At 40.9% G+C, this 72089-nt stretch overlaps 3 protein-coding genes across 3 annotated transcripts; 2 read left to right on the forward strand and 1 right to left on the reverse strand.

Moving 5' to 3' along the window:
• Positions 1 to 17558: 17558 nt before the first annotated feature.
• LOC146611415 (tyrosine-protein phosphatase non-receptor type 7-like) lies at positions 17559 to 34556 on the forward strand. Its single transcript, XM_085345002.1, has 11 exons — positions 17559 to 17652; positions 25543 to 25709; positions 25893 to 26073; positions 26805 to 26889; positions 26981 to 27060; positions 29441 to 29578; positions 30312 to 30512; positions 31138 to 31334; positions 33189 to 33302; positions 33388 to 33472; positions 34366 to 34556. The coding sequence occupies exons 2-11, from the start codon at positions 25603 to 25605 to the stop codon at positions 34471 to 34473; spliced, it is 1296 nt and encodes a 431-aa protein (XP_085201128.1). The 5' UTR covers positions 17559 to 17652; positions 25543 to 25602; the 3' UTR covers positions 34474 to 34556.
• A 2642-nt stretch (positions 34557 to 37198) lies between these two features.
• LOC146611416 (ADP-ribosylation factor-like protein 8A) lies at positions 37199 to 44169 on the forward strand. The gene is made up of 7 exons (XM_085344072.1): positions 37199 to 37589; positions 38931 to 39011; positions 39767 to 39840; positions 40718 to 40811; positions 41160 to 41227; positions 41553 to 41623; positions 43135 to 44169. Exons 1-7 carry the CDS (start codon positions 37467 to 37469, stop codon positions 43185 to 43187), a joined length of 564 nt encoding a protein of 187 aa, XP_085200198.1. The 5' UTR covers positions 37199 to 37466; the 3' UTR covers positions 43188 to 44169.
• A 15613-nt stretch (positions 44170 to 59782) lies between these two features.
• Positions 59783 to 64284, reverse strand: LOC146611417 (G protein-coupled receptor 37-like 1). Its single transcript, XM_085345027.1, has 4 exons — positions 63580 to 64284; positions 61079 to 61387; positions 60179 to 60547; positions 59783 to 59956 (listed from the first exon to the last, which is right to left on the reverse strand). The coding sequence occupies exons 1-4, from the start codon at positions 64282 to 64284 to the stop codon at positions 59783 to 59785; spliced, it is 1557 nt and encodes a 518-aa protein (XP_085201153.1).
• Between the last annotated feature and the right edge of the window lie 7805 nt (positions 64285 to 72089).

A 72089-nucleotide genomic window follows, 5' to 3' on the forward strand; every position in this document is an offset into this window, starting at 1 on the left:
CATTGCTGTGAAAAAAGAACTGTGCATATTTTCAGACGCCTCCACCATGGCCATAGGAGCAGTGGCATATCTGAGAGCTATTGATGGTGAAGGTCAGTGGCACACAGGTTTCATCATGGGCAAGTCCAAAGTAGCCCCAAGACCCGCCCACACTGTTCCTAGATTGGAGTTATGTGCAGCAGTGTTAGCTGTAGAGATGTACGAACTCATTAGAGATGAGATTGACATTGAAGTAGACACTGTCAGATTTTTCACAGACAGTAAAATTGTTCTTGGTTACATACACAACAACACAAAGAGGTTCTACACTTACGTGGCTAACCGAGTTATTAGAATCAGAAAGACTACACATCCAGCACAGTGGTTTTACATAGCCACTAGTGACAATCCAGCAGACACAGCCACTAGACCAATTGCAGCTTCTGCATTGGCTTCTACAAACTGGTTTAGTGGTCCTTCCTTTTTGACACAACACGACATAGAGAAGTCTCACTGTGATCGTTTCACACTGATCGATCCTGACACAGATGCAGAGATCAGACCTGATATAACAAGTTTTGTTACCAAAGCCTCAGTAACGCAGCTAGAGCCATGCCGTTTTGAAAGATTCTCTCATTGGATGAGATTGTGTCGCACTATTGCATCACTAAAGCGTGTGGCAGTATCATTCAAGAAAACAAACACAGAAGGTAAAGGCTGGAAGTGTTTCAGTGAAACTAACACCACAGATGAAGTGTCTAAAGCAGCAAAGTTCATCATTCACTCAGTACAAAGTGAAACATTCAAAGAAGAGTACAGATGCATAAAAGAAAATCTGCCACTTCCAAAACAAAGCTGTCTTCAAAGGTTAAATCCAGTTATTGATGAAGATGGGCTCCTCAGACTAGGAGGTCGATTGGCACCTGCTAACCTAACAAAAGATGAGAAACATCCACTCATTATCCCAAATGCTCATCATATAGCCATCCTTCTTATTAGATACTATCATGAGAAGGTAGCGCATCAGGGGCGTCACCTAACAGAAGGAGCGCTCAGAGGTGCTGGATTTTGGGTTATTGGCAGTAAACGGAGGGAGTGCAGACAGTAAACGCTGGGCTGTGCTTTTCACCTGCATGTCCACGAGAGCTGTGCACATTGAGCTCATTGAAACAATGTCAACATCCAGCTTCATCAATGCGCTAAGGAGATTTTTCTGCATCCGTGGACCTGCTCAAATACTCAGATCTGATAGAGGTACAAATTTTGTTGGAGCATGCAATGAGTTGCAAATTGATCACAAGGACACAGAACTAAACTCATACCTGCAAGAGAAAGGATGCACATGGCTGTTTAATCCCCCACACTCATCACACATGGGTGGATCGTGGGAGAGACTTATTGGAGTAGCAAGGCGCATCCTAGATGGTATTCTGTTGAAAGCCGTACATGTCCAACTAACGCATGAAGTGTTAAGTACATTCATGGCAGAAGTAATGGCAATAATGAATGCAAGACCACTTGTACCAGTCTCAACAGATCCAGACAAACCAAACCTTCTCACTCCAGCAATGCTCCTTACACAAAAGGTCAATGCATTATCTGCACCAACAGGAAGCTTTGGACCGCCAGACCTCTACTCAAAGCAATGGAAGCAAGTACAGTGTTTGGCAGACTCTTTTTGGAAACAGTGGAAAAGTGAATATCTTTCAACACTACAGCAAAGGAGAAAATGGACTGATGATAAAACAAACATAAAAGTTGGTGATGTTGTGTTATTGAAAGATGCTCTCGCACACAGAAATGACTGGTCCATGGGAAAAGTTGTAAGAACATTTGAGAGCAAGGACAATAAGGTTCGAAAAGCAGAAGTAAAGACTGTGAAAGATGGAAATGAAAAAGTGTTTTTGAGACCCATCACTGATATGGTTTTGCTTTTATCAAGTGATAAATAAGTGTTTGAAATAGCCCTAAACTGTTCAAAATGTTTATTAGAAAAGTTTGTTCTAGTGGCACAATTATATTGTACCAGGCGGGGAGTGTTCTGCCTTTTATAACTTAAATGGGATATTATAGTTGTAAACAAGCCTAGAGCTCCCTCTAGTGGCTGCTTTGTAATATGGGTTCGGTTACTTTGGGAAAGGAAAAAAATGAGAACGTGAAGAAGAAATAAAAGATGGCGGAAAGTGATACCGTAATGTTATCGTTCTAAGCTGATACGGACCTTAAAATGTTGTTGCCTTGGACAAGATATGTCTGTAAGTATGAGTGTCGATAAAATAATTATTATCTTTTGTTTTGTGTAAAAATGGTATGATAATTTGTACATTTGAAAGTTTTATCTTGTTAGCTTGCAGTAAGAGTGTAAGAAGCTAGTTTACAATGTTAGTTAGCTAATACAGTATTTTGTACTTTCAGTTTTACGATGGTCAAAGAGAAGGCAATGGTCAGAGGCCATTCTTCAATAAATCAGCGCAAAAAGGAAAATAAGTCTGGTTATTGGAGCATCGTTATCTCGCTGTCTAGCTGGTGAAACTAAGAGACTCAGGGCGAGGACAGCATAAGTATTAAATCTCCAGTTTTTTCTTGGCGTAGTATTATTCTTGTGCATTAGTGTTAAAGATACAGGAGCATGATCGCTGACAGCTATAGGATGAATCTCAGTGTCTGAAATGTCACTCAGCAGTGAGCTGCTGACCAAAAAATAATCCAGACGAGAGTAGGAGTGATGAACATGCGAGAAGAAAGAATATTCCTTCATGTTGGGGTGAAGGGAGCGCCATGCATCGCAAAGACCAAAGTCGCTCATATACTGTTTGATTATATTTGTGGACTGCCAATTGCGCTGAGTTCCCGCTGTATTGAGCCTATCCATTTCTTCATTTAGTCCAAGGTTGAGGTCGCCTCCAAGAACAAATGTGCCATCTAAGTGTTCAGAGAGTGCACTGAAAAAACCGTGAAAGAATGAGGGATCATCAACATTTGGACCATATACACTTGCAATACATAGCTTTTTATCAAGTATAGATAGTTTAATGATTAAGAATCTGCCCTCTGGATCTATAACTGTATCGAGTACTGTGAAATTAATATTTTTATGTATTAAAATTGCTGCTCCCCTTTGTCTAGAATTATAACAAGCTGAGAACACATTGGGAAACTCAGGTGTTTTAAGTTCATTCGAACCTCTAAGAGGTCTGTGGGTCTCTTGTAATAGGACAACATCTGCCTGTAGTTTTTTGAGTTGGTTAAATATTTTTAACCTCTTTTATCTGGAGCCAGCTCCATTTATATTCCATGTAATGAACCTCAGTGTACCCATAGATGTCTGTTTATAACTAGGGATGTATGCTCTGTGTGTCGCTTAGACACGTCACTTGTTCGTAAATAAAGAGAAGGAGAGAGAGAAAAAATGTGTGGCGAGATGCTCCCTGAGTCTGACTGTGTGTTTGCATAGTTACTAATATGAGTAGGCTTGGCTTAAGTGTGTGTATCCTATACGACTGTGTGTGCTGTCTGACTGATGTAAATGTGCTGCCGTTGAGCGCATGACTGTGCGTGATCGTGCGGTGCGTATGTGTCAAAATAAAGGATGTTGTTTGTGGATGAGTGTCGAAGCAGGTGATCGAAGCAGTGAAAGAAAAGAAAGAAAGAAACCAAGGACAAAGGTGAGCAGCATAAAAACAAGAGGGGGAAAAGAGAGAAGAAAAAACGAGAAGAAAAAAACAGAAACATTCCAATCAAACTATTGACGGAGAGTGACGGTGTTAATTCTGCTATGACATCACACTTTAGATGCGATTTGATACCGGTAAGTTAAACAGATGTTAATGCAAGTTAGTGTGAGTGGATGGGGAAAGGGTGTAGCTGATTCTTATCTGGTGTGAAGTTAATACAGCCACAGAGTGATGTTGGGGTCGCAGTGGAGCTGTCCGTCCACGTACAGCCGGTCCACAACGCGGGAGCCCTTCTGGATGAAGCCGCATCGGATTGGGAAGAGGACCCTGCGTCGTTCCAGGATCTCTTTGGGGAACTGGTCGTTCACGCTGAAGTCCGTTCCTTTTAATTCCCTGCCGCAGCTTTTCACCTGTTCCTTTTGTTTGAAGTGGCCGAATTTGGCCACAATAGGACGTGGTGTCCCGGCCGCTGCCCCACATGGGGCTGATGCGATGCACAGGCGATGTTTTTCACCGTGTCCTCTGGCAGCTTCAGGTGGGTTTTGATGAAGCTTTTCACCGTAGTCTCCGCGTCTTCTCCAGCGGCTTCTGGAATACCAGAAAATACAAGATTATCACGCATGCCATGAGCCTGTAGATCAATAACTGTCTCTTTTTAGCTGGGTAACATTGTCTGTGAGACATTTCACTGACTCCCTTAGCGTGGCATTTTCAGCAGCGAGTGTTTCCACCTGCTGCTGGCTGAACTCCAGGGATTCTCTCAAGCATTTAAATTCCTGGTAAAGAATCTCCACCAAGGACAGCCTTGCATCTAAACTGGACAATCGTTTGTCGATTGACTCCAGTATGTCGGCAATGTCTTTACCGGCTAGCGATGTTGTGCCGGGGGAATCTGCCGGGCGACATCTTTTTGATGACGGCATCTCAAATTTGGCCGGGGAAGATGCACTCTGAGCCTTCTTCATTACGAGATCCTGGAAGCACTGATCAATGTGTCAGGGTCCTGGGTCTGAGTGACCCTGGACCCTGAGCAGTTATGGACTTGTCTTGTATTGCATGTATATTTGGTGTTGCTGTCCCTCTTCTCCCTGTTTGCGGATGTGTGTATGTGTTTCTGCCTGGTGGGTGTGGCTCTGCTGGCGGACTGGCCACACCCGAAGCTCCTGCCACACACCTGCTGTTGATCAGGGCTCGTGGGTCAGCTATTTAGGAGAGTGTTGAAGCTCCCACCGGCGCGGGATCATTACGTTAGACTCCCAAGTCAGTGTGTGTGTTTAGGAAGTGCAGACCGTGTGTGTGTGCCCGCGGGGGTCAGTGTTTAACGGCCACCTCTATTGTTTTCCTACAGGAGGAACGTGGAGAGGAAGGGCAGCACGCACAGGGTGTGCAGAAACACTACAGCGGAGAGTACGAACACGGACGTCTGAGTGGGAGACACTCACGGGAGCAACAGGGATGAATGGTGCATTTATTGTTAACTTCACTTTAAATAAATCTGTCTTTATTCAGAGCTCCGCGCCTGGGTCCTCCTTTCCCTGTTTTTTTCCCGGTTTGCCGGGAAAATAACTCAAATTGTTAGAAATATTCCAGTGTTAGAAAATCAGCACTGCTCAGTGTTAGCCATTGTTAATCTTCAAAACTGACTAGGTTACTTTTAAACATATAACACTGTCAAAAGTGTTAATTTAACACTCAACAGTGTTGTATTTAACACTCAGAGGTGTGGACCCATATAGACACTCTCCAGTGTTAAATGATTTTGCTGTGCAGCAATGTGGATTGTTAACACTAAAAACAATCAGTAAGCAAAGACAACACGGATCTGTTCATTATCCAGCCAGATATACTTAGGACCAGCTGCAGATGTGTGTCATATCACCACGTTTGAATTTGTTTCCTGCACAATACATTTGTGATTGTCAATGTTATCTTTTCTGTACCGTAAACCATGCAACCACATGAAACACAATTGTGTATCCATTTACATCTCATCATATACATGAAGTTTTAGACATCACAACTCCTTTTGTTTATGTTATTACACAACAAAAATATGTACTTCACACATAGATTACATAGAAATATGTCATTAGTGTGCTCACAACACACCTTGTTAGAAAAGTCTGCCTATTTCTTTACTGTCATTCTGTATATTTCAATTGTGCAACTGGAGTCACTTGAGGCAATCAAGTGGTGTTTGCTAGGAACACTGGTAGCCAATATAGGTAATTAAGCAGCACAGCTGGAGAGAATTGGTAGTTATATGCAGTCTATATAAGCATAGTGAGTACAACCAACATGTGTGGGTTTTGTGAGGCGATAGCAGTTAGTGAATTTACAGCAGTTAGACAGTGATTAGAAGGCAACTATAGCCAGTGTGGTTGAGAAGAGCTTGTGAGGGAGTGGACTTCTGAAAGTGAGTGACTGAGGTGTGTTAGTTGGTTTGTGGGGTGTGTCTTTGAGTCTGTGTGTTTGTGGTACAGTGGAGTAGGTGGATAGGTGGACAGGTATAGGTGAGGGAAATGGATCCCAAAATTGTGAGGAAGCTTCTGGAGTTCAAACTCCACAATCACTATCCTGAAGGATCAACCAGCAGGGAAAGATATACAATCAAGAGAAGAGCTGAGACCTTCGGGATAAATGGTGAGTACAATGGATAATGTCATGTAAACCATCAGAGTGTAGTATTGTGCTGTAATGTGACCATTTCTTTTTTTTTCTGTTTGTTCTTGTCTTGCCTTACATGCTTAATGTAGATGGAGACCTGTATTATGTATGCAGGCAGAAGAAGAACAAAACTGAGAACCTGGCGAAAGTGGTCTGCTCTGCCAAAGAGGCAAATGACATTTTTGAGGAATTTCATTCCAGCCACTTTGGTGGACACTGTGGATAGGAGAAGACCCACAGTGCTATTATGGCACGCTATTACTGGCCTGGCATGGAGGGGGACATTAAAGAATGGGTGAGCACATTTTGTCTGAAGGGGCCTCAAACTCATTTTGAAAACCCAACCCCCCCCCCCCTTTTTTTTTTTTTTGTTTGTTTTTCTGTTGTTTGTTTTTGTCTTTTGTTTGTACTTTGTTGCTCCTGACTAACCCATATTACCTACAGCTCTAAGGCATTTTGCTGATTATTAGCATGTAATGTTACTTAATTTGGCAATAGGTTGCTCAGTGCCCACAATGCCAGTATAAGAGGGCAATATTAAGGAAAAGAAAGGATACATTCCAATCGAGGTACAGTAACACAGACAGAATATTTGATACTGTCCAAATACATCAAATGTAACATGTTCCTTTTTCCCCCCTCACAGGTCACAGAGCCCTTTGAGCTCATTAAAATGGATCTTGTGGGAAAACTGACCTTAACGGATGGTGGTAATCAGTATATTTGTGTAATGGTTGACTATTTCACCAAATGGGCAGAGGCCTACCCACTGAAAAACAAAACTGCAGATGAGGTCACTAGTTGTATTCTGGATTTTTTCTACAAACTTGGTGCACCTAAAAGACTGCTAACAGACAAGGGCTCAGAGTTCTGCAACAAGGTAAGGTATTAATAGCTCAAGCAGATATGTAATGTAAGCTTGGATGACTAATGTGATCACCTTTTCAAGGTCAACTATGGCTTGTGTAAAACCCTGGGCATCCAAAGAAGCCTCTGCTCACCATACCATCCCCAAACCAATGGCTTGGTGGAGAGATTAAATGGCATAAATCCAGAGGTACAATACTGTCATTTATATTTTGTGCTGTAACTATGTCACAACGCTGGCTATTTAGTATATTGTTCTTATGCATTCACATTCCAGATCCCTCAATAAACTGGTGAGTGACGAGCCCAAGAACTGGGACACATTTCTGAAGTCCACCATGTTTGGACTGAGGGCAAAAAAGCAGCTGACGACAAAATACAGCCCATATTTCCTCATGTTCGGCAGAGAGGCAAGGTATCCATCGGAGATCCCAAAGGAATACAAGGTAAAATGGTGTAATTTACAAGAGAGAAAATGTCTCAATCCTAATCCAGTTACTCAGTCATTCTATTTTGGCAGATTACAGAAGACATGGTCACTAAAATCATTTCAAATGAAGACGTGTGTGTGTGAGGGTCTACAATCCCAGGAGGTGGTATACGCTTGTTAATTTGGGTTGAACCCAGGACTGTATAGGTGTTGGCTGAATAGCAGTGGTGTTCACCTTGGGGTGTCAATCAGAACACACAGGACGCACAGATAAAGGTTGTACCGTCTTTACTGCGATTCCTTAGCTTAACAGCCCAGTACAGCATCACAGTAATGCAACCACAGGCTTACAGAGTGGTGAGGGGTGTGGGTGTGGTCTGTGAACAGAACATATACAGAATACTGAATGTAATAAACATCTAATTCATGAATTATGATTCATCAGCTCTCTTCGAATCTCACCAGAACTACAAATGGGAATTCCTATATGAACATCTACATGCACAAGTTTCATACACTACTCCCAAACCCTTACAGTACATGACACTGACTGCCAATACACCCAACAACAATATATCACAAAACATCAAATGGGTTTAGCTTACAGCTAGCAAGTATGTAGCATAACAAGTAGCATTAGTAGCATGAACTAGCCACATAGCGAACAGGTCGATACACATTGTACTTCTACAGCCACTAAATGTCTAAATGGCATAAAAGACTAAAACTGTCCTTTCCAGGCAGGGCTCCACAACTACTCACAATTCTTTAGTGACGCACACGACTCACACCGTGTGTAGACATCCCCTGCTGAGTCAGTCTGCCAGGTGGGTTTTGCTCCGTGTTAGCTCAAAAACTCTGATCACTGGAACATGTGCTCAATAGTGCAGCTGTGCTCTCTCGCCACAAGGGGGCTCCCCCACACAGCCTTTCCAACACAGCCTTCCCATACCATGGAAAGGCTGTTTATACAGACGAGGGCTCCCCCACCTGGTCATCCTCATCCTTGATCGCCGCAAGCACAATCAGACGTCCTATAGGCCGTGTGTATGTTTTGTCACGTATCTACACCTCTGCTGTTTGGGTGTGGCCATCAGAACCAGTAAGGATCTTCGTCACTCTCCCAATCTGCCATGATGCTCTGGGTAGCTGTGGATCCACCAGCAGAACAACTGCTCACTCTGTTATGTCCTCCATGGGTCTCTGCCACTTCATGAGAGTTTGGAGATTAGGCAAATAGTGTCTGATGAAAGATGCCCAGAATCTGTCCACCAGGATTTGCGAATGTCTCCATCTTCGCCTCCCTAGCGCTTCTTCTTCGGGATACACTACCTGAAGTAGGGAGCTGTCAGGCTGCCCCATGAGCAAGTAGTTAGGGGTCACTGGATCGATGTCAGCCACATCCGCAGAAACATAACCTAGGGGTTTGGCATTCAGGATACCCTCGATTTCTGTAAGAACAGTCCTGAGTACTTCCTCACTCACTGTTTGAGAGCCAACAGAGGTGTATAAGGCGTTTGACTAAGTAAAGCTTACTTAAGATGACTGTTAGGACAACTTATTCATTGCAAGTATGCAGTATTAAGAATAACTTGATATTTCTGACCGTACAATACTAATTGTTTACCTACTGACAAACATTTCAAGTTCAACTAAATGAAAAAAAAAAACAATTTGTGGTAAAAATAATTAACTACACTTTTTGTAATGATGTTAAAATCAGCCCAACTTTTATTTTCAAACACAACATAAGTTGTGTATGTTTGGACTGAGGGGGGGGGCAAGTACAGGCCATTTCACTGCAGGGCAACCTGCATGTAAATGGCCTGTATTTGTATACCGCTTTACTAGTCCCTAAAGACCGTAAAGAGTATGAACATGCAGCGTTTAGAGCGTGGAAGTACTGACCTTACTTTGAGTTTGATTCCATACAAAGTGACAAAAACATTAGTGTCCGCTGTGCGTGGGAAGAAAACGTCTTTTTACAGCGAAAAAAACCGCTGCGGCACACCTGCACCAGGGTAACCCTCCGCCTACCCCACTCCTGCTTTACAGGTGAAAATAGAGCAACAGGACCGCTGAGTCTTTGACTTTATTTATTTTCTGCTGTGTTTTACTTGCATCTATTTGAAAGACTGAGTGTAAACACAAAAAATATTTTATTTTATGTTCTGGAATGTGCAGAAAATAGGTTTAAATGTTAAACTAATTTCTTCCAGTCAGAGAATGTTGCATATAATTAATTTTTTGCTTGATGCATAAAGTTAAAATATTAAAACTAATAAAAATGTTTTAAAAAGAGACTTTTCCATTTGATTACATTTTGTATGATGGATTATGTAGAAAAAGTAGAATTGGGCTGAAAGATCTATCGCTTTATCACCTATACAGGTTGTAAATCGTGTTTTTAAAAAGTAACTAAGTAACTAAGTAATTAATTACTTTTGAAAATAAGTAATCAGTAAAGTAACGGGATTACTTTTTTGGGGAAGTAATCGGTAATTAGTTACTGATTACTTTTTTCAAGTAACTTGACCAACACTGCTTATCAGTACATATCCATATTTATAGCAATAAAAAGAAAGCTGATACTTGTGAGACTTCATCAGAGGTGTGAGCATCACAGCACATGCCTTTGTGCCTTTATTATCCATTGATTAAAGATCCCTGATCAATGGCCATGAGTGCCATTCAGAGAAATTTGGTTGAATGGCTGCAATCATAGCATTGTAACATAGCGAAAGATGTACCCTTAGGTCCCCTCAGGGAAACCAAATAACCTCTGGCGAAGCGGATGGCACAACACAGAAGAGCTACCTCATCAGGCCAGTGGACACTCTTTCAACGATGAGGATGTAACATCCTGGACAGGGAGGAACGCTGGTTTGAGTCAAGGAGGCCATTTATGTGAAAAGGGAAAGACCATCTCTGAACTGATTGCAGCCATTCCCCAACTCTCTGTGAATGGTACTCATGGCCATTTATCAATGGTCTTGATCAATGATCTTTCATTAATGGTATTTGATCTGTGGTTGTTGATTAATGGTCATGACAATTTGCATATTAATCATCAAGGAGCTGACCTCACAGCCCATTGTTCATTCAGTGGTGCTAGTTTCAGTTATTGTGCAAATGTTTATAAGATTGGGGAAACCTGCAGTCAGCTGAGACTGAAGAAGTTACTTATACATGGCGCAGATGTTTTTGGGGTTTTAAAGCCACAGAGATGTGGTGTTTAGAAAAAATGCGTCTCAACTATCCCGATACTCGTGCCCCATAAGGGATCGCTAAGGGTTTTGTTTAGCCAGCAGTTGTCCTTCTCTCCTGGATCGGCTGGAGCTTTCTTTAGGTGCCTTTCCAGCTTTGACAACAGTCCAGCTGGGATAACCACATTTACTCAGGGCTATGATGCCACAGTTATGCTTCACAGTACGAGAAACACACATGGAGAATTAGGCTAAGACACGCAACTTGCCATGGGAAGACAATAGCATATACAGCAGACAAAGCCAAGAGACAGAGAGCGAGGGGGGAACAACAGTGGCTGACACAAACAAAGAAAACAAACATGAGACTGAGGACTGACTAAGTTAGACAGTAACTAGGAACTAGAACTTAAGTTACAAAACTCAGAGGCAGCGAACATCAGAATCTCATTATTTTGGAAAAAATCACAACAAGCTTAACAAACTCAAAAATGATGATGACCCAGGACCATGACAGACGTGGGAAGTAAGTAGCAGCTAATGAATAATGTCTGCTGTTCAGCTTTGTTTCATCAGATGCCCCTTAAAACACAAGTTGACAGTTTCCTGGCAGTTTCAAGTGTAATGTAGTGACTTGAATAGATCACAGGGTGACACTCTTGGCCTGCGTATACACTGTAAATTCGAGCAATTTTGGGCATTTGTCCCCACAGGACACGGTAGTTTCTCATTTGCGTGGGCGCCATCTTGACTCAGTGTGATTGCTTTGTAAGAAGGTAAGTACTGTTAGTGGCATCCCCCATGAGTTTCGTTTAAAATAAGTATTATACTTTGTAAAATGTCCAGTCAAATTATGTATACATTGAGTGTATTCAGATGTTCATGTACTGTCTGATGAGAGTGTGAGGAGTTTTCTGATTTTGTGCTGTTTCCTGTGTTAACAGAACACTCATTCATGCACAGTAATACAAGACAAAGCATTAGCGCTTCAGCTACGGTTTGCTAGTAGTCTTTTTATGTCCATTTTGTCTCACACGTGCACCTGGACCCAGAGATTCCTTAATTACATGATTATATTTTGAACAATTTGCTTTTTTGTTGCACTTAACTATATTTTAATTTTTAAGCAAAGTGTTTACTGTAATTGCTTTGCAAGGGCCAGCAGCAGAGATGAAGTGGTTTATACCCTGGTGTCTAAATAAATGGTGCAATCCACACACAAAGCAACACAACGCAGAGCTTGGAGCGTAGGAAAGCTGCTGCACTGGTAGGATTACACAAGGGTTTTAGAGTTTCACTCAATGTTGTTAAACTGCTTTAAACCCTGATCTCTGCCTCACTACAGTTATGCCTCAGCCTATTGTCCTTATGGTGTAAAGAGTTTACATACTTTGTTGAAAATCCGCTGGAAAGATGCGTTTTATTTATCTAAAGCCTAATTGCCCAGACAACTAAAAAACATATGCAATGTAAATAGAGGCCACTGGAGGTCACTGCTGTATCACTTTTTCTCTGTAACCTCTTGTTAGGTTGATATTCCAGTTATTTTCCTACAGTAGTTCTGTTCAGGCATTTCTTTCTTTCTTTTTAATTCTCTTTTCCGTTTTTGCTTCTACATCTACATGATGATAACCTTTGCTTAAGTTCACAGTGATTTCCTGGAGGACATTTTGCCATATTTGTTGTATCAGTGGTGGATGTTCATGTTCAAGTTTAAAGTCTCACTATATAAGCAATGCTTGTGAGTCAAAGCTCAAGAGATCCTAATATGGTCATCTCAGGTGAGCACAGACACCCCACCCATCTGCTTGTTGTTGTGAATGGTAGGCAATCAGAAGAAAGTTAATTTAAAGGAAACTTGGTCTTAAGGAAGGAGGAGTTAAAACAGCTTGTTTTACACAGTGGATGAACTGAGCGAAGAAGATCATTCTTCTTAAACTGTGTATGATGCTAGAATAAAAATATTGAGGTGGAAATGAACATTATAGAATCGTTTAAAGCTATAATATGTAATGTTGTTGATTAAAGTCAAAGGAGCTTGCAAAGAAAAGCGTCTGGACTTCTTTAAGTTAACTGAAGAAGCTTCTCGGATGAGAGGTGAAACGTCTTCAAGTAACTTAAAGAAGTCCAGACGCTTTTCTTTGCAAGCTCCTTTGACTACGATGACCTGGATGACTGAGAACCTTCACAGACGTTGTTGATTAAACATAGTCTTCACAAAATTATATAATTTACATAATTTCCTCTCAAATTAGTAAAGCATTATGATTCTAAAAATTTATAGCCAGGTATGGGCTATCAAATAATTCATAGGATCAAAATGTGTGCAATCAAAGAGATGAGTTGTGAAAAAACAGAAAGCTGTTAAAGGATAACAATATGAGGTTCAGATAATGTTCTGGAGTATGCAGGGATTATTAAATAATATACACATTATTGCAGTCTAATACGATCTGCCTCACCAGTAAAAACAGTAACCTGCTTTCAATCGTATCGTAGAATAAGCAACCAACAACTGGAGAGCAGAAAGGTCAGGGCTCGCTGTCATCCTACCACATTCTGCTGCACTTACATCCTTACATATCCTCATACACCATATACAGTCTGCACTCACAGTATTCTCTCGCTGGACCACCTGCATCAGGTGACGGCTGTTCCGCCCCAACAACCTGGGGTTGTGCAGCAGGCATCATGCATGTTAGCTGCTGGATGGTCATAGTCATATCATGATATCCATGTGCTGTAGAGATTAAAGATCACAAGGGATGGAAGTCACTACAAAATAATCACAACTCCTAATAAAGTAAGGTATTTTACTTATTGTACCTTTAATTGAAAGTACCACCCTGGTTTCAGATAACACTGGTTCATTTTAACTCCTGAATATAAGAGACAATACTTACATTACCAGATAATCAATATTCTAAAAATACAAAATTTTCTTTTCTCCTATTACTTCCGGTCTAATCAGCTGCTCTTTCTATTTTCTGCATCCTTTCTGTCTCTCTTTTGTTTCTTCTCTCCATCTTCTCCTCATGTCCCATTATGACACAGATGACAGTATGAGCGCTCCCTGTGTCATTAAGGGAAAGAATTAAAGTATTTTACTTGTGAGCTGAATTGCTTTCCAGCGCTGTGCTGAATTACCATAGAAACTAATGAAACAACTTCACAGGGAGCCGCTGAAGTCAGGAGCGCTGTAGTGCGCTCAGACTCCCCTGTCTGAGTCATTCAGTCATTTTTGCCTTTATTGTTCATAAGGGAAATTTGGTTTGCAGACAGGCTTTGGAGGAAAACGCACAGCAGCTAATCGCACAGCATACAGAACATCAGCGAGGTAAACGACGGTGGATAAGAGCAGACGGGGAGAGCAGAGCAATAAGAAGCCACTGATGAAACAGAGAGCCGTTAGAGAGACCTGCGAGGCGGCATCATTGCATGTACAAATGAAGGCGAGTGATTGCAGCGGGACAAACAAGCCCGGAAGTCTTTTACCAAACAACACATCTTTCAGTCTTTACAGAGGAAAGTCTCTGAGGTGAATCTGATCTGAGCTTTTAGGCTATACAAATAAACTTGACCTCTGACCTGCACTCATGCAGGCTGAGACGTATGATGTGGAGACAGGACTGATGAGGACCAACGTGAAAAGAGCTAAAGGGAAACCAAAAACACAGCATCTCCTGAGATTCTTGCAGGAAGGGATGGAATGAACTCGTATTTGAGTTGTTTGTTTAATATTTCTCTTCTTGGCATCTTATCAAATGAACGCTGGCTTAGTTTAACGTCAGCATAACAGGAAAAACCTGAAAAACCACCCGTTACTCTGACTTCAGAGTAAAAATGCTTATTAAAGGTGGCCTCTGCAGACCTGTTACCTTTCTTTTTGTGTACAAAACAAATCTTCGCTGTAGTACAATACAAAGCAACATGTTAGAGTACTCAGATTACTTTTTTGTTATAAACAGTAGCAAAATCATTAGTGTTCAAAAAATGTGTTGTTTTGTTACTTTTATAAATAAAAGGAAATCCCGTCTGTATTCAGCAGTGTTCGTCAGGAGCTTCAGTGGACCAAGAACAATGCAAGTTTTTTTACACCAGTGAGGCGAACACTACTTCACTATTGAGCTATACTGGACCACCTTGGAAACATGGAAGCAGTGACTGGGGAGCTCAGTATCTCTGCACAGACTGCTACCCTGTGGCCAAGACCCAGACAGACCCACTAGAAAACCAATGAACAGACGGATGAACGTGGCCTTAGAAAACAATTGTCAGATCAATAAACTAATACAGGTGTAACACATGACTATTGGTTGACATGAAAACTCAAAACTGTAGCTCCACAGTGACAAATGAGGCTGTTTCCAAAAGCACATCAGTCCCCATCGACTGTGTTAAAATATCCAACTTTACAGCATCACAAAGCATATTTACCGCGTGGTACACAAAAGTTTTTCCCCTCTATGTCTCTTCCATCTTTGGACTATTTCCTCCTTCGTAATATTTCAGAGTGATATGATTGTTTTTAAAAAAAATTATTAATCCATCTGGATAATTGAGTTAGGGCACAACTGTTTTTCGGTGTTTGACGCAGGTAGCTAGTGTTGGTCGGTTTATGTTAGGCCTCATCCACTAGTTCATGTTGTTAAACCTTTTCTACTGTTGGAGCATTTTTGAGTATTTTTGATGAACTGAATGATAGTTCATGGTTTTTCAGGGTGATGCAAACCACAAAACACGTTTGTGCATCTGGTTTGATGAGCAAAATTCTAGTATTTTAATGCATTAACTAATAAATATGTGTGTACGTACCTAGCACCCATACAGTTTAAAGCACCTGGAAGCGGCTGTTATGATTTGGCCCTATAAAAATAAAACTGACATGAATATATGAATTCAGCTAGCTCATAAAGCTAACTAACATTAGCTGATAAATTAGCATCACATGCATATAAGGTTGCTAATGGCTCTAAGAAGCATAGCAGCAGTCAGAACACTAATGTCAAAAATTCATAAAGTAGTCCAAAACCACTGGGTGGCATCATGGGTACTACTTTTTAAGGCTACTTCCTATAATACAGCAAAGATTCAGTCTAAAAAGGTGGAGCCATGGAAAGTGACACATATTATTTTAAAGTAGGAAGCTGTTAAAAAAGGAAAATAAGAATATAGAAAGACGGACGGGACAAAGTTCCTTTTATAGACACTTGAGGCTACAAAAGCAAGTCAGTGCCACAGACTCCCATGGTAAAATCTCCAGCTTTACAACTGATGATGTGATACTCATGATGTGGATGTTATTCAGGCCTAAAGTCAGATGTGTGTCAGCTGACATGGGCAGAATCCTGCTAGGTTTTCCCTCTACTAACCTGAGTCGCTGAACTGGACCTCTCTGTGTGGTACAGAGCACTATTCATCAGACATGGAGGTTTGTGAAGTGATCAAGTTTGGGAGTGACTGAGATGGACAGCCCAGGTTGGAACGTTTGGAGTGCAAGAGGCAAGATTGGGAATGATGTAGCCACATCAGAAGAAACATAATGGATATTCTGGAAAAAGTGTGTCGAAACCTTAGCTGCTAAAGAGGACGACAAAAAAGGTTACCGGATATATGAGAGAGGGCATGATGTGTACAGGGTGAGATGGGGGCAGATTGTCCATTTTGGAGACGTCTAAAGAGAGCTGAAGAAGAAGGCCTGGGCACCCGTACAGCTTCCTAATCGAGTTGCTAGCTGATAACAGCACTGCGCCCTCTTGTCCAAATATGGTTACTTCTGGTTCCCAAAGATGATTCCAGACTAAACACCAACACCAAGGCTTAAAAATGCAGAACCAAAACCAGTGAATGATATCATAGTAGTTGCATAGCTAGCATATGCTGGCGGGCAAAGTGCCACAACCAGCTAAAATATGATTAGATATTTAGTTTAAATGCAACATTTGTTTGAGAAACTACAGCAACACATTTCATCAAGTCTGATTATCACTATTATAATTTCATGTTGTACAGGCCTTCCTGTTGTGACTTTGTTTCACTTTCCATTTTGTATTTGCTTCACACGATGACCACAAAAAATCGTTTGATTGTGAAGTCGTTTTGTTTTTGTCTTTTTTTAATTGACAGTAAACAGCAGACCGCAGCAGCTAACAGCAAACACGGCCATCAGCTTTTCAAATTAGCTTTTTAGCTGCACATAAATGGCACCTCAGCTCTGAAAAATAACCTACAGCCACACCGCCACATAACCGTCTCCTGATATGAGAGTCGTGAACAGCAGAGTCTGTTTCTGTTCATTTTATTTCTGTGGTGAGTGCTAATAAAGTTAGCGGGGTTAGCCTTCCCGGCTGTGTCCCAATAGGTTTTAATCCTGGTGCTGCTCATCTGACAGCTGGAGAGAAAAAAGATGTGGAAAATCAGTTTGTACAGCCCCACTGTGAAACACTGCTGATAGCCTCAAACACACACACCAAATAAATACACAGAGTTAAAGCCTGTGGCGTGCAGTCTAAGGGGGACCCATAACCTTGGACGAGGGGAATAGAAAGCGTATATGTACGCAAAAAATGTGTGTGTGTGTGTGTGTGTGTGTGTGTGTGTGTGTGTGTGTGTGTGTGTGTGTGTGTGTGTGTGTGTGTGGTAATGAGTGAGTGGGTGGATGCAGAAAAGGAAGTGGCGACGAAGGTAGAAGTAAAGAGAGAACAACAGAAAGCAACAGCAACAGATGAGAGAGACGGAAGAAGAGAACAGAGAAGAAGAAAGAAGAGAGGAGGAGGAAGACCAGAAAGGCGGGAAGGAAGGATCGAAGGATACGGGGAATCTCTGAGAGGTGAGGAGGAGGAGGGGGGATTTGGCAACCTGAGTGTGAGATACTTGTGATGGACATACTTATAACAGGAATACAATATGAATGACAAACTTTTATCATACAAAGTTTATGCAATCTTTACTGCTGGATGCTAAAAACGAAGGTAAATCTGTTTTAGTGCATGTAAAGTACTAATATAATATTTTATACATACATCTACTGAAAATAATATGTTCAGACTAAATATTACTTTTAGGTGTTGATTAAAAAAATGATATAAATAAGATTCTTAAATAAAATGTTTATTCTTATAAATATGTCTCACACGCATTGTGGAAAAATCAGGATAATAAAATTAAATGTTTAAAAGACCTGACAAGATATACTGTAAAAAAAAAAAGGTAGTGCATGAATTATTGTTATTATTTATGTAAGTTAATTTTACCTGAACAAATTTGAGCCTCAATTTCTGGAACAGCTGTTTGTGAAAACTGTGACCAACAAAACTTTCACAAACATGCTTTAGATGTGGAGCGTCTTCTCCTCCCACTTTAAAGTAATTTCAACATTTTTAAAAGCAAGTTGTTTTACAGAAATACTGAACCCGGCCACGACCGAGTGAATACATATTTCTGCTGATGTTAACTGTTTCAGATAACATCTTAAAAGTCATAACTGTGATCTCGTTGCAAATATTGTTTTTCATTGGTAAAATGTGTAGTTGATCACAAAATGTCTTTACAAAAGCTACTGCAGTAAAGTACAGTCAACTACCTATACTAACTATAACTGCACCATTGCTGTTTATTCCCCACAGACTGTTTTTAACTTTATATATACTGCATACAATAACATTACTGTATTAAGTGATGTTATCAATGTACGAGAAACCTTTCAAAATCCTTTATGGATCAATCTGGGTTCTAAATAGTTGTAAATAATCTTTCAGTGTTTTCACACTGAGTAAAGTGTTTTAATATTGGGGGGTGTTTCAGTTTGGGGGGGTACGTGCACCGTGGGTTCAGTATTTGCCCGTGTGATGTGATTCTTGGCCACTCGGCTTATTATGTCACCTGTAATAAATACAGATAAGTAGCGAAGGGAAAATCCGACCCTCTCTTTAATTTTATCTCTCCTCACCTGACAGCCAGCATGACAAAAAGTAGCAACCACATCAGTAATGGTTAAGAAACTGTTGCTAATGGTTACCAGTACTAACCACGATAATTAAGACACACATTACAAACACAGAAAAGTGTTTGTCCTTTTTTCCCTGTGCAGCCTTTATTCTTACGCTGGCTCTCAGTTTCTAAATATCAACTCAAACCAACCGTCAAACCCTGGAAGTCTTTTGGATGAGTTGCATTCATTTGCTCTGGAAGCGCTCCAGAAACAGAATCATTAGTAAAACTCATTAACAGTTTTGTTTAATATTGTCACTCATCTTTGTGTTTATTGCACATTACTTGTTGCTATTGAACTGCAGACTTCAGCCCAGTATTTTCTCCAGTAACATATGACTCAGTTTGTTGTGTAGCACGCTTTCAAAAAACAAAAAATGTCTTGTACCATCGGAGGTAAAGAAACTTCTGCTGTGAGACTTTTCACACGGAGCATTTGTCGTTGTGAAAAGAGCACAGCTGGAAACTGCTGGTGGAAATTTGTACGTTAATGTAACTTGACTTTAAAAAAACATGCAAAACTAGAGAAATTTCAAATGGATGTTCATCAGTTTATCACTTTGAACGACTTTCTGACCAATCAGCTTTATTTATCTCACATCTCCACCTACAGCAACCACAAAGATAGATTTAAAGCCAGAACGTTATCGCTGTGAGGCAACAGATGGAGCTAATCTCTGCATCGCTGTGCTGCTAAAATACAAAACATGTCATTCAAACCTTTTTATATAACTCAAAGGAAGAAGCAGCAAAATGTATATTTTTGTTACAGTATTTGGTTATAGACTGCCTTGAAAATCTGCACATTAACACCCAGAAGAAATGCTGCAAATATTTACCTTTTGCTTCCTGGTAACATGAAGTTTTGAGACATCTAAGAGCCACTTAAAGCCCAGTTATTAATCCTCAGGGCCTGTGTAGACTGTTCTGTTATTGTACCTGTGCTCCTGAGTAAGTATAATATGAATATAATATAACATGGCATAGAAAGATGGATGGATGGTATAAGACAGTATGAAAATACATAGTGTTTAACTTCTCTTACCAAAACATGATTGAAATTGAGACGACAGTCTTGCATATTTTCATTAGCGCAGTGGTGACTGGCTGTGAGGATTTGGTAATGAAGTCCAGACTCCCCGAGCATTCACCCCTTTAACTTCACTTAAATTCCACTTAGTGAAAGTGAAATTCAAGTCCCTTCCCTCTTATTGCTGCACAATATTAAAGTCCTAGATGCAGCTCCATCGTCGTGTTATTTTGGGGGGTTTTGTGCAATTTTTCTCAAAATTAGGATGAGCATCAGCCCCTATTAGATAAATGGAAGAATGCATCCATCATTTCTGACAAAAAATAAAAGCAGGCCATTTGTTTTTTAGCCAAAAGGAGAAAAGTTGCTGGAAGCTAAAATGATCTCTTTGATCTGCAACCTACTGAAAAGTCTCCAGATGAGTTTTACATGTTTCCAGGTGACTCAAATGTGGAGTTTATGGCTCCATAAATGATTTGAGTAAGATTTTCGTTTCTGTTACTGTTTTTAATCCTAATATAGAATATGTAAAGTAATACGGGCAAACTTCTCAGTCTTTGTTAGCAAGCGTGTAAAAGTTCAAGTAAATTTAGCTTCCACTTGTCTTTAGGCTCCAGTGACTATTTAACCTGCCTGAATGCAGGTTTTAGACGCGTCTGCAAGATTAATGCTAGGTTTGTTTTGCTCTGTTAATTTCACAATATTTTCTAGAAAGCCTGATCCAACCCTTCTACTTGGATGTAGGAAGAATATCTTGAATATTACTAGAGATATATATTTCGGAAAGAAAACCAGCATTTTTGTGCTGACTACAGTAAGTGTGGTGCAGCATAGATACATAAATTGCTTTTGTAACAAAGCAAACAGTCGCTGCTGATTCCCCTCTGCACTGATCCAGTCCCACATGCTGTCCACTTCAACAGGTGGAGTAAAATGCCTAGTATTACATTCTTTATTTCTCCAATTTAAAGTCATATTGAGATTAAAACGAATGAGAGCAGCTCATAAGTACAGTGTGCTGCTCTTCAGTAGGCTTCCAGAAAGAGCCCAGTCAAAAGTGAGCTTTTAGGGAGATGGGAGATAAAACAGGTGGCTCGAGTGGAGTTTCACGATAAAACAAAATAAAAATGTTCTAAAGGAGCAGAAAGTCCTTTAAACAAAGTCACACATTTGGGGTTCAAAGGTCCAAAGGACAGAATTTTCCATTGTCAAGCGACGAGTGAAAAACAGTGTGGAGGTGTGAGGTTGAGTCAGTGTTTTCTCATAAAAAGGGTTGACTTTTAAGTTTCCTCTGTGGTAAATAGCCATCAGTGTCAGGGGGTGCCGGCTAATATTCCTGTTTGTTATTTTGCTGTTTTATATGAATGCGTGTTACATTAGTGCATGTTCCTGTACTGCTGCTGTTAGCGATGTGCTGTGTGATTTGACATGAATGATTCATGAGCAGCTGTTGCTGGTGTGTTAATAATCAACGCCCGGAGCATTTCACTCTTCCTCTCTTTCATTATCTCTCCATCTCTTTTTTCTTCTTTTTCTTTCTGACTAATTTTCCCTCTCACTCGTTCTCTCTCTCTTTCTCTCTCTTCCCTCAGGTCTCTCTGCCTCTCCCTCTCTACCTGCACACCTTGAACCAAGGTAATAACAGCCAGAAAAACAGGACAAGTCTATTCCTGCTGCTTCTTCTCTCTCTTTCACCTAATGTTCTGTTTTTTCTCCCTCGTTTACTATCACTTTCCCTCTCCGTTCACTTGTTTCTTCTTGCCCCCGGTGTGTCAGTAAGTAATTAGTTTCATTTGAGGAAGGTGGGAAAGAGAGAGAACAAATGGGGAGCACCCATTTATTCCAGTGCTAGTTAGCGATTTGCTGAGCTGCTGATTAGTTTATTAGTTGTGCGAGTAAAGTGAGCAGGAGCTTCAGTATCAGAGACGGATTTACATCTTACAGACCTGAATTACACAGAACATCATGGCTAAGAAACATCTGGTAAGCTTGATCAATTTCAGACATTCTTCTCTTCTTATCTCTGAAAACCGTCGATAACTCTTCAATAACTGTCCCATGTTTCATCTCATGGGACCTAAAAAGATGAGTACTTTTAACTATAAATATAACCCACAGCAACAAATTGTTTTAAATTTGTTACATGAGTGTAATTAGAAGCTCGAGAGGATGCGGTGTTTCCAGGAAAATGTTGTGCACAACAAGCAACCTCCTGAAGATTTAGCGTTTGCTATGGCCAGGGGTGTGTCCAGGAGGGGGTGTGTGGTGTTCGTGTGTGTGTGTGTGTGTGTGTGTGTGTGTGTATTGTAGGACTAACATACAGTTAACTTACAATCCTCCACATGATTGGATGACAGAATGGATAGGACCAGCAGAGGAATGTAATGTAATACTTTAGCATCTTTATGTTATGGCGCGTTGCACTTTTACTCCAAATACTTCAAATATAAACAAAGTGCTTTGCACTCAATACCATTTATTTTAAAACTGCAGATTTTGAAATATAAATCAACTCGCATGTTATGATGCATTCAAAATGTACCCAGAAATATGGAAGTAGTAAAATCACCTCCAGCTGCCACATTGAAGGTTTCTAGTTAGGTGACAGAAGAATCCCGATGTTTGCATGATTCAGCATAATAAGTTCATTTTGTCAGGAACCTGAAAATATGCAGAGCTGTGAAGTCGCCTCGCTGTTCCTGATTTTTTGCATATTCGTCAAACTTACATGTTTCAGACGTTTCCTGACCTCTGTGACCTCGGTTCTTTAAACATTTATAAAAAGCACTTTGCGAGGAACAAACACGTGAATGCTGTCATCAAAGCTAGCTTCTTTCATCTCCAGCTACTCACAAAAATGAAATCTTTCTGCTGTTTCAGAGACTTTGAGAGCGTTAGCTGTGCATTCATTTCACTTCGACTTTAAGAGTCTTTATTCAGGTGTCAGTCAGTCACTGCAGCTGGTCCAAAATGCTGCGGGACAGTTATTAATTTTCAGATGCAAGCGAGACTTCATGTCCCCCATATTGGAGCTCCTCCACCAACTGCCAGAGTTTGCATGGGTTTGCACCGTCTTGCCTCTGTGATCTTTTAAGTTTACACATTATGTCAAGATCCCTGAGGTCTGCTGAACAAATGCCCCCAACTGTCCTGAGGTCCAGATTAAAGCACAGAGGAACAAATAACTCCTCACCTCAGGACCTCCCTAACATTAAACCCATTTTTTATATCTGCTATTTATTACTGATTATCCAGAATTACTTAAACCATAACCAAAGAGATAAGGTGCCTCTGCAGCCAGAGAGCGTTAATATGCATTTTTTCTTATTGTCAGTTTGCACTCTGGGGTTCTTATAACATTTACTGTTTTCTAGGTAAAAGCCCAAATGAGCCGTGCACAAAAAGAAAACAAAAATTCATTACAGCAAGACGAGAATGTTTGACATCCATGAAAATCTGGTGAAACTCGATTGTCCATTTCCATCTAACTCCTATCTTGATTCTCTGTTAAACAGCACTTCTGAGAACTTAAACCAGTTTTGTGAATGCACAGATAACGTACGTGTTGATTTGTAATTCTGGTTTATTCCAGCCTGCTGTGTTTCCCATTAATTTGTCTATTGCAGCTCTGTGAATCATCCAAACTTTGCTAAGCTCGTGGTAGAGTTTTGACTCATGATCGAGTTGCATAACAACAGCATCAAGCACAAACTCTCTGCAGCTTTCTAAAGAAACACATTTTGTGAAGTTCAATTGAGTCTAAAAAATCAAAATAGTAATATATGTAAGTCTGGCCTTTATGTTTGAGTCTATTGACTGAGGCGTGTGTTTGTATGAGTGTGTTGAGTAAGTGTGGGCGTGCTGACTTCCTGCTATGAGGAAACTCTCTTCCGATGGAGACACGCTGAAACGTTTCAGGTCCGAACTGATGTGGAAACACACTGAACAGTGACAACACACACACAAACACAGACACACTTATTCACACACACTTGTTTTCACTTCATCAGGGTTCAGGCTGAGTTTGCTACCAGCGCTCATCGGGTCTCGTCTGTCGGGTACTGATGGCAGATCTGTGCTCCGTCTGACGAGAGCGCTGCCTCATCATCGCATTAATAATTTGTTCAGCATGTCAGATGACAACAACGAACTGTTGCGATCACGAGGGCTGTCAGCAGCGACACGTGGAGTGTGATCTTCTTATTTTGTTTGGAAACTCCTGAATGGCAAAACAGAACAGAAATTTAAGTTAAAGTGAAGCTGAGAAGCAACAGAGGAACAGAATGGTGAGTGCAAACACACTTTCTGTTTTTGGAAAACTGGCCACAACAAAAAGGCTTAGAAATGCCAAAATGCCGCTTTATTCAGTTTTTTTGCACTGTAGCTTCTCTAATTGTATACAGTTAAGTCATGCAGTTGCAGAGCCACATGTTTCAGCATGGGGCTGTAACGGTCATTCATCTTATGCTGCCTGCATTCTGCTGTAATAACAATGACAATACAGGTTCTCAGATATTATTGCTTGATTTTTCACACAGTGCTTGTATTTTTAGCTGTTATAAAAAGCAGTGGGAAATATCTGTTGTACTACAGGCCCATGAGTCATATTCAGTATTTTTCTCTTATGATGCATTCTGAGTTACTGTGACCATAATTACATGATAAAAGCTGCTAATGTCTTCGTATTTCTTCCTGACGTGCCTAGACTGATGTTGTCACTCAACCAGGTTGGGCTAGAGGCAAAATGGACCTGAATCTTTGCCAGACTAGAGCCAAGAAGAACTACTGCTGATCCAAAATGCACAGGAGCAGAATACTAACAGGCATACAACAGAAGCAGCACCAGATGCATGATCATCTATTCAGAAATTCAATTAGTTATCGGGATGCATCAGTCTAATAGTAATAATGCACTAAGAGTGGATGTGAACTCACAGAAAGTCATTTATAAGCAAATTTATGTAAAAATGGACAGTCTCGGTCGTTGTGTCCTTGGGCAAGACACTTCACCCGTTGCCTACTGGTGGTGGTCAGAGGGCCCGGTGGCGCCAGTGTCCGGCAGCCTCGCCTCTGTCAGTGCGCCCCAGGCTGTGGCTGTGGCTACAATGTAGCTGCCATCACCAGTGTGTGAATGTGTGTGTGAATGGGTGGATGACTGGATGTGTAAAGCGCTTTGGGGTCCTTTGGGACTAGTAAAGCGCTATACAAATACAGACCATTTACCAAAAAACAGCTGAAATTCCAGCAATGTTTATTTCACTGAGGCTGGTAAAGAGAGCCTCTGTCTTCTTCGTGGTTTATATTCTGTGTCTCATATCAAAACATGCTGTTTTTTTCACGCCACGGTCGAAAACAGAGGTTAAAACATTTTGGCGTTGCTTTAAACGTAATTCCCAGTCAGCAATCTTTCTCAATCTTTCTTACTTGTATTGGCAAGTCACTTAAGCCTGTTTTACATTTTTGTGTAGATCTCACTGGCTGATTTTACACTTGAACATCACCTTTGTGACGTCTTAATTTTTTGTGACGCAGTTTTACACATTTACAGAAAAAACAAGAAAAAACCTCCAAAATCATTTATCTACAGTTTAGACTAAAAATTAACTTCAGAAACAGTGTGTACTTCTTTTCCCAGAGTTCAGCAGACTTTGGTGGGTGCAGTGACGCTTGAGCATAGTGGCTTCTCTCTCTGTACTGCAGCATGCTGTGGTGAGGCGCAGATAAGGAGGACCCAACCACTGAAATACACCTATACTCACCATGAGCATGTCAGCAGTGCACTCCGCCTCCCCTCCTGCTGAGGAACCAGTGACACCCCCACCCTTGACCACACCTCCTCGCAAAGCTTCAGTCCGGCTCCAGGAGAGGTGAGCATTAACTATGCATAATCTTGCTTTCTAAAACCCTCAGTCCTCTAAAAATGTCATTTTTTAAATTTACACTTTTGTGACTAAAATGTGTTTGTTAAAACTCTCAATATATGTTTTCTTTAGTTAGTTTAAAATTGCTATCAATCATCTTTTTCTCTTGAATGTTTTCTTATTTTGCAGGCGGGGCTCTAATTTGTCTCTTCTTTTGGATGTGAACACTTTGGGGGTGGAGACTGTCTGTTCTGTCTCCACCCCAAAGGAGGTGTGGCTTCAGCTGCTTCACACCTCCTCACGACCACTCACACACACGCTGCTGCAGGAAGCTGCCATTGACACAAATACGCTGAATGTAGAGTACCAGGTACACTCAAAACATTGCAAACATTCAACACATTAAAATTAAGCAGAGACAAAAGGGAAATATGAGGTGAAACAAACTAAATATCTGCAGGACTTTGAACTGTTCCTGCTGTGCATGTAACACGTGCCAGCAGTAACTGCTGATTCTGGATTGAACGTGTTTTTAGGTCTACCTTCAGTAGATTTGTGATTTGCTTCATGTCTTACAAGCAGCACTGTGTCAAAGTCTAAACTGGCCCAATTTTCATGTTGATGATTGTCACTGCTGAATATTAGTCTTCACTGTAAAAGATAAACACCGCAGATGGCTCATCAGCTCAGGATGATGGGGTTGCATTCTGAAACTTCTGAAAAGTTCAGGTTTTGACACAGTGAAGCACAATCACTTTGTGTTGCACTTTGTACTGTCATGGACAATGGAAAACCCCTCAAATTGCTCATATTGTGAAGTCTTTATTGGAGTCTTTTGCCCAAAACAGTTGAAAACAAATGTCTATGAAATTTTTTACCTTCCTCCTCTCCTTCCTGTTTGTCCGACTGTATGTACCTGCAGTACAAAAGCAAAGCTATGATATCTAGAAAACATCAGATCCACCAATTACCTTAAAATCCTGAACATTTACTCCAGAATTAGTGCTTTCTAGCAGGTATGGAATAGCTTTCTGAGACTGTTAAACTCTCCAACTTTCAGGACAGTTTTAACATTCATTAATATTCCCGTCTCCCCAACAGAAGATCCCTCCGAACTTTGTGAACGCTGCTGACCTCGATGTTCCGGGACACATGATGAAAGACCGATACAAAACCATCCTCCCCAGTCAGTTACTGTCCGTCTCACCTCAGTAGAAAAGCTCTTGGTGTGTTTATTCCCATTTATCACCGTGCGTTATTTGTATGTTTGTCTTTAGACCCTGAGAGCCGAGTGATCCTGAGGAACCCGGACGATGAACCTGGGCCTGATCGCTACATCAACGCCAACTACATCAGGGTAAGAGTCTAACATTATTTCTTACCAAGTCAACTAACCCCACAGATTTCTGTCATCTCACACTCTATGTCAGGTGGGCCTTTCCCACCGACCACATCAGGTCTCTGTAATCTCCTTTTTTGTCTCAGCACAAATGAGCATGTTGTGCTCTTGTGGTTTTAGTTGCTAATTTTAATGGTTTAATGAAAAGTGTGATATATTTTCTGGAACTAATATATTTTTTGTTTAAATAAAAATTGATAGTATACACTCATCAGCAAACATCTAAGCCACAGGATCACAGGAAAGAAGCTCAAAGGATCTGGACATGTGGTCAAGATGATCTGGTGAAGTTCATTCTGAGCATCAGAATAGGGAAGAAAGGTCATTTAAGCGAATTTGAATATGGCAGCTATTTCAGGAACTGCTGAGAAATACTGGGATTTTCACACACAGAGTTAAAAAAAAAGTCATAAAAAGAGAAAACATCCAGTGAGTGGAAGTTCTCAGGGTGAAAGGTGAATGACCGGACTGGTTTGAGCTGATAGGAAGGCAACAGTAACTCAAATAACCATGTTTCAGCAAAGGTACGCAGAAGAACATCTGTTAATGCACAACATGTGGAAACCTGAAGCAGGTGGGCTACAGCAGCAGAAGACCACATTAAGTATTCTGGAAAACAGAAGGTTGCCTGGTATAATGAGACCGCCGACATGTTTTCTGCTGCAACATTTGGATGGTCAGAATTTGGCATAAAGAACATAAACATAAACATATTGTTGCTGACTATGTCCATCCTTTCCATCTTCCGATGGCTGCTCCCTATGAAATTTCCATGGCTTATTTCCAGTGTTGTTCCTAAAAACAGAAAAAAAGACAGAAAGTGACGGTTAAGAGGCTTTTTAATTCAGGCTCATGGTGGTTTAAAAAGACGTGTCAGAGGTCCTTATCAGAGATCCTTGCCGTACCGCAGCAGAGAGAAACTGAATCCTGGACATTTCTCCTAACTCTAAAATTGTGCTGGGATGATTAGGAGCTTTTAAAGGCTTGCACTGTCAGAGTCTGGGCTGTCATCTTCAGGGCTGCTGCATCTTCTATGAGTGTATATTTATTATCTATACTTGAAAAAATGTACTGCAGATAAAGTTTTTTGAAAATAGATACTGTTGTTGAGATCTCAGGTTCAGTAACAATGTCTTTTCTTTCATTTGAGCCGTTTCATTTTATTACTTAGTCCTGGATTAAATGAGTCAAGTGACAGAAAAGAAAATATGTTTCCTTCAGGGTTTTATTAAAAAGGAAACAAGCTGATAGAGTGTGTGACAGCGTTGTCACTCTGCGTGGGTGTCTTCTCGTGTGTGTGTGTCCGTGTGTGTTTTGTGCGTGTGTGTGTGTGTGTGTTGGACAGCTAAACAAACAGAAACTCAGATATGAGCCGTCGGTTTGTCAGCGTGGGAGTTTGCAACCAGGAAAACCACAGGAAGTGAGGGAGGAAGTGACATGTCCCCGACTCCCCCTCCCCCTGTCTTCCCTTATGGCCCACGCATCCCTCACACTGTGCAGCCTCAGCTCAATTTGTGTGTGTTTGTGGAGTGTGCGCCTGTGTTGTTAATTTTTGACAGTTTTCATGAAGCACCTGCTGCCTCTGCTGATGTGCAACAACAAGTAAAAAGTAGCATTCATTCATCTGCCCGTTCAGTTAAACTCCTGTTATATTTGGTGGCGTGCTGGTTGGACCCTTGACAGTTGTTATTGAATCTGAATCATTCACTTCCTGCCCTGTGAGGCCAGGGTGGTTTTAGAAGTCTAGGGGATATGATGAATGTGTGTGACAAAAACAACAAGTGACATTTCTTAATCTGCATTTGCATCCATTTATACCAACCTGAGAAATGAAACAACACGAAGAAAACGGTCAGAGTGCATCCAGCTCTGCTGGAAAATACCTCATAGTTGATTTGTGCAAGCCTGGTCTGGAAATGCCCGGTCCACAAGTCAGCAAATGCGCTTGTCAGTCACCTAATCAGAGCTGAGATGGAAACAGAGAACACTAAAATAGAAATTAGGATGTAAAACATGCTTTAAACTGTGGCGTCGGGGCTGGGTGAACTGTGCTTTGTCTCAAAGACACAACTGCTGCAGCTACGATGCTGAAAAGGTGTCCCCTAGATGTCTCTACCACAAGTACAGAACTCTGTGGACTTTCTCTTTATTTTATTTGACAACTAAAGTCTCAGTTTCCTCCAAAATATCATTAAATATTTCCTTCCTATACCTACATTTTTGACACTAGAACCTCCAGTGGTTCTAGTGTCCTGGTATTGACCTCAGAGTAAAGCATTATACTGTGAGAAAGTTTACTGACTGATTGTTGTGAGATTTGATGCTCTTTATGTGGCAGGGCTACAAAGGGGCTCCCAGGGCCTACATCGCTACCCAGGGGCCCATGGTGCACACCGTGGGAGACTTCTGGGACATGGTGTGGCAGGAGAGGAGCAGTATCATCGTCATGGTTACGAGGCTGAAGGAGAACAACGAGGTGAGGAGACACAAGTGTTGTTTCCCTGTGTTCATTTCATCCTTTTGTGTAATAGCTGTGCTGCACCGCAAATTTGTGGAAAAACAAACTGAAGTAGTGACATTATGCAGCGGCACACCCTCCTCTGCACTGCTGTCGCTCTTGAGACACTCCCTGGTTGTCCTCATTTCACTGGATCTCCTCCATTGTGTCAAAAGTTCAACCTGAACTTTATTTCGGGGGAACAGGATGACCTCACAGGGTGCCAAATCTGTCAGGTAGCCTGAGTGATGAGCAGCCAAAATTGTTGTGGACTGTCAGTACACTGGGAGCCGTTGTATTCAAGATGGAGCACAGCAGCGCCTTTTCACCAAGGTTCAGATTGATTAAAGTGACAACGTTAAATTAGAAGTCGCAGCTGAATTCGCTGTTGCACAACAACACAGATATCGCACAAAATAACAACCACAGTTCTAGTCATGCATGTTTACTCACGCAGCTTCCTCTGTATTAAGAAATTCTGCGTGGGTGATTGGCAGGCCAGCTTTCATCAGTAAATATGATGTACAGAGTCCATTAAAGAAAGCTGCTTTTTATTATTATTTATTATATTTATTATATATATTTATGTTGTATATTTTCTACTCCATTTAATGTGACTTTATTCTTGTATTCTACTGTGCACTGAGCTGTGCATTCATGCTACATCCATCTGATTATGGATCTGAACACTTGGCTGTTTGTCTGTTTGAAGAAATGTGAGGTGTACTGGCCACAGCCGAGAGACAAGACGAAGAGGGTAAAGGAGGAGGACGAAGACACGGAGGAGAAGGACGGGCAGAGGGAGAAGGAAAATGAAGAGGAAGGAGAGACGAGACAAATCGGCAGATTCCTTATCAGAGTGAAAGACAGCCGAGAGAAAGACGGATTCACGGTCACAGATATGGAGATTCAGGTACAGTAGAGTTCGCAGATTTCACCTCCATGAGCCAGATGAAGCCATGTGTTAAATGTTTGTCATTTCTGAAGATCACTGTCTAAATGGATGACTGATGTTATTGCAGTCCTGCTCTACAAAGCTGCACTGCTTAAATGCTTTGTGGTTAAACAAAGATGGACCGATTAGACATCTGCAGAGGTGTTTGGGGTTTTTTCTGGTGAAACCACTCTGATTACAGACTTATGAAATATTTCTTAGGCTTTTATCAGCTTCTTAAAGCTTCTAGAAGATGTTATTAGGTTTGTACATTCATAGCAGTGAGTGGAAGTAGCTGAGTGAACTAAAGCAGAATCATGATCAGTGAAAATGAAATTACGTCTTTTAAAGTTTTTACTATTTCTTTTCCATGTGGGTTTCCTTGTCAGTCTAACAAAAACATCTTTGTAACGAATAAAAAAAACAATTCATTCACATTTGGCTGATAAGTTTAGTTTACTTAAGGTTTAAAATCTTTTTAAATTTTAGGAAGAAGTAAAATAGTACTTTATTATAAATGCACGTTTCCAAAATAAAACCAACAGAAGCACCTGAGTCTGTGCACCTGGTTTTGTTTGATAACTGTGTGTTTGTGTGCTTTCAGCTCCATTCAGAGTGTCGACACGTCAGACACTACTGGTTCACATCTTGGCCTGACCATCATATCCCACAATGCATAGCTCCATATCTAAGGCTGGTGGAAGAGGTGGAGACGTACAGCAAGTCCCTCGTGCCGCCCTCTAGCTCTCAGGAAGTCTCTGCGCCCGCCTCCAGCCCTGGACCAATCATCATCCACTGCAGGTCAGTTTTAGTTTTCCTTCAAAAAAAATTGTGATTTCTCAAAATGGATAAAATTGGTTCTGGTTAGTTCACGTTACCTGACGAAACACAGACAGGTGTCATATCTTACTCAACTAAAGCGTCACTTCTCTCGCTTCATTTTGCTCACAGCATTGAGAGAAATAAACAAGTTAGCCAAATAAATAAAATCTGCTGTCAAGCTCCAGTGGCTACGACTCAATTCATTTGATTTTTATTTAGTATATAGCACCAAATCACAACAACAGTCCCCTCAAGGTGCTTTACATAGTAAAGAAAAGACTATTTAATGATAGAGTGCAAACCCCAATAATCATATGATCCCCTCCAAGCAAGCACAGTGGGAGGAAAAACTCCCTTTAACAGGAAGAAACTTCCAGCGGAAACAGGCTCAGGGAGGGGCGGGGCCATCTGCTGTGATTGGTTAGCAATGAGTGGAGGAAGACAGGACAAAGACAGGCTGGGGAAGAGAGACAGAGATTTATAATAATTTATGATTAAATGCAGAGAGGTGTATAAACACATAGTGAGTGAAGAAGAATCACTCAAAGCATCATGGGAAACCCCAGCAGGTCTATTGCAGTGTAACTAAGGGAGGATTCAGGGTCATCTGATCCAGCCCTAACTTTACGTTTCTTAAAAAAGGAAAGTTTTAAGTCTAATCTTTAAAGTAGAGATCGTGTCTGTCTCCTGAATCCAAACTGGGAGCTGGCTCCACAGAAGAGGCCACTGGCCAATTAAATCTCATTATGAAAAAGTCACAAGAGAACAGAACAGCTGTTTATGCTGTTTATGCATTAAAATGAAGAAGTTGATCATTGCACCATGTTTTTATAAACAACGTTGGTAAAAGAGAACTAAGTGCTAACCAGCTACAGTTTCATTTTTCTCCTGCACTGAAATAAACGCAACAAGTCCCACCCTGGAAGGGCAAAAGAATTTTCTAAATAAAAGCTTGTGTGCAAAAAATTTGCTTCAAATAAAGTCACAAAACATAACTGATTTACAAACTAATTTTACAAAAATAACTTTACGTTTACTTGTGCTTGACGACAAGGCAGCTGTGTGACCATTCAGGAACATGTTTTTAAACTGAAGTATAGACCTCTTTGCACAAGAAGGTGCTTTGCAATAATCCAAAAAGACAATAATACAGTAAAATATAAAATACATTGTGTACATAAAGGAGAGTGAGGACCATAAACAGAAGTTAAAACATGCATCAATAAACCACTCTTGAAATACATCCGCTGAGAGCAGCGTGATGGTTATGGGTGAACAGACTGCGATGTGTCAAACCAGAGCCGCGGCCGATGTGTCGAAAGCTGCTTCCTGCCTGAGAGCAGGGGTGGCTGCCTTGACTGAGCAGCCAACCACAGCAGAGAGGACAGATAAAAGTTTAAAGCGATGGGGCTGCGGTGACCTGACACACGTCTTTGAGTACCAATATGCTGCTGCATGCCTGAAGCACACAGAAACCAGAGATTCTGAGCAAAGAGTAAATAAATCTGCTGTGACTGAGTTCAAAGAAAAGTCAGCACAAAGGTCATGGATCTTACCAACTTTTCTAGAAACCTTCCCTATCATCTCCTCCACATTAGCCGCTTTTTAGCTGAATATCGTAGGACTGTCACAAGACAATCTTTGTAATTGTTCCTGTTCTCAAGTAAGAACTGCATCCAAAGGTGGAGCTCTAAAAACTTTGATTATTATTTGATTGATCAAGATTTTGTTCTTTGTGTTGATGAGACAGATGGATGAGTCGGATGAATACAATACTCATCCTAAATCTACACTGCTGTTCTCCTAACATCTCCCCTGTCCTCCCCTCTACAGTGCAGGTATCGGGCGGACAGGCTGTTTTATAGCCAGCACTATCGGCTGTCAGCAGCTCAGAGAAACCGGGCAAGCTGATGTCCTGGAGACAGTTTGTCAGCTTCGACTCGACAGGTAGGTGTTTTCCTCTCTCTTTCCTTTGCAGTCCGTCTTTAACATGCAGTTGCATGTTTAAAACCTGTGGTCTGCTCATTTGCAGGGGCGGTATGATCCAGACCTCAGAGCAGTACCAGTTCTTGTACTCCACACTGGCCCAGTACAGCTCCCAGCTGCAGCAGAAACAGGTACACAGCAGCACCCTGCCGAGACTGCTGCCTGTGGCCTTCAGCTCTGAGCCCAGTGGTTTATACAAATGTCTAAAAACAACAAACAGATCATTCAAAAAGTCTAGTTTTCTGATTTTCCTTCTTTAAATGTGTTTGTAGATTTATTGCACATTGAGTGGCAGCAACTATAAAAACAGTTTTTGGGGGTCCTGGTGTTGTTGTCGGGTATGTGCCCTATGCGACAATTCATAGACTGTATATAAAAGATGGAGTCAATCGTGGCGGTGTGACCCACTAGTTGGGGCACAGTTTTTTAAACTAGACCTGGGGAGTGTGCCTGAATCTAAGCATGATACTGAGGGACACTATAGGCTCACAGGCTTGTCCATCACAAGCCTGTGAGCATACCCTACTTTAGCCTGTTTTTTAAGTGTATTTGCTACCACAAATGACATGATAAGTTGTACTGAGCTGTATTGAGTAAGTGCAACGGGAGCCACAGTCTTGTAAACAACCAGAAATGCAGCTTTAAGGCACTTCCACACTGACTCTGTTCATACAGTCTGTGGGGACTGTTAGAGCCTCGAGTGGCCATTATTGGCGCTGCAGCCACAGATTGCTGCCTAGTGTTAATATATGCAGTCATTGCTGCACAGCGCTTTGCACCAAAATAGTTAGAACTTGGTGGGAACTGTTTTCATCAACAGTTGGTGCGGTGGTGCATGTCTGTGGTGGCAGGATGATGTGGTTGGAACTGAATCCAAATAAACAACAGTTTGTGTGTTAGCAATGAAACATGTAACATCAGCCGCACCTTAATCACCTGAACCACAGCAGCCATCAGAGGACAGCTGCGTCTGTAATTTTTGGTTTGAGGTTGTAAACAGTGTACCAATTCTGAATATTTACAGAACCAGCCTGGCACACTGCCTCAGAGCCAGCAGAACCCAGAGGACCAGGTCAGCATACAGCTGCAGAACCTCGAGCTACACAGCAAACAGAACAGGAAGATCTCATAGAACCTGGATAACCAGCAGTGTCTTCAGAGAAGTCCAGGAGAAGCGAGGAGAAAGACGCCAGCAGCAGCAGAACTGATGCACCAGCAGGGGGACGAGGAGGATCCTACAGGGGCCCCAAAGAACTGGTGTTTGGCTCCAATTTGACTGAACAAGCAGAGAATAGGAATAATTAGAAGATCAAAAGCATCATGTTCATGACAGACTAAGACTGAATCAGACTAATTAAATAAAATAAGGCAGGAATATTCATTGGCTTGGCTGTGGTATTTTTCGAGCAGCTATTTACCACACACATTCATTTGTTTAACTCTAAATATGGCCTGCTAAGTATGAAGACATGTTTTAATAGTCAGAACATTTGAGGGTATCAAAACAAATCACATAGATCTCTTCATGAAATGCGACCAGGACAGTTTGTCACATCAGCAGTGGCATGTTTGACAATCACAAATCATTGGATCACCATGTTTCTCTCTTATTATTTGACCCATTCTGTTAATTTATGAAACAAAAACACCTCTTGAGCCTTGTTGAAATCTGCTGTTTTTTGATCTCCTTTAGAGACTAATGTGTATAAAACAATCAGATCAATAAATTATGAATATAAATACTTTTTCACTCAGCAATTTTTAAAGGACACATTCAGCCGACCAGCTCTGCATTAAATTTTTTTCAGAAAGTTTAAATATTTTAATTCTATGTTTTAAGCTTCCAATAAAGTCCTGTGAATAAGTAAGTACACCCTATGGAAATATCTGGACAGCAGGTAAACATGTAAGGACCCTTGTGTCCAGAGATGAGGGTGGTATGCTGAAGAAAAATGCTTCTTCAGCCCTTCGAGCAAAAATATTAAAAGATGTAACATTCTTCTGTTCAAACAGCGCACCTCCTGACATCAGAAATGATTTTTCGTTGGTGTTGCTGTGCATTCAAAATTCCTTCAGCTGCCAGCTGTTCAAAGTGAATCATCAGAAAGCAGATCAAACATTCAGGGCGCTGGTGCTTGTTTCTGGTCCTCTGTGTCATGGACATGAAACTGGGGCAGCTTTGCCTGGAAACAATGATCTGTGCCGTGACCGATGTTCAAAGTTTGTTATAGAAAAAATGGTCTTTTAACAAAATGTGATTCTGGTTTCAGATTCTGCCACGTGTACTATTTGTCCAATTATTTTAATTAAAAGCCTTAAGTCCTGCACTTGACATAATCAAGGCAAAACATGACCCATCCCATCTACTTTCAGTGCCTGTAAATGGGAAACACTTTATTAAAATTATGACTAATTCATTTTTACATTATGACTTGAATCACGGGTCCATTCCAGGTTCATGTTGAACTCTAAGATGAATGGCTTCATATTACTGGAATTATAACTAAGAGCCTACGATTTCACATGCAAGAAAGGAAACATACAATCATTTCAACAGTAAATGTGCAAAAGATGAATGTTTAAAGTGTTACTAATAATGCATTTATTGCACAATCAATTATCAATAGCGTGAATATTGCAAAGAAAATTGCTAATAATGCAGACATGCACAGTGAGTAAGTGCTTCATATTAGCTTTAATTATTCCAGAAACAAAAACATTTATTTCATAGTGGTGACTGTCCTCGCACATAATGTGCAATAACTTGTACATTGTGTGAAAGTTATTGCACAAAACACATTAAATCATATTTATATGATTTAACACAGAGCAATGAGAGAGCGAGATGGACGAGAGAAGCTGACAGAGAGGTAGGTCAGAAGAAGAGAGAGACACGGATCATCGATGTCTGCTGAGGCCCATCATTGTTATACATCTTAGATTAAAAAAAATTGTTGAAACCTGTTGTCCTTAATTAGATGGCCCCGTAGCAGCTGCCAGAGGGCAAGAGATGAAACAGGTTAAATCGAGGATGCGAGGGGTCCTTCTAAACATTTTTGGCCTTCGTGAGGCAGCAAAGGTGTACAAGCCCTGCTGGGAGGGCAGAGAGCAGCCGACAGTCTTCTTTATAGAGGGGATGTAAAAGGTCAAAATACATATATCTGGTTTGCAGAACGTCATTTCTAGAGATGTGCCTTAAAATTTGATCTGAAATGACTCGTTATTCGTCATTGATAAGATATTACAATATTTACTTCCCTTTACTGCCAAATGTGTTTCACGAATGACGCACCTCACGGTGTCCCCTAGTGGTGGCCCTGGTGCCATTCCCGAGTCAGTCCTTTATGAATTCATTTAAAGAAAGTGCTCCAAGTTAAATAATTATATAGCAAAGCAAACTTTTTAAAAATGAGAATGTGTGTTTTTCTAACGTGATAAACTTCTATTATTATGAAGTTTAAACCAGAAAAAAGGAAAAAAAACTTTGTATTTTTTTTAGCGTGAAAAGCCGAAGGAGGGCAGTGTTTCACTCATACATACGTCTGACTCCTCTTTGCTTTGCTTTCTTCTTCATGTATCAGCCCCACCCAAACAGGAAGTATCCCCTAAACCCCCCCCCCCCCCCCCCTCCCCAACACGTTAACTAACAATTTAAACGTACCTAATGAAAATTAAAACTGTAGACTAAAACAGCTTTAATTTTATTTACTGTAGAGACCTTCTTGTATACATGTATACGTGCCCACGCTAAACGTTTGTTTAATATAAGGTTTGAACATACGTTTTTTGTGTACTGTTTTATTTTGAAGGGTGCCACACCGGATGTGATGAGCTGCGTTACTTTCGTATTTGACATAGCCGTGAGTAAAAGGCGTAGCTAGTAAACACCACAGCAGACGTCTGAGGCTGAAAACACCGATTGATTAAACCCGTGCCCCGGTACATGCTAAGCCTACCGGTGTGTTTGGTTCTCCCGGTGCCGTCCGCGGTTGTCATAGTGACTGTCAGCCTCCAAAACACCAGAACTGTCGGGGCGTTAGCCAGCCAGCTAACAAGCTAGCATAGCCATCAAGACGTAGCAGCATCAGTCGCAGCTAGCATTAGCATTAGGAGCAGAAGACAAAGATGATAGCCCTTATCAACAAGCTGCTGGACTGGTTCAAGGCGCTCTTCTGGAAGGAGGAGATGGAACTGACCCTAGTTGGGCTGCAGTACTCGGGGAAGACGACCTTCGTTAATGTGATAGCGGTAAGGCTAATTTTTAACTGCTAGCAGATGTGCCAGCTGTCAGTTAGCATCTGGTTGCATCCATTGTTGTCCTGCAGCGGTGAGGTCAGCGTGTCTCCAACAGGAGTCGATAAGGTGGTTGTTAAATCAGTTTCTGCACAGAGCTGCAGCCCGACTTCATGCCCCCCCGGTGATAGAAGCTGCTAAGGCTTCGCATGAAGCCCATGATCGAGCGATAATTTATGACAACTGCTTTTACATTTGCACCGGTGGGCTTTGGACAGAAGTGAAGGCCACCCTTTGGGACTGGACTGTCATGCTTAGCCCTGTTATCAGGGCCGCTGTTGAGACTTTCATGTCTAGTGATGATGGGCGCGCCCCCCCCCCCCCCCAAACAGCCCAACCCGACCCTGCCCAGCTCATGTCACTGACCTACCCTATCACACACTAGTCACCCCCCTGTCATACCTCATTAGCCTCCTGTGCTGCCCAGTAACATAGTTAATGATTGAGTGACCCACTAACATATATTGTCCTTAACTCAGTGAGGTTTCCTTGGTTGTCTTTTATTGATTTTGACACCATTATTGATTATTCTTATGGCTCATATTCTTTTATTGATTCACCATCAGTTTTCTGTGTGACCGATATTAGATCTGCACATGTTTTCACTTCTATTATCTTTAAGTCTGAAGATGCTTTATAAAATATGCTTTTTTCCCATAAATGCTCGTCTTTCCCTTAAAAAAACTAGGAGAACAATGTTCTGTTAAGTTTATATTTACAATTTATAGATGTTCTATGTAGTTTCACTGTAGTTTTTGTTTAAGTTTAGTGTTAGCTAAGCTTGTTTGTTTGGGGGCGGGGGGTTCAACTTTTTGGAAGCCAACTTTTTGGCCTTCATGATTTCAGACTTTTCTGTGACCTGCTGATATTTTGCAGATTCAGATTTTCTTTCTACGAAACTATAACTGAAAACATATCAAAACAAAAATCAAGCTTCAATGGTGTTTTCATAACAATGAAAATGATTAAACTTTATAATGGCCATGCTGCTGTAGCTGGCTCTGAGCTGTGGATATCCTTATTTTTCATATATATAGGTTCAAAGTAAGTGTTAAAATACAAAAGTAACACTTAGGATACTTCCTGTATGTTTTATTTTAGTGAGAACTCAATATTGTTTTTGTCTTTTCCAAAAGTCTTATTTATATTGTGGTTATCTGAACGGTTGATTCACATAAAGTGAGTAGCTAAACTTTCCAAATGAACTTTACCAGCCAGTGGATGATGTCAGAGTTACTCTCTGCACCTTTTATGATATAGTCTTTGTATAACTGTACGTTTCTTTGTGTTTTTCAGTCTGGTCAGTTCAGTGAAGACATGATTCCCACAGTCGGATTCAACATGAGGAAGATCACTAAAGGCAACGTCACCATCAAGGTTGATAGCTCCGTTTGCTGCCTTTGTCATGTGTGCTTTGTGGATTCTTTTTTTTTTTTTTTTCAAATTAATTTGAAACAATAATCCATAAAACATGTATTTAGCATTATAAGGGATACAAAACAGCTGGGGGTTTTTGTTGTTTGTGTTGGGGGGGTAGGGGTGGGCGATAGAAACTATATACGATAGAAACAATACAAATTTGGCCAACGATAGAGATTTTGACTATATCGCTCTATTGCGATAGCACATGTTGATGATGTCATCAAGCTGCGCCTGTTTTGGTCGAAAGCATCGCAGCGGCTACAACCATTATCATCTGCAAATTATGGTGGGCGACAGTCATAGCAAAGAGATGAAGCACTTTTGAAATATGGGGAAAGCCAAAAACTGCGCTTCCTCCACTTCCGTAACATTGATTCATTAATGTTGAATTCTCTCGCAGCTGCTCTGTTCCCATATTGTTGCAGTATATTAATAACTAACCTGGATGAATGATCTCAGTTGTTCTCCTGACTGAAGTTTGGACTGAAGTCCTCAATTTATAAATCATAGCAATCATTCTGGTACTTAGCATTATACACTATATGTGTCTCAGCTATTTCAGTAACCCTTTAAAAACAGCAATTTTAACAAAAATAATGATATTGGTATTATTTTTACTTTTTTATCAATATTATTTCTTTTGCCTTTTAATTTGTAGTTTATATTAAATTTGTAGTTCTCACTTAGTTTCTTCTTCCTTGTGTTTGTAGCTGTGGGATATTGGCGGTCAGCCTCGGTTCAGGAGCATGTGGGAGCGTTACTGTCGAGGAGTCAGCGCTATCGTGTAAGTCCTGGTTTCATTAACTGAGATATTCCTGACTATAGAACCTAAATGTAAAAATAAAAAGTGCAAGCCCTGAGCTGTAAAACTGCTGTGGGTATGAGTGGTCAGATTAATGAACACATGTTAGAAAAACCCTTGAAACTGATCTTTAGAAATGCAGGATTCTCATATTAACCCAGTTGTGTTGTTGAGATGTGACAGGAGCGCTGCAGTGAATGTGGGTCAGATTTATGTAACAAGAAGCACCAACGTTGGTTTGCAAATGCAGCTGAGATGCAGTAACAGTGATACTGAAAGGCTCCCAAACATTTTCATCAACCTTGATATCTTAAAATGTGAAGTTAAGCAAATTTTATTTGTCAAGTTGATGACTTTTTACACAGGTTTTCCATATACTGTATATTAACCATGGACAGTCTTAGCAATTAGTCCTTTGTCATTTTGGAGTGTTTTAGTGACCGTGTTTAGATGAGACGATGGAGTTCTTAGTTAACAGCTAATGCAAGCAATACATAAACTGTCACATTTAACACAAAGATACCTGAGATGCCCGCTGTCCTGTATTATTAGCAGATCATTGAAATAATAGAATTACTGCTGAACAGATTTTTAGACTCTTAACTTCACATAAAGTCATGATATATGTCAAATAATTTCATTAAGGGCTGCTATAGGCACAAACAACAAAACATGGTCAAGAGGCTCATTTCAGACATTGGAATCAGTTGAAGCTCCTAATTATTCTTTCTGGACCTTGATTTTCCTCTAGTGGACCTTAGAGGAGCAAGAATTTTTCTCCCACTATTGTGTTGACTATTTTTCAGCCCTCGACCTTCCCACTTAATTTTTTCTTGCTTTTTGTTTTTTCCTGTTGCAGTTACATGGTGGATGCAGCAGACCCAGAGAAGATTGAAGCCTCCAAGAATGAACTCCACAACCTGCTGGACAAACCGCAGCTGCAGGGGATTCCTGTAAGAACAACAAACCCAACTGACCCAAGCAGAGCCGAGCTTTCCCACTGAGCCAGACTTACACAAACACAAAGCTGATAGCGACACATGACATTGATGCACAACATGAAATGGGAACCAGCTGAACCTAGCAGAAGCTAAACAGACAGAAGAGCAGTTATCAAGCCACTAGAGGAAATGAGGGGAGAGCACATTTAAGAAATAACCAGAGTTAACTGTTTGACTTAGATCAAGCTCAGGCCTTTTCCTTATTTACGCAGGTAGTCTGCTGTTTACAGCTGCCATTTAACAAGTAAAATTAAATATTGCAATATGTTCAGCTGATTTTTGTTTCACCTGCATCTCCAGGTTTTGGTTCTGGGGAATAAGAGAGACCTACCAGGAGCTTTGGATGAGAAGGAGCTCATAGAGAGGATGTAAGTCCACGCCAACACGCTGAGTCTCACTTCTGACTCAGACCTGATGTTCCCCTGTGGAGTCGTTTGGTGCATTGGCTGTAGTATCATCACACTCAGTGTCCAAAATTAACTTTTTCACTGAATGCCTAAAAAACATCCAGTGAGCAAACATTTTTTTCTCAAGGCAAAACAACCTTTTGACGTCACATATTTTTTTCTATTTCTGTACACTTCCATACATCAATATTTGATGAATTCTAGCTCGAAAAACGAAGTTAAATTCAAAATCCTTCTGAGTGGAATACATTTTTCTTTGACCTTGTGTGTGTTTGTTTCTTATCAGGAACCTGTCGGCAATCCAGGACAGAGAGATCTGCTGCTACTCCATCTCCTGCAAAGAGAAAGACAACATTGGTACAACACAAACACACACACATGCTCATAAATTTAAAAAAACGTATGTTCTTTGTGCATTAGCCCTAAAGTTATGTTCAGAACAGTTTTGTTATTTTGTGGAAACAAAGCAAACACATCATTACATTTCCATGCCAAATTGAAGTTTCTGGCAAAAACCTAAAGGTCAACCAGCAAAACACTCAGTGTCTGTTAAATTGCACAAACGTGTGTACGTGTGTTTGGCTGATAACTTTTGTCTCTGGACGCAGTGAAATCCCTGAGAAACATTAATGAGACCACAGAGACAAGAGGTTTGTTCAGAACACAGTGCAGATAGCCGATCCTTAACTTTGGTTTCCATTAAGACACGTGCTATGCATGCGTAAACCACAGAAACAATAGGTTGTGATGGTAAGCTGTTAAAAAATGGCTTGATTTTGTCACTTTAAATGAACGAGTAAATTTCATTCATCATTTAACAAGAATTTATGTGGACATCAAAGGATGTTGCAGTTGCTTTCATAGTGCTGTCGGGCTATTGAAAAAAAGCACTATGAAAGAGTTTGTATAGACAATTATTACCAAAAAAGAATAGAAAAACTGTCAGTATTAATGAATATAATATATTAATTATAGATCTTCATATTTATTTTATCCATCCATCAATCCCTTCTCTCACGTTTATCCAGTTCAGGGTCGCGGGGCCACTGGAGCCCATCTCAACTGTGTGAATGTGAGAAAAAGAAAGCTTTGACTTCTTATGAAAGCACATTGGGGACCTTATTTCTCACAGTCCCATTAGCATCCCTGTAATATGTCTGACACAAGTTTTTACATCTCAGTTATTAACTACGAAACATCAAGTGCTGAGAAGTATCATGAAACCAATTATTTCTTACTCGTTTTGTCAATGATATAGTAGTTGATGATGAGTCTGTTTATCAGGCTAAGGTGGAGTCAGAACAACAAAAGAAAACACATGTAGGAAGAAAGCGACTGGTGACTTCAGGCTGTAGGCGTTCAAAGACTCCAATATATTATAATCAAATATAATATATATTTGCACATTACCATATTCAGTACAAAGTTTGCCCCCTTTAACTTCAGATTAAACACCATTATAATCAAAAGAAGGTTGATGGTCCCATCCACAGTCATTTATTTTTACCAGTATGGCTCATTTATGGGACATCCACACCCTTTCTGGCAACGGCCTGAATGGAGGAACTGGGGATGTAAAGTGGCTTGCAGATGAGCAGCTGTGGGCCGGCTGGAGCAGCTTAACCAGCTCACTCTGTATATGAGATGTGTCAGCTTAGAAGAGCTGAGCCATCAACAGTCTGAGCTTACATCATGGCCAGCCTGAAGGGTACACGGTTTTCAATTAGTGTTTACACATATAAAACTTGTTAAAGAAACGAGCTTCAAGCCAAGAGCTAAAACTGAAAGTTGCTCTTTACTTTTCTTTTCTTCTCTGATTTCTGTTCACGCGCCTCTATGCAATGCTGACATCACATCTCTCTCTGCAGACATCACTCTTCAGTGGTTGATCCAACACTCCAGGACTAAGAGGAGTTCCTGAGAAATGACACATTCCCAACAGTACAGGCCAAGCCCACCTACCCCAATACCCCCCAGCTATCCTCTCTGTCATCTACCCCTCTTAATACCGCCTAGCCCCAGTTACCTGATCCCTCTACACCTTTGGATGCACTGATACCTCTTTGTTTTTTGATGAAGTATCATAGCAGGTTGAACACATAAGAAACCAAAGCAAAGCCACGGCTACAGAATTTCCCCGTGTGCACTGATGCAGCCAAAATCAGCACAAGCACAAAATGGCCCAAACAAACAACCATTTTGTTTCAATAAGCAAACTTTGGGCTGCTTGCCTGCATCTGCAGAAGGATCTAGATGGTCCATTTCTGGTTCTTCAAAGCATTATTCAAAGAAGCATTATGTAGAGAACCGACCTGTATTGTTCATGTATGAAGGCAGACACATTAAAACCTGTAAGTACTGTGCATGATTGCATGGTAAAAGACGACTGACAGCAGGAAAAGTGGTATCTGTGCATCTTTACAGATTCGCACAACAGCCGCCATCATTACCTGATTTTAAACGATCAAATGTTTTTCAGCCATTTTTAGTCTTAATGATCAGGAGAAGCTGTTATTTTCGATTAATGGCCATAAAGACACATGTTAAGCATTATTAGCTGGTTAATGAGCGGCTGTTGTGTGCATCTTTCCTAAAGATTTCCCATGAGCCTTTTCAGCCCCCTCCAAATGCCATCACCACAAATCATTTATTTCTTCTCGTCTTTCTCCCATTTTCCCGTTCTACCTCCATATCTTCCATCCTTCGTATAATCCTGAGAACCTCCTCTTCTTCCTCCTCCGTCTGTTGCAAACTGCTCCTCCACTGTATTCCCTCTCTGTTCCCTTTCTTTTCTTTTGGATGTTACCTTCGTTCTGTCCTTCCTTGTCACCAAGCCCTCCCCCTCGCCGTCTCCTCTCTCTCTCTCTTGCGGAGTGAGGAGTTAAATACCTTTTTATTGCACTGTTAATTTTGTTTTTTGTAAGATATTAATAATGAGAATAATGTTAATAATCTTATTGTGACATAACCTGATCTGTCCAGACTTAAGGAAATGGTACTTTAACTGAAGAAGTGTTTATGTTCATATCTCTGTAATAAGCTTTTTATTTTCTATTTGTTTTTTTGCTTCTTTCTTTTTTTTATTGTCGTTTTTTTTTTTTTTTTTTTTTACTTCATAAGTCGAATATGGTTGTCTAACTAGACTAGTGTTTACTGCTCTGAAATGTCTGCTGATTGGACAGCGGGGGTCATGTGATTACATGCAGCTATCACATCATGTTGGCCAAAATGAAACCGTGTAGTTTGCTTGACTTGGAGAAACCCTCACGTATCAGATTTTTATTTTGAAGCTGATCAATTTACAAGTTTTTATACACATATTTATTCACCTTATTAATACCTCACATCAGATTTGACAACGTGTTATTTATAATCACCACAAGATGGCATCATAAGTATCGCCCATATTTGTTCATCTGACTGCAAATATGGATTAAAAATTATTTGTCATTTTGTGCACAGAAAGGTCTGAAAATGATCAAATTCCATCGAATGAACATAAACAGAATTGAACTGAAATTGGAAAGAACTAAAGTTTTCACCAGAAACTGGACATAATTGCCAGTTTTTATTATTTTAAAATCCAAACAATATTCCTGTTCACTTTTTTAATATCCTGTTCATAATTAGAATTAAGTCATTATACAAATGAACTAAAATCAGGACCTGGTTAAGAAAGTTAAAAATTCAGTTTACTCTTTATTTCCCAGTTTGGATCACACGTTTTGGAAATGAGTCTTTCACATTTACTTGCATAGTTATATTTGTGTCTTTTTGGTCATAGTTTTGCATATTAAGTCTTGAAATGGATGCGTTTTCTACAAATCATGCACACATAAATGCACACATCGTTTCTTTTGACACTTGGGAGCCGTGAGCGTCTACATAAACTCTCTACAGCAAACGTTTGTGTATATATTGAAAACAACAAGAGGACTTTCTTTTGGGTGTTGCTGGTATCAAAATGATGCTACACAGATATCACTTTACTCTTATTTGTATAATTTATATTTATATGTTCAGTTGGTGCTCAGTTAGCTGGACTTGACCTGCAGGCTAATGTTGAACCTTTAGGTGTTGAGGCACAGTGTTGACAAGTTATCATATAATTATGTCAGGTCACAGAAGGTGGTTGAAGGTCTCTCCCAAAATGGTTTCCATAACGTAGCACTGGAACACGCTTAACATTAACATTGTTTAGGCATGCCACGTCACCCGTTTGTCTCATTTGGATTTCATTTTGGTCAACTCCTGTTGGATCACATGACATCCTGGTCCTGACAGCAGCCAATCAGACAGGAAAAGGAAGAAGCATTACGTGTTTGTTCTGTAATTTGGTTGCTTTGCTTAAATGTGGTCAGACTGCTTTACACTGTCGCGACGAATAAGGTTAGTCTGCCTTAAGATTTTAGGTAAAGCCTGTGTTCCTGTGACACAAACATATAGATCGGTAAATATTGTTAAAATTGGGGGGAAAAAACAGGATTCAAACAGCCCACTTTGCTAACATTTTCTTGGAAATCCAGCCAAACCTTTTTTTTAGATACCCTGCTAACAACCAGCAACACAAACTAATCTCAACACCTCTTGTAGCAGTGCAGTCACAGGAGGTCAAGTGGTTCTCTTAAAAGTGCTTGATTCGTCGAAAACATCAGTTTTAATTCAAAATATTCAATTTACAGTCTTAAATATCACCTTAAATGGTGATTGTTAAGAATGCTGTTGGCCCAGCTGAAAATCTCTAGAATGGAAGTTCCAACAATAAAAGATTGTGCTTCCAAGGAACTCCACAGATCACGGATCATGTATGCTTCCGAGAGGTTTGCTTGGTAGACGTATGACACTGAACTCTTAAAAATGCCGACTCAGGAAATCGAGATTGAATGTCAGAGGGTGCAAGATGCATGCTCCCACGCCAAAAAACTACGACTGAACTCTAGTTTTTAGCAACTCTGTTCAAAAGCCCTGAGAAAATTAGCTAAGCGCTCCGCACTGGAGGCTTGAGACAGTGCAGCCCTTTGAAGTTGAAATCCGAGCAACTCCGTGCAAAACTTAGAAGAATGTGAGGTTAAAGTTATACAGATATTATTATCAGTGGTATCGCTAAATCTGCAGTTTGGCCTTCTTTATCCCGACAGTGAAAAGCTGCTTATTTCTTAACAACCGCCCAGAGCCAGCGATCTGAAGGAGCTGTGTTCGTGAGCTGGCAGCCCCAGTAGGTGCAGCATTTTCATAACCAACCAATAGTAAGCACAACCAGCGCTAGAAAAGAGAAAACTGAATCTCCCTCAGCCTCAGAAAGCTCTGTTTGCTCTCCAGCTGCTCCAGGTTTCAGGTTCTGGTGTTTTCTGAACCAGACAACAGTTTCTGACTTTGTCCACTCGAGATCTATCAAGCCAGCAAAGTCTTTTCTTCTTTTTTTTCGGTTTAGTTATTGGAGCCATCAGACAGACTTATCTGCAGAGGGGAATTTACAGTAGAGTCTCTCCGTCTTTTACTTTTTATTTGGGAAAATGGACAGTCTATACCTGAACAGTGGAGATTCATAGTTTCAGTTCCACCTCGGCTCGTAAACTCTGACATTCACCAGCCACTTTGACTAGTTTACCAGCCTGCCAAGAGTCCATTAAGACAGATCAGCACCATTCAACAACAGCTGTTGGTTCTTTTTTGTCCTTGTTATTCTGAATGTGTGAAACTTGAAATCCCCCTGCAGGTCTGCTCTGATTGGCTCTGGCCTCTTCTGTTTGCATGCTAAGGACAGGAATTATATATCTGTGGGACCTGATGATGTAAATGCATATTCTGGTGTAACTTTACCATAAAATGGCCTTAATCCAGTGTGTCAACTTGAGTATTACCGTCAGAAAAGTAATGCAAGTGCACAAGGGGAGATGAAGGTAAAACAGTGCAATAAAGTATTGACATGTGCTTAAATATTGTGTTTTTATGACTGAGGAGAATCACACAAAGCTTGCAGTGCTTTTCCTACAGGTGAATACACTGGAATATGGTCACTGGGATAGAAAGTTTGACCTGATTTTTGCTTTTTTGGGTTTTTTTTATATATGGCAGATAATCTAGTGAAGACCAGTGATCCTGCATGTGCAAAACAATTGTGCAGGATGTGTTGTAAAATGTTTCATGGTCATCCTGTGCGCTTGCGTTCAGAAAGCTGTCAAGATTTTTGCATAAATCAGCAGCAAAAACCTGAAAAATCCACACCCTAAAACATGTAAATAGTAACAGTGTTGCACTTTTCAAACCAAGCTTTTTGTTAATCTTTCAAAAATTACTGCAGATACGTGTGCACCCAGTACTGCAAATCCTCTTCATCAGGTTTATAATTTTACATTTTTTTTGCAACTTATTGATTTATTATAAGTGAAACAGCTTTCACACCACTTCAACCACTTTAAGAGTTAACATTGCAACCTTCAAGAAAGAGAAACGTACCAAAACAAAGTAAACTAAAATTCAGCGATGCCCTAAGGTTTTGGTTTTTGGTTTTAAGTGAAGCCGACTCTAAAGAACAAAACGCGAAGCGTCTCTGCTCTGATGCTGACTGGATTCTTTGTGCTCATGCTGCTGATTCTGTTGTTTTGTGTGTCAGAGTTTGCACATGCAGGATGATCACAGTGAGACAGCCTGTCATTTTGAACCTGTTTGTACATTATTGGTTAATTAAGTTGATATAATGTGTTTTAATAGAAACATGCTTGTGTATGATACTAATTAAAAACTATGGCGAAAAGTGATACATTACTTTTTTTTTTTAACCACATTTTATTATATTTGTTTGTAGATAGATAGATCCAACTATAAATAAGTATCCATAGAGTAAGTAATCCTCTAGGTCTGCCTTGAGTTTGCTCACGGTACAATCAGACATTGTCTGAGCGAAGGTAATTAAATATCGAGCTTTAAGGGGAGCATTACTTTTTTCTTTATTTTGTAATTATTTATTAGCCTAAACAGGTACAAAATACGGCGTAACTGTAAAATTAAAAAACTTTTACTACACAGTTGACTGAGAGCTTCAGACTATAAACAAACTGTCAAATTCAGAACTGACTGAGCCAATCAGGGAGCAGTATTGTCTGTGACATGTTGGAAGAAACCAGTATATCTGATGGAAAATCGATGTGAAATTGAGCTGCAGTATTACTGATGAGACAGCAGGGGGCAGTGTGTCATGTCAGTTAGTGTGTGTGTGTGTGTGTGTGTGTGTGTGTGTGTGTGTGTGTGTGTGTGTGTGTGTGTGTTAGGTCAGCTTTCGGGTCAAATTCAGACTAATTTGTCACTTGAGCAGCTGAGCTCAGCTGCTCTATGACAAGCATGATTGCAGTGAGACTGAAGGCTGTGAGCTGCTCTGAGGCTGCAGACCACAGAGAAACAACCGAAAACAGCAGTCAGACAGCAGATGTTGGCACAACTGATGTGAAATGTATCTGCTGCTGTATTTGTACACTGAGACAGTTCCCACGATAAAATAAATGACTTGTGGTCAACACTCATTATAATTCCCAACACATTACAGGGCTGACATACTGGAGGTATCGGAGATTTATTGCAGTTAAGGTGATTAATTATTAAAAAGACATTAATGATTAATCCAGAGGAAAAATGTGAGATGGTGTAACTGCCAGAAGATGTTTTGTAGGTTTGCTGTAGTACCCTCTACTGCCACTAGGTGACGCCACTTACTGTTTAATAAGAGGGCAATAAAGGGAATTTTACTGGTAAATAGCTGCTGTCAATGGCAAACTAAGAAGTTAAACATCTTTATTTTTCTCTCTTTTTTACTTTAGTTTTGAATGATCGAAACTAACTGAAAGTCACTCACTTGACTTTCAGTGGACTAATGACAGCTAACGCTAGCTTTCCCATTAGAGCAGATACATTCCTAAATATCTTATGTAGAAAATTCCTGTGTTAAGAGCGCAGACAACATAAAACATCTGGGTTGGAAAAATGAAGCCAACGAGGAAGTGCCTTAAACTTGCTTTCTATCCTTAACCCTGCATTCTCTGTGATGGCCAGCAGAGGGCGACTCCCCTGGTTGCAGACAGTTTTATAGACGTCTATGCTCATTGTCCTAAATAAACACTTTCCTTGCGAGATTATGGGTTCCAGCTCTAGTTTGAACATGAAGTTCATTTTATAAATTATTGTATGATGGATGGACATTCAACAAAGCTCTTAGTTTGAAGCATGTCGAATCCCTCCAGCACGGCCTCCCGAGGAATGTATGGTTGCATCACGCCAGCAACTCTCTTTCCATTCAGGGTTTTATTTTGGTGGGTAAGTGACAGTTTAGAGGAGAGAAAAAGCAGTGTGGAGCTCCGTTTTCTCAGCGATTCAAAAGCAGACGGACAAAAAAAGCAGAAGAAAAGAAGCTGAAAGGGAAAAAAGGAAAACGCTGGTCATTTGGTCATTTGGTTGTGACGTGATCGCACTGATAAAAACTCCCAACTAAGTCTAACCTTATCCTCATTTCTCCTCCTCTGCATCCATCCATTCCTCTCTCCGCAGACCCTCCCTCCATTTTTTTCTCTGAGCTACTTGTCGACAAGTGGGCAAAACTTCTCTTTCATAGTGTGAAGTGTGTGTGTGTGTGTGTGTGTGTGTGTGTGTGTGTGTGTGTGTGCAACTACTTTTATACCAATCGACAAAGAAGCAGGCCTCACAGTTTCCTGTCTGCAGTACAAGGTGGTCCCACCAGTGTGTGTGTGTGCATGTATTTGTTTCCAGTGAGAGTCAACCCAGCTCTCCATCGGGGACCCCGTCCTTGTAGCCATGGCAACGGTATTCCCCTCCTCCTCTTAACTCCTTTCCTCATCAGTTTTCCCACAGAACAAAACCAACATTGTGCTCCTGGTTTTGTGTGTGTGTGTGTGTGTGTGCGTGTGTATGCATGCATGAGACATTCAGGTCAGATTAGTTTGTGTTCATTGAGCTTGGACTCGAAGACACACAAATGAACGCACACATCCTCACACATACACACTTGTTGCTCTTCATTCACTCGGCCTCATCTTGGCGATAAGAGGGCCAAGATTCACACACACTTTTCCAGAGAAGTTCTCCATATCAGTGGATTTCACACGGGGAGCGCGAGGTTGCCTTTTCAGATGCAAAGTAATGAGGACGACAGAGAAACCTTTTTATGTTGCATGCACCAAACCGATCGAGCATTTTTTATGTTTGTTTCCAAAACTCTAAATTTATGAGTCAGCTCAATACCTGAGAGTGATTAGTGACCAATAATGAACTGCAGGACATTTGTCCTATCATGTGGAGCTTCTGAATTCTGCTGCAAACACTTATGTTTATGCTGTTTAAAAGGTCCACTGTGAGGGCTCAGAGCTTTATCATAAGTCGTATACACTGCTGGGCCAGAAAAAAAAGCATTGATATTTTATTGGCATGCATTCATGTTGGCATTGTTTAAATAAGCTCATGCAATGTCACAATATTTAATTCTGTCCAGTGTTTCTTTCATTTTTCACTGAGAGCTTGTATTGATAATAGCAGGGGTCAGATCACTGCTTCAAGCTTCTGCAGCGCGTCTGAAAGATTGTCAGCAGGGTTACGGTTACTCTGTCGACTGGTGGCCAGTCACTGTGTAAAAAAACTGATATATTACTAGCTGTGATAGATGCATCACTTCATCAGTGTTTCTTCTTCTTATCCAAGGATGCCCATCACTCTGGAAGAGAGTAAATCATCAGACCTGGTGACCCTTCTGAATTACTCCAGAGTTCAGTCTTTCTGACAAGTCGAAGCCATTTTTTTTTATCATTAGCCATTCTTTGTCACATTATGTGTGAAAATGCTTTTGTTTTCACTTTGAGACAGAGCTGTGAGTTCCACTGTTGATTTGTTATCGTCTGATTTTCCTCAAACATTTAAGTGATCATGTTTACTGAAGATTCTGGCATGTGATGGTTCACTGCATCCTTCCAGGTTTTAAAAATGCTTTGGACCATTTTTAACCCTGCGTTACTAGTGTCAAACATCTGCTTAGGTTTTTACTTTGTAAATAATTTTATGCTCACGAAACACAGTAGCATCTTTTCTGACACCACAAGATTAGACGCCTTCAATGGACTGATGAATTTCGTTGTTTTGGTTTGGATTCATTTAAAGTAAATGTGGCCAAGCTAATGGGAGCCTTTGTTTTTGGATTAGAAGACTAAACATTAAGATATAAAGTACCAGGTGTGTGTGTGTGTGTGTGTGTGTGTGTGTGTGTGTGTGTGCGTGCGCAAAAGGCCCCAACAGTGCTAGCACAGTTGAGAGGTCCAGTTTGGTGGAGCTGAGCCCAGCAGACACTGATCTGCTAAAACTCTGCATCTCAACATCTGGCAACCAAAGAGAAGTAATTCCCAACGCCATCATCCAGATGAGTGCGATACAGGAAACCTCCCACAGGTGTTATAAAGAAGGAAACTAGCCATAGTTTTTTAACACTGTACAGTTGGGTGTGTTGACATGATTTGTGGGGTCAAGGTCTCCCGATGAGTTTTATCCTTAGGATCTGTGTTTAAAGCAGTTTGAATTTGAATTTATTTATTTTAAAGGGACAGTGCAGTTTAACATAGTCCAAGTACAAAACATGAAACTGATGTAACACACATACGTTTATAGCTATTGCTAATTTTCAACAATTGTCCTTTGTTGGGCTTACAATCAAAACAGATACATTTTATTTTATCCATTCTTTTTAAAGATTGGTTATATAAGGACACCACAGGCTGAAGTGTAGATGGTGCTGCTTGGGTCCAAACTGTCATACAATATGAAAAATGACAGAGAAACTTAATTCAATACAAGATGATTATGTTCCAGCCATTGTTAGACATCATTTAGATGTGCCATTAAGGCAGGGGTAGGCAACTCCAGGCCTCGAGGGCCGGTGTCCTGCAGGTTTCAGATCGCACCCTGGGTTAACACACCTGAATCAAATGATTAGTTCATTACCAGGCCTCTGGAGAACTTCAAGAAATGCTGAGGAGCCATTTAGCCCTTTAAATCAGCTGTGATGGATCATGGACACATCTAAAACCTCCAGGACACCGGCACTCGAGGCCTGGAGTTGCCTACCCCTGCGTTAAGGTGTCTGCTGCCTCGCCAGGTGACTTAGCTGGTACGTGTATAACTGCATCATCTGCACAAAGTTGGCAGTTAGCTTTTGGACAACTGGCAGGCAAATCATTTATAAACAAACTAAACAGCAATGGGACAAGAACAGATCCTTGGGGAAAACCCATTCTGTTTTCCAACATGGACGACTTTTCTTTATCAACCCTCACACACTGCTCTCTTTTGTGAAGATGAGACTCAAACCAATCAACTGCCTGCTTTGAAAAGTCAAATTTTATCAACTCGGAAAGAAGTATGTCATGGCTGACAGTGTCAAAAGCCTTTTTTAGGTCAAGGAACACTGCACCCACAACATTACCATTATCCAGATTACACTTAATATTTTCAACGAAATAGCAATTTGCCATTTCTGTGGAAAATTTTGGTCTAAAACCGAACTGCATTGGATGAATGAGCTGATTAGTCTCTAAGTAATCAATTAACTGTGCTGCCACAACCTTCTCAAGCACCTTGGAAATAATAAATGATCATAGTAATTGTTAGCATTACTATTATGACACATAATACAAACAGAAAATAAGCATTGGCAAAAAAGATAATAATTTATGATCAAAAACCAGATTACCTCATGAAGATGTGCAGAAATCGGTATTTGTCCCTGGTGGTCGGATGGGTGCTAATGTCATTAAATGTTTAAAAAAAACGTAAAAGTCTTAGATATTCTTTTCCACTCGTATTTATTTACTTATGTTTTGTGTTAATTCTTCCAAAACCCAAAGATGTATTATTTATAATGACATAATCTTTACATTTTACTGCTAATCTAAGTTTGTTTGTTTTTCTGTGCTTTCTTTGAAAAATACTAACAGTTATTAAACTGATGGCAGGCTAATCATAATACACATGTAAGAGTATTATTGTCTCGGCTTGTCCACCATTGTGCTGCTAAAACAATAGAAAAGTTTTTACATTACAACTAAAACTGTAAACATGAGGTTACAGTCATGAAATCCCAAACTTTAGTTTAATCATATAAAAGAAAAAGAGGCTATAAACTGCATTTAGAAATGTAGCAGTAAAGACGCACCAACCTCGACTACCGATGTGGGGCTCGAACCTGTGACCTTCCTGTTATGCAACTGCAGCCAGTAGTTGGTTCCCATCCAGTCTGTCCCAGTGACACTTTCGCATGACCAATGGAGGTCTAGTCGCCCCTGTGTGTGCGTTCATTAGTGAACAGAGGCGGTTTGTTCACCAGTTTGGATCACAGGGGCGAGCTCTCATCACTGCTAATGAGAACAACATCTCCAGCCTCCTGAAACACTCTGTTCCTCCAACTCTGACTCAGTCTCTCTCTCACTCTCCCTGTTTCTCCACCTCGTTCCACTCTTTCATCCACGATTCATAAGCAGATTTTAGAGGCGCTCAAATTACATAAACGTACCAAATTACATAAAGTTCAGCACCTCAAGTCTCCTTTTTATTGGATCAGATATTGGTCCAGTCCTGACTCAGAAAGCTGGATTGGGTGCTTACGATCCTAATCGACAGTTTTGTAATTTACACATACATGTGATGAACTCTTATTTTTTTAGAAGCATTCCCCCTTTACATATTAAATAGAGTTCACTGCCAATATTTAATCCAACTTTAAGAAGCTTTGAAAAAACAAAACATATTTTAAAAATTACAGCTTCTTTTGTAATGAAAATTATTAATTGGTGGTGATAATCCATCAGTTGGGTTGATTAGATCACTATGGATGATGTGTGTCCTTACATATAGCCTATTTTGGTGGGGTTTTATCCTCCGTCTTTGTGTCCGTTTGTCCGTCTACAGGACGTTTACATTTTTAAATAACCTTCATTGGTTGCTCGGAGTAACCAGGCAAAGACAGGGCAGGAAAGACGCTCACACAGATTACAAAAGTTTGAGTTTCGAGATTAACAGAACTGTGTGTGTGTGTGTGTGTGTGTGTGTGTGTGTGTGTGTGTGTGTGTGTGTGTGAGGGAGAATTTGGGCTTGTATCCCATGGAGACAGGACAGTAGTGAGGTCATTGACATGCAGAGCAGCAGCGGCTCTGCTGAAGGAAAATCCTCCTCACTATTAGACTCTTCTCAGAGAGAGGATCCCTGTACTCCATTTAAAACAGCATGTTGGACAAATGCTTTAAAAGCTTTAATGAGACCCTCAAACCAAGAACTCAGAGAGGAACCAAGAAGCTACAATTAGGACCTTTAAATTCTCCACAGAGTGAAATTCATACCTGTTTCATTCATTTATATTTACCAAAATACGAAGATTTTCTATGAAAACCAATCAAAGAATGCATAAATGATTTGACACATACATAAATGTATTACTAATTTGAGCTAAAGTGATGAGTCATTTCACTTTTTACTTGATTATTTGGCTGTTCCAGCGCATATATGGGATTTGTTGCTTTTATTTGCTTCACATTGTATAAATTTTAATGTTTAGTTAAAAGAAAATCCTAAACTTAGAAGGACTTGAGTTTTTTTCAGTGTTGAAATTTTAAAACAGCTGTTGAATCCCAACAAGAATGAAAAACAGGTTCACTGACTGAACGCTAAATTTAAGAATTCTACAGCCGTGATCTTCAACAGACCTGTGAATATTACATGTAAGTTGATGTTTCTGAAATTTAGCATCACAAAAAAACACCTCGACCAGTCAGGGTCTGTGGAACCAACAGCATGTTGCAACAAAAAGGACACGGTTAAAAAGGGAAGTGAGAAGGACCTCAAACAGGCTTTCTGACAACTGTGGAAACAACAAGATGGATTTTCAGCTGCTGGACGAGGCTCTGGAAACCACCTCTCTCTTTTTAATCTTCTCAGGACCTTATAGTTGTAGTTCTCAGGACCTTCTCAGGAAGGTCCTGCAACATACAGCAGGGGAAGAACAGTACATTTGTATTTTGTAAAGTCCTGTTTTAAAAGCTTTGTTGCCCTGTCAGCAGTAATGTTGTCTTTCCACTTGTTCCCAGATCTTACAGTTTCTCCAGTGTGTTCACACTTATTTAATTGCTCTATGCCTCATCTTATTGAGTTTACGGGACAGCAAACCTTGTATAATATAAAGCAGCGGTCCCCAACCTTTTTTGCGCCACGGACCGGTTTATGCCCGACAATATTTTCACGGACCGGTCTTTAAGGTGTCGCGGATAAATACAACAAAATAAAACTAGTACCGGTACCGAAAAAAAGAAAATTTATTCATAGCACACGTGAAAAGACCCAGGAAAACCAAGTAAACGATAAAAACGATAACAAAATAACGCTGGAAACAGATAAAAACCCTGAAAACCATACATTTCACACCTGAGCCTCAACTCTCGCGGCCCGGTACCAAACGACTCACGGACCGGTACCGGTCCGAGGCCCGGAGGTTGGGGACCGCTGATATAAAACACAATCTACAGCAGTTTAAAGTTTACGTTTTTGTGGTTTTGGTTAGATATATTATGTCAAATGAAGAGAAGTCAATATGGAAAATCACATTTATTTTTGCAACATGAAGAATGAGTCTATGAAAGAACAAGTGGTGGTGCTGTCACTCCAAAAAGAAACCTGCAGCACCCACCAGGTGGTGTTTTAGTCTGTTTCCTATAGTGTGACATATTTAAAAAGCACTGGCTAAATTACCAGACTTTGCTTTCCAGCTGCACGGATTCAAAAGTTCAAACAAACTGTGAGAGATAAACTCTTGTAGCATAACTGTTGTTCCACCTGCTGTTGGTAAAGTTGTATTTTACAGATTCATGAAACAGACTTGAGGAATTTTTCAATTCAGTTTTATTTATATAACACCAAATCACGACAACAGTCACCTCAAGGAGCTTTATATTGTAAGTTAAAGACCCTGCAATGATACAGAGAAATTTCCAGAAGAAATTCTAATTTACATGCAGGTGGCTGCAGGAAGCAAACCTGTGAGTTTCTATTGGTAAAGTTGCTTATTGTGAAAGGATTCCAGTCTCCATTTCATGGCATCACAAGAACAAACTAAGTGTAGATTTAGATTCTCTCTAACAAACATAAAGTACAACTCAAATAATTTCTTGAAACGACCACGGTAACGTTTAAACTCCTGGATGCAGCTGAATTTCATCATCCTCTCGTTGCTTAGCCAACCCTTGGTGAATCCAAAACTTTCTTTTTCATTTATCAAAACAACACGACTCCAACAACTGCTCATCAGTAGCACAACGACACGGAAAAGACCAAAAAGAAGTATAAATGGTATTTAATCTTTCACTTTATCTAACTTTATCATTTCAATTTTTGATGTGGTGCAACAGTTTCTACCTTTGTTTCTAATGTTCATCCACATTTCTCTTCTGTTCTAACAGATAACACAAAATTATGGCACCAAATATCAAATTCCAGAGCTTGGACCGAGGTATTGAAACAAACTGTCAGCTTTTAGCAATTTAAATGTTGAGTTCGAAACTCTCTGTAACATAGTTTTGGTACCAATCCAATAGCAGTCATACTACTGAGGAGTCAAAACATTATCACCACCTGCCTAGCTGCACTCCACAGATGGAGTTATACTCTGTTACAGACATGGACACATGAGTCCATGAAATCACAGACAAAAAGTGGCATGTAGAGCTTCTCCCACTCTGTATCTGAAGACAACTTTACGTCATTTAGACCCAAGCAGAGTGTAGTATACTTCTTTATACTTCTTCCTACAAGGTTTCAATGACTCTCCAACTCATCTGTGCGGCCATGGTAATTTCTTCCATATCAAATGTGTAGTAACATCTTTTTACCACATATTAGACCTTGTTACCACAAAGTCAACTTGATTAACATCATCGGTGTCAACAATTGTGAGTTGTAGCAGAGCAGATCTTTTTTTCCCCCTCCAGGTTTAATTTGCAGATTTGAAATAGTGACTAAAAAGCACTTGTTTAAAGGCTGTTCTGCAAATCTTAAAATAAGGCAGTCAACATTTTGCAAAGTTAGTATGACTAGTTTTTACTGGCACTTAGAGCCCTTTTCCACTAGTATGGATCTGCTCGGTTCAGTTTCACTCGGTGTTTAGGGTTTCCCCTGGCGTGTGGTATTAACAGGTACCAGGTATTTTTTAGTATCTACTTGGCTGCCGTTCCAAGTCCAATCCAAAAAACGTGATGTCAACAGACTGTACCCCACCAATTGGCTAGTCAATGCCGTCACTCAGTGAGTCACGAGAGTGAAACCCAGCCATTTTTGAAACCCAGCAACGAGGGAAACGGCTCCACAGAAAACAACACCGTGGTCCCGGAGTCTGACAACAACTTTTAAACTGAGCAGCAGGTATACCATCGCCCCAACACCCTGTTTGTTTCACATCCAAGTGTCATCACGGGACTGCATTGCTATACAGACCCTACGCACACTAGGGAGTACCCAATTGTAATGGAAAATAACCAAAAACCGAGTCGAGTCGACTGGGTATTAGTGGAAAAGGGCTTTTACAGTCAGGGCTCTGGGCAGGGAAACAATAAGGCACCATCTGCTGAGCCAATGGTCAGAAATTCATCATGGTGACATCAGATATTACAAATGCATTCTTGTGACATACAAAAAACTAATAACTCATTTCCTGCCATACAAATATGTAATTAGTTACACATCTAGCATTAAAAATAAGCTACATTCATGGTTCTCTTTCTTCTTTTGTTCTAGTTGTTTGAGATTGACGGTCTGAGTGAAAGCACTGTGTTAAATACAGATTACATCTCTTAAAACTACACAGCAGAACCTCCTGTACAAACAGAGCACCTCAGTATTGAGAGGGTGAGAGTCCTGTTCAAAAACTCTTCAGATATCCTCCTCGTTTCACCACTTTCTTCATCTTATTGCTTCAGGATGGGTTTGTGGCCTCACGAAGCACCACATCCTTTCCCAAAACAGAACCCATAGAAATAACTTTAAACACATCCTGATTTTCCTTCCACAAGTGCATATTATGCATATATGAGCTGCACAGTTCAATAAAATTCTTCCCTGGTTGTTGCTGAACAGATGCTGCAAACATTGCTGAAAGGCAGCACTGCACTGGAGGCAGAAATAATCTAACCTGAACCCTTTCTTTAAATTGTAGATGATGCAAAAATGTAGAAGCAAAAACTCTCAAGATAAATGGTAAATGTTTGTTGTCAACTTTTAGGAATTTCCATTGATTTCCATCAAAGTTCTTGGAATTTTCTGGTTTTCAAAGAAAAATAGTTTTAAGGTCTAAACTTATTTACTTTTGGTTGAAACGTTCAAACATTTCTAAAAGCATTTTTAAACACTTACTCTGTACACAAAGAGCAAAGTTATGTGAATATGAGCCGCTCATCATCCCACCCATAAACGAACTGTTCCAAAGTTTGTTTGGGACCAGGATAAAACCACCTGTAAAGGTCCTTGTTGTGTTTGTTCATCACTGTAGTCACACCCAGATAATTCATATTGAGAATCAGATTTAACTGCATTAAAAAGTGCAGGTGTGAGTGCACTCTAAATTAAATTTGGGAAGCTAAAGTTAACCCTCTGTACATTAGCATTATTTTTCCACTGGAGAAACTAACATGCAAACACAAACTAGTTCATAGCCAGAAACTGTTGTTAAAGAAAAAGTAAAATGCAGTGACCAGGATAACTTGTATCCCATTTTACAGGAAAGGATTTCACAGGATTATTTCTGCCTCAACAGCAACATTTGTTTAACTAATGTGAAGCTGTTTCGGGCTGGTCTGTGTCAATGAAATGTTTCAGTTCAATCAGTTCCAGAAGTTTTTCATTTTATATTTAAGCAGATCAAATGTTTATATTAAAATGTCATACTAATTTCAAATTTATGCTCAGCCCAGTTCACCTCTTATGACAGCAGGAAACTTCTATGCTTTGCACCAAACTAATGTTGCATATAAATGAGTTTAAATTAATGTTCCAAAAAAACACAACGAACTCGAGCCTCACAGCATCGATCTAAGGAGCGTAACCAAGGAAGACTTTCAAGACATTTCCATATATTGTGCAGCAGGAGGCCAGAGAGATGAGTTCTTTCAGAGTCCTGAAACAGGCTCCTGCATTTATAACAACTGGTTGTGCAAGTACACCATCTTCTTCTAATCTTGCTACAGATTAAACATTACTTCCTGCACTGACAGGAAGCTGAAGGGGGTAACTCTGAGTCCACATGGGAGTATCATACAAACGATATTCCGGTAGAAGAGAAGAGAACAGACAGAAAGTTGAAAAATATTTTCAAAATAGGGAAAAATGGAAAGAACGTGTAGAAGGAGACGATGGGTATACAGGTAATGTTGTAGAAAGGAGCAAAGGAGGAAAGACTAAGAGAAGAAGAGATGATCTACAATCAGAGACAGACTTGTTGCTCTAGCTAGAGATGGACAAAATGGCTGACGTGTCTTTAGCCTTATCAAAGAAGATGGACGTCTCATTGGCCCCCTTGAGTTTGACCTGGGGAGGTCCTGGAGAGCCTTGGGCTCCGGTTGGCTGACACTCCTGACAGCAGCAGCAGCAGCAGTCCATGAAGGCTTGGCCAAGAGCCTGAAATGCAGACGATGCACAGCTTTGGTAAGTGACAACTATACGCACAAAATCAAACACAATACTCCAGAGGACCAATATGCAAGGAATTCAACCTTTTCAACCATCTGCCATTTCTCTAAATGGGTAGTGGACAGCAGGTGGTGAATTCTCTGCTTGGAAAAAGGCTTCAGTTGTACAGACGTCTTTGAGAAAACACCTTGTAGCTCGGTGGCAACCTACCTTACACAGGCACAGCAGCAGCACCGGCGTCACTGATGACTTGAAGAACAACAGGAAGTGATGTAACAGCACCAGCATGGTGGCAGTGTCTTCGGAGATGGTGATGTGCGTGTAGGCCAGCGTGATGTTGCAGACATGCTCGGGGAGAGCACACACGCCATACACAACAGCTAGAGCTAGTAGAGTGCAGTTCAGCTGTCGCTCCAAGGTTTGGTGTTGTTGACGCTTCTGGTTGGAGCGTTCGTCGAGGTTACGCTGCTTTTGGGTGGCGCTGGAGTCGCTGTTGACATTCCGGGTGGCCATTTGGCAAAGGATGGTGAAGAGGACAGGGAGGCAGAAGTAGCAGCCAAAACACCACCACATACGACCCTGAAGCACAGAGGTTAAAACAGTAAGAGCTGAAGGAGGAGAACTTTGGGAACATTCTGCTTTTGTCTGGGCAAAAAAAAGCCACAACAGCTTTTCTCCACAGCTAAATTGCCCTTTCAGGAACTCAGATCTTTCTGCTTTTACCTAAAATGTTCTGGACAGAAAACTAAATGTGGTTTCATTTATGACCTCTGAGCCAACCTGTGTGATGAAGCTGCTCCTCTGAGACAAACCCATGATATCTCTGTCCTTACTAAATCCTTACTCATTAATTCAATAAACCAGAAAACAAACAGAAATGCTTCATTTTTTTTACTTTCATTTGAGCTCCTACTGGTGCTCTTTTGACGGTGTCCAACTGGTGTCCATTTCTTCAGTGCTAGTGTACACAACATGTGGACGGCCACCAGTTAAAGAGAGAAGCACCATTATATACGCTCTAGGTCCAGATTTACATGTTCCGTGTCACCTAATCAACACACGGATACTATGTGTTGGTCAGTTCAGTGCGTACGTCTGCTTTGGTCTCACCTGGTGATACCTGAGCAGCAGGGAGTGAAGGGAATCAGGCAGGTAGAGGGACAGAGGAGAGGAGGGCGTGATGGTGCAAGAGTCGACCAGCCGGCCGGTGGATGGAGACACGGCCTGGCTGAGCTGCCATAGGAAGATTTCAGGGCTGGACAGCAGCAGAGCTGAGAGCCACACCAGCACCATCTTCATCAGCACTGAGCGACAGCGCTCCACCCGCCGAGCCTTTGGCTGGGAGGACGAGGTGGCGGCGTGGAAGCGATCGATACCCAGAGCACACAAAGTGAAGGAGGTGATGCCCAGAGACACAACCTGCAGGGAAGAGGAGGGTAACAACAGCAGTAAGTCAATGTGGCCATTCTCATCAGAGAAGGAAACTGTGCCAAAAAGTAAAAGTTAAACAGTTTACAGTAAAACTGTTAAATCCTCTTTTATTGAGTTCATGTTGCTATTTCTGAAATCAGTCTATTACCTTATCTCACGTAGCTCACCTGATGAAAAAGATTCAGTATGTCACATGTTCAAGTCCATATCATAAATATATATGATGAGAGGCATGGTTACTATGACATCACCAATAGGCTATGAAGCCTCAAGCTGAGCGTTTTGATTGTCTCCATCCTGGTGCTTTGCAAACAAGCTAACTGGGCCTAATGTTGAAACAGAGGACAATGCATGCTCAGTGGCTAATGACTTCTCGTGGAGCATAACCAACAGATCATCTCTTTTAAATCTAACACTGATCATAATGAACAGCATCAGTATTCTGTTTTATTTAGTCACCCTGGAATTGTCAATAGACCCCATTAAGTCATATGGAAAATGTTTACTGAGGTCAAAGTGTAAGACAGCTGAGGATTGTTTTCCCATATGCTTCTATACAAAATAGTCTTTTTGTTAATGTTATACTGTTAATATATCATAATGTATTAACAGTTCATATATCTGTGTGTAGTTTGCATGTTCTCCCCATGTTTGCGGTGGTTCTCTTCGGGTACTCTGGCTTCCTCCCACAGTCCAAAGACATGCAGTTATTGGGGTCAATTGGTGATGTTAAACTGCCCATAGATGTAAATGTGAGTGTCAGATGGAAACACAATGGCATCTCTGTGCCTCTGTGATGTGAGTAGCATAGATTTGAACAATGAGTATACTTACAACAGCAATCAGTACCTCCAAAGCTGCTTGATTCTATAGACGATGGACAGAGAGCCGGCAGTGTCGGCCATAGGAAGGCACTTAATCATACAAACACATTTTCATCTCCAAGTTTTTTTTTGTTTAACTGCAAGCTGTAGCAGGAAGTTGTAGAGCAAATCTTAACCACACTGTTTCCTATGACCATTCCAACCATTTTCTGTGTGATGGACCAAAAAACTGATACTCTAGTAGTGTAATATATGTAATATGCAGTTGTTTGGGTATTTCAAAGAGCCAGCGAGCACATTTCAGTGTGGCTGTCCTGCAGCACCATCTTTAATTAGTTTACTAATAAAGCTGCCAGTAAACTAATCTAGTAACAGACTTACATTTTGGACAATCAGTAACAAAATAACATAAAAACATGAATCACATACAAGGTCTTAAATAATCAGGCCCCATCTTATCTTAATGACCTTGTAGTACCATATCACCCTATTAGAGCACTTCGCTCTCGCTCTGCAGGCCTACTTGTTGTTCCTAGAGTATTTAAAAGTAGAATGGGAGGCAGAGCCTTCAGTTTTCAGGCCCCTCTTCTGTGGAACCAGCTTCCAGTTTGGATTCAGGAGACAGACACTATCTCTACTTTCAAGATTAGGCTTCAAACTTTCCTTTTTGCTAAAGCATATAGTTAGGGCTGGACCAGGTGACCCTGAATCCTCCCTTAGTTATGCTGCAATAGACATAGGCTGCCGGGGGATTCCCATGATGCATTGAGTGTTTTCTTGAGTCTGGTTCTGGTGGAGGTTTCTTCCTGTTTAAAGGGAGTTTTTCCTTCCCACTGTCGCCAAAGTGCTCATAGGGGCTCATATGATTGTTGTTTTTTTTTCTCTGTATGCATTATTGTAGGCTCTACCTTACAATATAAAGCACCTTGAGGTGACTGTTGTTGTGATTTGGCGCTATATCAATTAAATTGAATTGAATTAATCATCATTTCTTCTTTAATACTATCTACAGCTGTTAGTCTCATTAAGATTAGAAATGTAAAACAATAAAATTGAGGTCAGTTGCCGCTATTATATTGATTATTACAGAACTAGCACATGCCTGTAATTTTGGAGTTTTTTTTATATTTGTTGTCATTTTACACAAGTAGTTGTAAAGGAAATCTTAATCTTTGGATCTGCTGATGTTTTCTACATCAGCAGTTTGGGTAAAATTTCTGCTTCACATTTGTATTTGTACAGTCAGCTGTCCAACAGCAGATGTATACTCCTTTAAGACTTCATAGGACAAAAAAAAGAAAAACAAATTATGTCGTTACACTGACTTCCTGCTTTTTTAACATAAGCCACACCCACCTCCATATAAGGCACCATGCAACAGGTGATGTCACCCAGGATCCTCCTATGGGATAGCTGGTTGAGGACCACCACTGGAAGGCACAGAACCAGAACTAGGAAGTCCCAAAATGCCATGCTGGCCAGTAGGTAGTTCCAGGCTGACCTCATGTAATAGTTGTTCCAGACAATGCACATGACTGCCATGTTTCCTACTACGCCCACTGCCAGCACCAGGCCGGCCAGGAAGAGGATGGCGTAGGCTGCATATGAGCCCTCCATCAGGGGGTAAAAGGGGTTGAAAAGTCCTGGAGCATCATGGTCAGTGTTGGAGCTGTTTGTGTGGAGGTTATCATCTTCATGAACCTTTCCTGCCACTGTAGTCGTTTTATTGCTGAACTCAGTAACTTGAGGCGCTGTAACCCATTCATTTTCAAAGGAATCACCAAAGGTGGACTGTTGCTCCTCCTCATCCGCACCACGGGCTTGGCGGCGGTTACGGTCAAGGTCCAGGTCCAGCACCTCGGTTTGGGGGAGGCTCTTGTCAAGGACGTAAGATTCATCCTGGGTTTTGACCGGTTTGCCAATCCAAAGGGGCTTTGGTTCGACAGGGGAGGAAGGTTTATCATTATTGCTGTGCTGCCCGTCATGTTGCCCAACACTCTTTGCATCAGTAAGCAGCAGCAGCAGATACAGACACAGCCACAGACCGACTGACAGAGCCATGATGCAAAACTTAATATGACAGTTTCCTTTTAAACTCAAACCAGAAGAGTTCAGGACTACCTGTTGCTACGAAATCTGTAAATAATTCAGTAAAAATCCAGAAATGTTCCCAGAAATTTCCAATCCACTGAAAACAACAATTTGTATGTTGGCAAAGTTTCCAATAAATTTCAATTAGATTGAGCAAGTCCAGAAATCCATAAAATTGCGTGTGGGGGGACGGGGGTCAAAAATCAACTAAAAAGGAATGCTAAGATTACTTTGAAATTGTTTCATAAAACTCTGCCCAGTTTAAAAATATTTCCAGTTATAGAAAAAGCCTGTTTCTGAAGATAGCCAGTCAGTTTTTCTACAAGTTTGAGGTCCAGGATAGAGGGGTCCTCTGTTATCTCTTCTCTTCAAACTGCAAACACCCCCACTTTACTCACTTTAAAACTTCCCTCTGTTTTTCCCATCCATTAATAATCCAAACAGGTGTTGAGGCTCCAGGAGAAGCGGGATGGTGGGGGCAGCAGCAGGGTGTGTGTCCGTGTCTGGGCTGCTGTGTCTTGGCTGCAGGCAGCGCAGAGACTGGGCGTCCTGGAGCTCTGAGGATCTCTGGGAACGAGCAGCCCTCTGCAGCACGGCTGGATGGAGCCTTTGTCGGGACACACAAACATACAAACAAGGCTGGCACACACACAAATACACACATTTGTCTGCACGATCATGCACGCATACTTTCTTTTGCTCTTTTTGTCTCTCACCTTCTCTCACACACGCATTTTTAACAAATTCTCAGTTCTGCTGCCCCCTGGTGGTGGTGGGTGTACTTGGGAAGCAGGTGAGTTGACTGAGAAAGAGTGTTGATGAAACTGCTTCTCTTTTTGAGTTTGTACTTGTCTAAACTTAGCAATATCATCAAAGACTGACTGTATGATTCTATAATGACACTTTCTATCCTGCTAAAGCGTTTTTTTCTTCTTCTCTCTTTTACCTGGTAGAGTTACAGTTACAGTTACACCAGTTAATACATCCATTATTTCATCTAGACTAGCAGCTATCATCTAGTAGCTATTTTAAAACATTTCAGGATATGTGTTTGTTCAGTCCTTCTGCAGCATTGTCTAAGTTGGTCATCTGATAGAAAACGTCTTTAAAAATTGACTTTTAAGTTTTCTAAACGTTTTTTTCTACTGGAAGTTGTACTTCTGCTGCTATCATTGATTTCAATGTAAAATTCTTTCTCTGCCATGTTTTTATGGAGGGCTATACTCTCGTGTCACCTGTGCACACCTATAAACAGTGACTTAGCTGTGAGTGATCTCCCCAATGACAGCCATTGTACGTACAACATACAAGTGCATCTGTCCATGCACATATTAACTTAACTGGATGAAAAAGGTATTCTCTAATAAGACTAAATATCTTATGATGCTTTATTTTATTTTCAGTTATTATATATTTATTAATTGTAAGCCCTGCATTTTCCATTTTGATTTGATCACTGAAAGAGTAAACTGTGTGTCCTGTAAGAAATGACAAAACCAAAACTAAAGTTACAACTTCAGCACTCAGTAGGTGTAGGTAGGCAAAACTATGTTCTTGTTTTCAGTTTAAAAAAACATTATCTAAAAAAAATCAATAGAAAGCATAAATGTATGCAAGCAGGACAGACATCCATCCATCCATTTTCTTCCACTTATTCGGGGCCGGGTCGCGGGGGCAGCAGCCCAAGCAGAGAAGCCCAGACCTCTCTCTCCCCTGCCACCTCCTCCAGCTTATCCGGGGGAACACTAAGGCGTTCCCAGGCCAGCCAAGAGATATAATCTCTCCAGCATGTCCTGCGTCTGCCCCGGGGCCTCTTCCTAGTGGGACATGCCCAGGAAACCTCTCCCAGGGGGCATCCTTGTCAGATGCCCGAACCACCTCAACTGGCTCCTTTTGATGTGGAGGAGCAGCTGCTCTACTCTGAGCCCCTCCCGGATGGCTGAACTTCTCACCCTATCTCTAAGGGAGAGGCCAGACACCCTTCAGAGGAAGCCCATTTCTGCCGCTTGTATTCGCAATCTCGTTCTTTCGGTCACTACGCACAGCTCGTGACGATAGGTGATGGTAGGGGCGTAGATCGACCGGTAAATTGAGAGCTTTGCTTTTACACTCTTCACCACAACAGACCGGTACCAATCCATCTGTCGATCTCCCGCTCCCTTCTCCCATCACTTATGAACAAGACCCTGAGATACTTAAACTCGAGAAACAGGTGTCCACTGTGGTAAAAAACAGCTTTTACCAGTTGCGTCAGATTTCCAAAGCAAAGCCGTTCCTTCCTTTAAAGGACCTTGAAAAGCTTATCCACGCATTTATTACATCCAGATTGGACTACTGTAACTCCCTCTACTCGGGCCTCCAACACTCCTCTCTTTGCCGGCTCCAGTTAATTCAAAATGCAGCTGCGCGTCTTTTAACAGGTACGAGAATTCATGAACACATAACTCCAATTTTAGCCAAATTACATTGGCTCCCTGTTAAATATCGTATAGATTTTAAAATGCTTTTGTTCACTTTTAATATTTTGAACAATTTAGCACCCAGTTATCTTTCTGATTTACTCCATTCATACAATCCCAACAGAGCACTTAGATCGTCCAACCACAGGCTCCTAGCACAACCTAGGACTCGAATGAAGTCGAGAGGCGACCGGGCCTTTGCATCCGTGGCACCCAGACTCTGGAACAACCTCCCCGTTTATATTCGCACTGCCGAGTCGATCCAGTCTTTTAAATCACGTCTTAAAACTTATTTTTTACTTTGGCTTTTGATTCTGTCTAGTTGTCTGTTTTAGCTTGTTGCGTTGTTACCTATTGTTTGTTGTCCTCTTTTATTGTTTGTTTTAACTGTCTTGTGTTTTTATTGACTGTGAAGCACTATGGTCAACACTGTTGTTTTAATATGTGCTATATAAATAAATTTTGATTTGATTTGATTTGATTAAACTCCTCCACTTGGCGCAGGATCTCGTCCCTGACCCGGAGTGGGCACTCCACCCTTTTCCGGCTGGCCGGGCCTTAGTTCATGGGGCCCGGCTGGGCACAGCCCAAAAGAGGGATATGGGCCCATCTTCCTGCAGGCCCACCACCCACAGGAGGCACCGTAGGGGTCGGGTGCAATGTGAGTCAGGCAGCGGCCAGGAGTGGAGGTCCTGGCGGACCGATTCCTCCAGTTGGTTGGAAATCAGTTACTGGCTTTTGGGCTCATGTGGTATTGATCTGTGGTAATAACTGCTCAGCTGAGGTTTGATACATAGATTCTGTGCATTCATTTGAACAGATTTCTTTTTCATTGCGATGCAGAATCAGAATAGTCCACTGCATCAGATTCTAGGTATGGAAATCTTATTTGTGATCGTGAGATGTTTCATTGTTTATCCACAACCTGCAGTTCAGCTTTCTTCTATCAGAGGTCGATATTGCTCCGTCTTAGCTAAGTCAACTAACGCACACCTCCTCCAGTTCTTGGAGTGCTGATCAACATTCAGTCTGCACCTATGATAGAGCCTCCTGCAGTTCTCACTGATTCCCTCTAATGAAGATAAATAACATTTACGACCGTTTAAACTCTGACTGTGAGTCAGTGCAGGTGTGAACAACCAGGGAAAGAATTTGGATTAATTAAGCAAGGATGGTTGAAAGACGACGCCTGAAAGAGTTTACTCCTGTGCTATTGGTTTTCTGCCGATTCATTTCACTGAAAATCATCTTGGATTTTGTTTCACTGGTTTAAATTTGCACAGAGTGATATGGGGGATATGGGGCATTACATTGTTTAAACTTTTGATATGAACCGTGCCAGTAAATGTTTGAGCACCACTGCCCGCGAGTTTTAGGAGTACATGGGAATTTGATTAGATGCCAAATGATGATAAAGAAAAATGAAACTTGATTCTCCCACAGAAGCTTGTTTCTCTGAAGAAGTCTGTTCATAGGTCAAACCCAGCACTGCGAGTTATACACAAAGATTGGAAGGTCTTCGTTCTCATCCAGGAGGCCTTGTGGTCTTTATTTATTTAACCCCTTTAGATTAATGTGCGTATTAGGAGGAATTTGTCTTGCTTTATGATTTAGAATATAAAGTTTCTGATTAGTGGACTAAATAAACTCTTTGTGTGTGAGTGTGACTCACTCTGTCTCTATAAAATGGTAATCCATGGAAATAAATAGAATTAAGCCATATTGTCCTAGATTATGATTGTGCAGTGACATGTTCTCATTATGTTATTGATATACATATTTGATCTTCTGAGGCCTTCCGCACTAACCTAAATCTAACCACAACCCTGAAACCGAGTGTGAACCCTCAAACTGTGACGATGTGATTAAGGGCAATGCAGGAACATCTTCAGTGTGATGGATTGTGAAAAGACACACCTACCATCTCTGATTGCTTTTGAAAGGAGCGCGGCAGTAATAGTAATAATTAGTAATAATAAAGCATTTCATACTGACCATCTGGTTGCTCCAGTTCAACCAGCTACAGGCGGAGTCAGCACTGTGACAGGCTGTAGGTGCCGTAGGTCCTCACAGAGACAGCCATCAGGTGAGTCCAGGAGCTGCATGTGGACTCGCTGTCCTACTTTGTCCTCTCTGCTCCTGCAGCTCTATATAAGGCTGTCAGTCTCTCCAGTGGAAAGACATGGAGGGCAGCACGGGTCAGCGGACACACACTCATGCAAACCTTATATGGGAGAGAAAGTCGGTGGAAAATGTTGGTGTGAAATAACGGAGCATGAAATTCCTCCTTTCCCTTAAATCCCATTTAAATCTCCCAGGCTGACAGTCATGTTTGGCTTGGAGTGAAGCATCCTGCAGCTGACCTCAAATATTAAAAAAACATACAATCTGTCCTAATTAATACACTGTCCCTGTCCACCAGCACCGCCAGTGCCATATGTTCTGTCCATCCTCAGGGGGAGAGACCACATTCATCATGAAGATGCACAACGCCGGCTGATTGTCACGCACTGAAACATTCTGGAGAATCTTAAAGCCCAGATGTTTGTTCCCCAAGTCCTGATGGGAATGATACCGTATCCATCTGCCCAGTCCATGCTCCTCTGGCAGCCTCAGGATTCTGTGGAAGCCCAACTTTTTCCACCTGTGTTCAAAATCCCAATGTGCTTTTGGGATTTTAAAGTTAAACTTAAATTTAAAGATTCATATTCAGTTACTGTTGTTTCTTTGTTCTTTGTTTCCATAAACTAAGCACAGCTCATCATTGCTTCAGTGCATCATTCAGGTTTTGATTTCTGTGGTCTGTCAACTACAGCTACAGAAGACAAAGGGTGTACTGATGTCGTGTCTGATTTACTTCATTCACAATCTCTTTATTTGGAAATGAGCCATTGTTTCACACCTCTGCTGTTTGGTCCATCAGCTGTGCTAAGACCCTGTGGAGGAGGTGACTCGACACCCACGTGAACACTGCCAGTTAGAGCTAAATTCCTTCGGACTGCCAGGTATACTTTGTATTCTTTGATGCAACCGAGTACCACAGGAGGAGTACATTATTAACATCATGCACTGGTCCAAACACAGCACCTTCTTCCTGTCTGGCTCCTCCCCTGAACACACCTGACTTGTATGAGGACTGAATGTTCTCACATGGTTTGCAGTAACATCTTTTGGTTCACCTGGAGTTTGTTTGGAGCTTTATCTGTGAAAAGAAACCAAACGGGGGGAAAACTACAAGTTTACTAACTCATCAGCAGATTATAGCCACAGTAAATTAACTAGAGGTGTAGGAAACGCCCTAAATTACAGCTAGAGAACTCAGTTTGACCCCCGGCTCCTTCAGTCTGCATGCTCCAGTGTTCATGGTTGAAAAGTACTTAACAGCACAGAAGAAAGTGCTGCATGGACTCACTCTTACAACAGAGTAAAGTGGTTAGTGATGCAGAACTATAAAAATATCAGCTGTTCACCAGAATAACTACCCTTAATGTGCTTTATGAAACAAACCTCACACATGACACATCTGGCCACATTTCAACCAAAAAACTGAAACACAATTCAAAGTCATGCTTAATCATATCATCAACTACAATATTCGGAGTTTATTCGTCATGTAAACAGCTATTAATCTAATTGGCGCCGTTAAACCACTGCAAAGAGGTTTAATGGACACAAAGAAAGTTCTCCACCCAGCTCATGTTTTTCTTGACTCTTTTTCTCCCTGTTTGGGGTGAAGTCATGTGATTCCTGTCCACGTATTCTCGGTATCTAATCTTTTTCACTCAGTTTTTCTTTTAAGCCTTACCAGCATCCAAATGGATGAACTATTTTTAATTCACTCCCCATACAGTGAATATGAAGGGGGTAATTAGCTATAGAGACCAAAGGTTTCGCAGCTGAGTGTTTTAACGTGTGAGTCTGTGGTGATTCGCTCATGTTTGGAGTGTCCATTAGAAGAATTGTGGGTTTTAGCGCTTCTGCACAGGCTTCATTTTTCAGCCCTGGGGATTATCGCCTGTTTGGTGTTTCACTTCATCCTTTCCTGTGATTGAAACTGTTTCTGACAGAAGTCTTTGTGTGCTAACGAGCTTGCCTTTTCAGTCTTATGAGAATAAAGATTAAACACCTTTTGCTATTTACTACTTTTTTCAAACTTTAACACATAATTGTTGTTTTGTCTTTTCTTTCCTTTGCTTTACCAAAAGTGGCTCAGACTCTGACCCCAAAACTGAGAATTTTGTGCACCGAAATACACTGGCTCTAAACTGCAACGAGGCTTTTCTTAACTTTTACTTCATCTTCTTCTGGAGTTTTTCAGTTCTCCTCCCTCCCTTTGCCCCAGATAAGCACCCACGTCTGGGTTCATAACCTCCAGAGAGGAGAGTGGCGTGTTTTCAGGTTCAGATGGAAAGTTTTTTTTCTCTATTTAAACAGATGCCATTTTCTAAATCTGTCCACCCTACATCACTTTAAATTGTCAACACAACTATGTCACACATACAAACACACACACACACACACACACACACACAGAGAAAGCTCATTTTGGGGGGCATCCACAAATCGGGAGGTTGTTGGCTTGGATGTTTGCTTCTCCCTAATGGCTGACATTTGAAAACAAAGGAGCTAAAAACAGGATTCAGTCATTGTAGACATTTGGACATAGTGGGGAGGACCTGCTCAAACGACTGAACACCACAGTTTGACTGAATTGTGTCTCTGTGAGGTGAGATTTTGTCTCTCTGAGAGAACCTTAGTTTTATTTAAGGACGACAGACGCTGCCAGGTGTCACAAACACACCCGGCATCTTTTGTTTTCTTTACTTCATTGATTTCCTTTCATCACAATGTGACCTTAAACCAAACTTTGAATCGAAACCAGGATTTTACCCTGAAACCAAAAGATTCTCGAGGACTTGCTGTTTGCCCCTAAACGTAGTCTAGATGTGTTCCAATGGGAGAAGAAAGAAAAGCATAGTTGGCCTTATTTTTTCAGTCACCACAGAGACCACGTGACCACGGAAACTCACATGTTGTTATAAATCTGTAAATGGAGAGGAAGAGGTGGCGTGAGTGGATTACTGATTACTATTATTGTGTTCAGCTGCGGTTTCCCTTGCATTTACGTACAGCACATGGAGGGATAACTGCCTCTGAAACTACAACTATTAATCAATCCAAAAAGCCTTTAAACAAAACACAAAAAGAACAAAACATGTTGAGTAAAGCAACAACACCTATGGAAGTGACAACCATCAATGCTGCATTTTCAGGGAAAGTCCTGCACATTTGAGCTGAACGATGCTAAACTGCATC

The sequence above is a fragment of the Diplotaxodon limnothrissa genome, linkage group LG20, assembly GCF_057381915.1.
Source record: "Diplotaxodon limnothrissa isolate DT_005_m linkage group LG20, D_limnothrissa_male_GT1.1, whole genome shotgun sequence".
NCBI classification, from domain to species: Eukaryota; Metazoa; Chordata; class Actinopteri; order Cichliformes; family Cichlidae; genus Diplotaxodon; species Diplotaxodon limnothrissa.

Excerpts from the sequence above, each read along its gene's own strand:
- LOC146611415 (XM_085345002.1), top strand. The coding sequence starts at position 25,603 with ATGAGCATGTCAGCAGTGCACTCCGCCTCCCCTCCTGCTGAGGAACCA. Across the intron at positions 26,890-26,980 it reads ATACAAAACCATCCTCCCCA|ACCCTGAGAGCCGAGTGATC; the intron begins GTCAGTTACTGT and ends GTTTGTCTTTAG. Across the intron at positions 33,303-33,387 it reads TGTCAGCTTCGACTCGACAG|GGGCGGTATGATCCAGACCT; the intron begins GTAGGTGTTTTC and ends GCTCATTTGCAG.
- LOC146611416 (XM_085344072.1), top strand. The coding sequence starts at position 37,467 with ATGATAGCCCTTATCAACAAGCTGCTGGACTGGTTCAAGGCGCTCTTC. Across the intron at positions 39,841-40,717 it reads CGAGGAGTCAGCGCTATCGT|TTACATGGTGGATGCAGCAG; the intron begins GTAAGTCCTGGT and ends TTCCTGTTGCAG. Across the intron at positions 41,624-43,134 it reads CAAAGAGAAAGACAACATTG|ACATCACTCTTCAGTGGTTG; the intron begins GTACAACACAAA and ends CTCTCTCTGCAG.
- LOC146611417 (XM_085345027.1), bottom strand. The coding sequence starts at position 64,284 with ATGGCTCTGTCAGTCGGTCTGTGGCTGTGTCTGTATCTGCTGCTGCTG. Across the intron at positions 61,388-63,579 it reads GCATGGTGCCTTATATGGAG|GTTGTGTCTCTGGGCATCAC; the intron begins GTGGGTGTGGCT and ends TCTTCCCTGCAG. Across the intron at positions 60,548-61,078 it reads TGCTGCTCAGGTATCACCAG|GGTCGTATGTGGTGGTGTTT; the intron begins GTGAGACCAAAG and ends TCTGTGCTTCAG.